The 72,089-nt window shown below is 39.0% G+C and overlaps 1 protein-coding gene, 1 long non-coding RNA gene and 1 pseudogene across 2 annotated transcripts; 1 reads left to right on the forward strand and 2 right to left on the reverse strand.

The window, feature by feature from the left end:
- Positions 1-25,151: 25,151 nt before the first annotated feature.
- On the forward strand, positions 25,152-26,294 carry LOC148210839 (uncharacterized). Its single transcript, XR_015791803.1, has 2 exons — positions 25,152-25,326; positions 25,968-26,294. It is a non-coding gene; the product is annotated as an uncharacterized LOC148210839 (long non-coding RNA).
- A 13,118-nt stretch (positions 26,295-39,412) lies between these two features.
- On the reverse strand, positions 39,413-40,042 carry LOC148210840 (uncharacterized). Its single transcript, XM_088125215.1, has one exon. It carries the CDS (start codon positions 40,040-40,042, stop codon positions 39,413-39,415), a length of 630 nt encoding a protein of 209 aa, XP_087981341.1.
- A 15,721-nt stretch (positions 40,043-55,763) lies between these two features.
- LOC148210841 (uncharacterized) lies at positions 55,764-57,581 on the reverse strand (annotated as a pseudogene).
- Between the last annotated feature and the right edge of the window lie 14,508 nt (positions 57,582-72,089).

Genomic DNA, 72,089 nt, shown 5'->3' on the forward strand with positions numbered 1-72,089 from the left:
GAGTAAGTGCAAAAACACGAGCTCTTTGGTTACTCTTTGCATTGAAACTGCTGAAGGGCCTCTTTGACCTAGCCTCTGCGTGTTTGAGCCCGTCATAGGACATTCCCTTGCAAAGTGCCCTTCTTTCCCGCAGCTGTAACAGACCTTTGTTCCAGTCCAACAAGGCCCGACATGTCTTCTCCTGCAAGAGGAGCACACTGGTAGCATGCTCTGCTGATGAGTCTTCCGTTGGGGTACTCTCGACGGCGGGCCAGTAAAATAAAGAGGGGCCTTTCTTTTCACGCCCGAAGAGGAGCCGACCTCCTATGAAAGTTGGGCCTTAGTAAAGACATCCTTATCCATAATCAAGGCGCCCCTAACTGCCTTCACGTACGTGGCTGGACGCTGAAGGTCAACTGGTCCTCTGATTCCCTTGCACAACCCCTTAACAAACCTTTTGATTTTCAAGGCTTCGGTGTGAATTATGTCCGGTGCAAAATGAGAGAGTTCCTTGAACTTCTTTTCATATTCTGCTACCGTCATAGAGCCTTAGGTGAGAAGGGGGAACTCCGCCTCCTTTACGTCCTTCATGGTCTCCGGAAAGTAGTAATCATACAACAAGTCCTTGAACTTCGCCCAAGTAACCGGCACATTAGCATGGTCTTCTGCTGCTGCTACTGAAACCCACCAATTCAGGGCCCCACCTCTCAAGATAAAAATCGCACCCTTGACCTTGAACTGGTCATTGCAACCTAGGTACGCATATAGGGCCTCTAGCTCCCTAACTCACTATTCTACTGTTGTAGCTTCTCGCTCCTTCCGTCAATAGGGGGCCCATAACGCTTGAAATCCTTGATGAATTGGGCCTCACTTTGAGGAGCCTGAAGATGTCGGGGTGGTTGAGGTGGTGCACCACCGAACCCAGTTGTGTTATTGATCAATTCTTGTAACGCCTCAGCGAGCAGGGCCACCTGGGGGACTACCGGAGGGTCGGGGGTACCACTCTCCCTGGGGACACTATTGGGGGAAATGGTGGAACTACTCCGGCCTAAGCACCTAATTACTAGGTCAGTCTACAGGAACGCTTTGACCAGATACCAATTGTAATGCCCCCGAATTTCAACGACACTCCCAAGGTAACCTTAACAAATTCCCAATTCAAACCCCCCCTCCCGTAGAAGGAATGCATAAGCTAAAAAAAATAGAATATAAACCACAGGGAAGACCCGTGTTTCAATTCAACCTTATACGAAAAAAAAATTTGCCATCCGTGGGCTAATCCACAAAAGAAACACAAGTAAATTCTATTCGACCAACAAATCTAGGATAAATGGGAAATCCAAACAATTGACAACATAGGTTCAACGGAAAGGAACAAAATTCTTTAGCGCGTCAGAAACAATAATAACTAATCCACTACTAACAATAAATCCCAACACCACGACATTCAATCTACAATTCAATGAGCCTAGGTAAGGTTATCCTTCCTGGATCAAACCTCCTTCTCGTCACCACCGCGGCCAATGACTCGGTCTACACCTGAAAACCATAATTGTAGAGGCGGGGTGAGTATGTAAAATACTTCATAAGTAGCCCTCACTAACAAAAAAAAAAACACAACATGCTCGACATTGCAATAACGGCACAGAAATACAAACCATAATAAGCTTTCATAGGAACAGAAACGGAAAATCAATATGCAACACTAGTTCCCAACTTCGAAGTCTCACTGTGACTGTATATCAGCCACAAAGCCCCTTGAACCCACTTAACCAACTCACTCTTGCTCATCATGTTATGTTAGTCCTCCAAGTATTACTCTTCGATTCGTATCGGTCCTTGACCATTTCTACCCAAGGCCCCGACACTCCACTACAGAAGCTTGGCGTTCTACTTTGACCCTTACTCTCAAGGCCTCGAACTGTGCATTGACCCTTGACCTTTTGTACCCAAGGCCTCGATGACTACCCAGCGTATTGGTCCTTGACCGCTACCACGTCAAGACCCAATACTCATCAGTAAAAGATTCATCATGCCGACCCCCGACCTTTTGTACCAAGAGCCACGACACTCACCTCTATGAAGACTGGCATATCGACCCTAGACCTTTTGTACCCGGAGGATGAACGGGCTTTCCTTTTGAGGCTTTCCTTTTGAGTGACCCTTCTTCGATAGGTGCTCAAGAGGAGGAGCGGGTCGCCTCTCGTGATTTCTGGGATTGTGCTGTGATGGAGGAGTCGTTGCGTTAGAAGTCTCGGGTCCGATGGCTTTCTTTGGGAGACCAGAACTTTCCTTTTTTCCACCGTAGTGTTCGAGGCCGGATTGTTCGTAATGATCTTGCCTCCTTGACGGATGATGCAGGTCGGGTTGTTACTGATCGTGCTGAGATTGCTCGATTGACGGTTAGTTTTTATCGTCGGTTGTTGGGCTCGGTGTGTGTAGGTTATCGTGATCTTACTGCTCGTCTAGCTGCTATTGTGGATTTTGTGTGGCCTCCTGAGTGTGGGGTGGAGTTGTGTCGTCCTGTTACTTCTCTGGAGGTGCGGGAGGTGTTGTTTTCGATGTCTAGTGGCAAGGCTCCTGGTCCGGATGGGTTCTCCGTGGGCTTCTTTAAGGCGGCTTGGAGTGTTGTGGGCGATGACTTTTGTAAGGCGGTGTTGCATTTCTTTGATACTTCCTATTTGCCTTCTGGGGTGAATGCTACGTCGCTTACTTTGATCCCTAAGATCTCCAATCCTTCGGGGTTAGGGTATTTCCGCCCTATCTCATGCTGTAATGTGTTGTATAAGTGCATTACGAAGCTTTTAGCTAACCGGTTGAAAGTCTGGCTTCCCAGGTTTATTAGTCAGAATCAGTCTGCTTTTGTGCCCAGACGTCGTATTGTCGACAATATTTTGCTTTGTCAGGAGCTTGTTGGGGGGTATCATCTTAATAAGGGTTCGTGTGCTTAAGATGGATCTTCAGAAGGCGTATGACTCAGTGCATTGGGATTTCCTGTTTGGTCTGTTACTAGCCATTGGGACCCCGGTTCGCTTTGTTAGTTGGATCCGGGCTTGTGTTACATCTCCTATGTTTTCCATTTCTCTGAATGGTTCGCTTGAGGGATATTTTCCTGGTCGTTGTGGGCTCCGTCAGGGGGATCCTCTTTCCCCTTATCTTTTTGTTATGGCCATGGAAGTGCTGTCGCGTATGCTTAATCGACCTCCGGCGGGGTTTCGATATCATCCGAGGTGTGATCGGATTGGTTTGACTCACCTGTGTTTTGCTGATGACTTAATGATTTTTTCGCATGGGGATGTTGGTTCTCTTTCCTTTATCCGGGATTCTTTGGTGGAGTTTGAGGCGTTGTCGGGTCTTGTTGCTAATACTCGTAAGAGCTCTTTTTTTTGGGCTGGTCTTCCTCTTGAGGAGGTGCGGGGGTTGGCTTCTTTCTTGGGGTTTTCGGTGGCAACTCTCTCGGTGCGGTATCTTGGCGTTCCGCTTCTTTCTCGTCGGTTGTCTTTTCGCGATTGTAAGTCTTTGTTGGAGAAGATTAGTGCTCGTATTCGGAGTTGGTCGGCTCGTGTGCACTCTTTTGCTGGTCGTTTGCAGCTCGTTCACTCGGTGCTTCAGAGTTTCCAGGTTTACTGGGCCAGTGTTTTTGTTCTTCCGGCCCGGGTGGTGCATGAGGTGGAGCGTATTCTTCGCTCGTTTCTGTGGAAGGGTTGTGAGGGTGGGTCCTCTGGGGCGAAGGTGGCTTGGTCTGAGGTTTGTCTTCCTCTTAGGGAGGGGGGGCTGGGTGTTCGCCACTTGGCCTCGTGGAATTGTGCTGCTATTATGAAGCTGCTCTGGCTTCTTCTCACGCGTGCTGGGTCGTTGTGGGTCGCTTGGGTGGAGGCTTATGCTTTACGGGGTTCTTGTATTTGGATTGTCCGGCCTTCGCCTCGATTTTCCTGGTGTTGGCGGGATATTCTGGGTGTCCGGGATTCACTCCGTCCTCTGGTGTGTACTGTTCTTGGGGATGGTCGACTTTGTTTTGTGTGGCACGATCCCTGGTTGCCGAGGGGTCCGATTCACCCGAGGTGTGGGGATAGGGTCATCTATGATGCTGCTAGCTCTTCTCTGGCTAAGGTTGCTAACTTTTTGCTTCCTGATGGTTCCTGGCGGTGGCCTCGTGTTTCGATGGATCTTATTGAGCTTCTCCCGGAGGTGATGTCGGTGCGAGCTGTGGTTGGTCAGGAGGATCGCCTTGTCTGGACTCCTGTGGTGTCTGGCCCGTCCCCTAGTTCCTTATTTTTCCTTGTTATGGTTTGGTGGGAATATCCCTAAACATTCGTTTATTTCTTGGTTGGCAATTCGTGATCGCCTTTCTATGCGTGATCGTCTTCGCTAGTGGAATGCGTTGGTGCCTGCTACTTGTGTTTTTTGTGCTGGTTTGGAGTCTCGGGATCATCTGTTTTTTGCTTGCCCTTATAGTAGAGCGGTTTGGGCTGGTATGATTTCGTGGGCAGGTTCGTCTCATCGGGTTTCCTATTAGTCTACAGAGCTTACTTGGATTTGTCATGTTAGTGCTGGGTCGTCTGTTCGGCGGCATTTGTGGCGGTTAGCTTGGACTTCGACTGTCTCTCTCCTTTGGAGGGAGCGGAACCGTCGTATTCATGGTGGTCAGGGTCGCTCGTCGTCTGTGCTCCTTAGGGTCATTAAGGCTGAGGTGTATTTTCGTTGCACTACTTGGCCAGGGAGTTGTTGTAGGAGCTCTGAGCCCATGCTTGTCTCTGCTTGGGACTTATTTTCGTGATTACTATTGTTCTCTTTCCCTTTTTGTTTTGTTGCCTTGATCTCGGGCTGTGAGATCTTCCTTATGCTTTTCTTGTTTTAATATATTTTATTTACCTTTGCAAAAAAAAAATATATTATTAATTAATAATAATTAATATATAAATTTAATTAATTAATATTAATTAATTATTAATGTAATTAATAATTAATTAAAATTATATATTAACTAAATAAATAATTAACACTCAATTATTTATTATCAAAATAAAATCATATTCTAAAGCATTTATCTCCTATAACCTATAGTTGTAATGTACATCTTATGCACAATATTTTTAACATATAGTTTTAATATGAATCATATTCATATTAATTTTATTTGAATCTAATTCAAATAATTTCTCTCATAATATATAATTTCAATTAGAATTAACTATATATTATAATGTATTAATATACATATAATCCCTTGAGTAATTTGAACATTTCAAATTTTTCCAAAAACTTGATCCTCGTTTTACCCGTTATGAGCTAGCGAGGGGACCTAATGGACCTACAGATCAGAAAATCCAACGATACGAGATTAATTGGTCAAACTCATTGACCGAGTTAATCAACATTCGTTAACTACGGGTCACTCCACTAAAAACCCGCAGCTACACTCTTCTCATTGCAGAATATTTTTTGTGTCCACGAATATACGACCATTAATGACAAGTCAATCTTCACGAGTGCTGGTAACTTAAGATGAGTCAAATTACCGTTTTACCCCTGAGTTACATCTTACTCCTTAAATACCACTATTCCTCCAATGAACAACCTGATTATGGTCCAACTAGTAACCAGAAGTCCCTCTTGGGAAAGTGAGAGGGTGGGGCCCCTTGTTCAAGTCCCAAAGTGAGCATTTAAGAGAACACTCATCTACTGCCTAAAGTCGAGATGAGTGAATTCCATCTTGTAAAGTTATGTTCCCAGCTCCCCACTCGGTCTCGTCCCCAAAATGGTAAGAATATTGAGTCGACGACTTGGGCTACTCTCCCCCATATAGATCAAAGGACGAGGCCTAACGATCAGAAGTCCATAACTTACTCAAGATTGAGAATGAGTTACCTGGTCATCCTAAGAAATAGCAATCTGTTAGTTAACGGTTTTACATCTAAAGATTGGCTATTTCGCGGTCCGGTGTTATACTATCTTATTGTATATGATACCCCCACTCGCATGTCTCAACACGAACGACCTGGATCGAGTTGTCTGTAACATTTATAGAGTGGGCCATATCCATAATGTTGCTAGAATAAGGTACCCAGCCTTATCCATATACTATAGACCCTTTAGGTTATTCATGGAACATTATCCACTTATATATCAGGGGTATGTTAAATATATACCTAGTATATCAGGGGTATATCAAATATATACCCAATAGATATACTGTCCCGGTTACATGACAATAACCTTGGATGTTTAGTTTATTGGATTTTGGACAATGCAATGGTATGAATTCAACAACAAACTGATTGAATAAAACTTTATTGAACATACATTTGTTTTTACATAAATACAAACTACGAGTTTAGGTCAAGACACCCAACATAAAGATCCGCAGCTGCACTCTTCTCACTGCTGAAAATATTGTGTCCTTGGAAATTGACCATGATGGCAAGTCAATCCTTCACAAGTATTCGTAACTATAGCTGGGTCAAATTACCGTTTTACCCCTTAGTTACATCTTACACCTTAAATACCACTGCTTCTCTAATGAACAACCTATTTATGGTTCGAACCTTAAACAGAAATCCCTCTCGGGCTAGCGAGAGGGTGGGGCCTTTTGTTTAAGTCTTAGAGTCAGCATTTAATGGATCACTCATCTACTTACCCTAAGGATATTAATCTCCAACATATTCAAATCAAATACAAGTCAACTCAAGCTTCATTCAAGACAAAAGCATCAATTATGGATTTCAAGTTCATGCTACATTAAATGAAGCTTCATTTAATCCTTTTGGGTTACAAAACTCTTGGTTTGCTGATTTAATATTTCTTTTTCGGATTTATGGTGTATTTTTAAGTATTTTAAGTTTTAAGACTTTTCATTTACTTTTTAGGTTACATTTAGTTAATGGTTGTTTATGGCATTGACGGAGTTAAGTGTTCCAACCTTTCACATGCCCATATTGATACGAATCCATTTGTGACCAATTACATATATCAAAGGAGCAATTATTACAAGAAAGGCAAGGAAGATTTAAGAGGCTTTCACACTGCACCTTCAAAAGCTTGTTAATGCACAAGAACCAATAAAGAGTTTTGAGCCCGAATTTATTCATAATGTTACTTCAATGAGTCAAGAAGAGAATGGAGCAAAGATGGCACGGGAAAAGTTGTCTATTTTGAGAGATGGCACGGAGGACAAAAAAAGTGTGCAGATTCGTGAACAGGTGCCTTTGCAGATTGCACCTCTTTGGAGTTTGTGAAGTCAAAAGTTGTCAAACCATATCCAAATGTGAAGCGCCTCCTACAGCATATAGATAAGACCATTTGAAGCATGACTACGTTTTCTGATCCGCATTTAAGTGTCTAGAATGATGTGCAATCAAGTTTTAATTTGCATGTCTTATTTTCTACAATTTGCATTAAGTAGTATTTTGAAAAACTTTTGGTGTTCTTATGTTGAACGACCATTTGGCCTATTTAAAGGCTTGTAATGCTCTTGTTATGGAGAACTGAAGATTAAAACATATTGAAATTCAAGAACTTTTGTTCCTTAACACTTTTGGTGTTGCTTCTTTCAAATCTTGCTTTAGGTTTGATGTTAAACCGATTCATTGGATTAGTCTCGATCAAGCTAATTCTGGAGTGAGTCGTCTTAGGATCTAGGAGTGACCATCGTAGATTCTAAGTCCGATCTAAGAGTGATTCATCTTCTAACCTTACTCTTTGTTGGAATCATTCGGTAAGTTAGTCGTTTTTGTGAATGTTTGCAAGGATCCTAGAAAGACCTCTAGCTTTGTAAACACGAGCAACCTTGGCGCTTATCACATATGTTACTTTTGAGGACTATTTTGAAGGCTATATATAGCCATGTATGTCAGCTTTGAGAGGATAGAATATAGATTGAGATGTAATGAAATGAAATGAGCCTTTGAGCCATTCTTTTAGCCTAGAGCTAATGTATTTTGCAATCTAGTGATAGCTTGCATGTTTAGGATCATTCAAGTGAGACTTGATCTATCTTGCTTGTGGAGTGATTTGGATCTCAAACAAGGAGCGAGTTTTCTTGCCTTGAGATATTTGATCATCAAGGTAATCCGGTTTTTACTTTCCTTGAGTTGATTCCTTAATCGGTTTCGGGGTTTTTGGGATTGTGTTCTATGGGTCTTGTTCGTTAACAAGGTTCTTAGATCCAACTCTCAAGGGTTTCTTATCATTTTGGTATTAGAGCTTTAGGCTCAGGATCGGATATATGTTTCCATTGTGTTTCTGTTCAATCTATCTTTGAATTTTTTTTTCTCAATTTCGTCAACTTTTCGTATTCTGTCAAAAAGCATAAAAAAGTCATATTTTCGTTCGTCTTTGCATTTCTTTGCCTTCTACGTTTTTATAGATCTCTTTCTGTTCTAAAACTTTGTATTCTTGGACTCTTACCAATTCAGATTTCTTCATGGTGAAAAACGTTCATTTTCATAATCTGTCATAAAAATCCATGAGCATGTTCTTCATGTGTTCATCTTCTATTCTTATTTTTTTCCCCATGTTAGATGTTATTTCAGCAAATTAATCTCATTTTGTCGTCTTGTTTGATTTCTTAATTTCTTTCCATAAGTCAAGTTAGCTTGTTTATGTTCTAAGTGTGCTACTATCCATTGGATTGCAAACTATTTTGGCTTATCCATTTCAAATTTTGAGAGCAATTTATCACCAAAGACAACATCTATACAAATCAATTTCTCATCGTGGACAACGACGTCGTGAGAACCACTATAGTGAAGATCCATATAGGAATGAATTGGCCGAGATTCGCAAATGGATAAATTCCCTCAATGAATTGTGCCAAGAGTATAAAGTGATATATGAAGACATGAAGAGGGATGAAGACATGAAGAGGCATGTCACACAATCCGTTCAAACAGAAGAAGAATGTACTATGCCTCAAGAGGATGACCAACCAAGTCAACATGAGGAAGATCATCCTACGCTCCACATTGAAGTTTCCAATTGTGAGGTCAGTAGACATGTCATGGAAACCAGCAAAGAAAGTTTGGAAATCTCTATTGATCCATGTCAATTAGAGACCGAAAGTGACAAAAGTGAGAAGTATGAGACAAACATAATGGAGGAACAAATGGAGATTTATATTGAAAATAGTTCGGTTACTAGAATTAGTGAGGATCGAATCGTTGTGTTTTCAAAACAACACATACAAGAACTTGTAAACGAAAGGACTTGCTTTCTAATGGGTGCACTTAAGCCAATTGTGCCATGTTTTTCTTTTGAGTTTTTGCAGGATGTTAAGATGCTTATTGAAAAGCTAGATCCAAGGGTTGCTTCTCAAATGAGAAAATACCATTCACATGTGAAGTACGAGACAAGGGGGGCTATATAAGAAGCATCATTTCACCTTCACTTCCAAATACATCCATGACCAAAACTCCAAAGTAAAGGGGGATCCAAAAAGAGTAAGACCATGGGATGCACATGACTTCAAATTTGCCTTACAAGGACATCCTTTAGATTCGAGGACGAATCCTTTCCAAGAGGGGGAGAATGATATGAATCTCCAACATATTCAAATCAAATACAAGTCAACTCAAGCTTCATTCAAGACAAAAGCATCAATTATGGATTTCAAGTTCATGCTACATTAAATGAGCCTTCATTTAATCCTTTTGGATTACAAAACTCTTGGTTTGCTGATTTAATATTTATTTTTCGGATTTATGGTGTATTTTTAAGTATTTTAAGTTTTAAAACTTTTCATTTACTTTTTAGGTTACATTTAGTTAATGGTTGTTTATGGAATTGATGGAGTTGAGTGTTCCAACCTTTCACATGCCCATATGTTACTTTTGAGGACTATTTTGAAGGCTATATATAGCCATGTATGTCAGCTTTGAGAGGATAGAATATAGAATGAGATGTAATGAAATGAAATGAGCCTTTGAGCCATTCTTTTAGCCTAGAGCTAATGTATTTTGCAATCTAGTGATAGCTTGCATGTTTAGGATCATTCAAGTGAGACTTGATCTATCTTGCTCGAGGAGTGATTCGGATCTCAAACAAGGAGCGAGTTTTCTTGCCTTGAGATATTTGATCATCAAGGTAATCCGGTTTTTACATTCCTTGAGTTGATTCCTTAATCGGTGCCATGAGATTCTCCATGTCCTCTTCAAGATCCAGCCGATTCATCAACGTATCCATCTCCTTGTAATAGTCCTCCACAGACTTACTACCTTGTCTCAACACTTGGAGCTTTTGCGCTGTGTCCCTGTGGAAATGTCTAGGAACAAATTGCCTCCTCAATAACTCCTTGAACTCATACCATGAATCGATTGGCGCCTCAAGGTTTCGTCTCCTAATTGACATTAATTTGTCCCACCATGTTACTGCATAATCTTTGAATTGAGCAAGACATAGTCGTACCTTCTTTTCTTCACTGAAATTATGGCAATCAAACACGAACTCCACTTCTTTCTCCCATTGAATGTACGCTTCCGGATCAGTCTTACCATAGAACTTCGGAAGTTTTAATTTGATGTTTCCCAAGTTTCGATCAACTTGAGCATTCGCTCGTGGGGCTCTTTGGAAATTATGATAGCCTCTTCCCCGGCCTCTCCCTCGATCTAAGCCACGACCAACGTGTCTATCACCTCCTCTTGGAGCCGCTAAAACTGTAGCTTGATCGTCCTCCCAATGATCGGATCCATCACCTTCATACTCATCCTCATCCATAACACGTGGTGGTGGAGGTGGTGGAACTCTCTCCTGAGCTTGGTTTTGAGTCTCCAACCTTCCTATCCGTTCTATCAATGCCTCCATGCTACGAATCATTCGTTCAACAGTTCCTTCTAGCGCCTCTCTCCTCCGGGCATCAGAAATATTGCCTTCATCTCCAAGATTAGCCATGCTGTAAAAAACAAAATAAAGAAAGAAAGAAGAAAAAGAAGACCCCATTTGTCATTACTTCTTTGTGTAGCCTTGCATTGAAATCTCATGCTACTTCCTTGTTGCTTAATTTCCAACCATCTTTATCTTTAACTCTACTTTCGTTTCTTTCTAGCTTCTATTATAATTCTGTCCATTTTTTTTTTCTTAACTTGTTTCTTTGTTGTTTGTTATTCGGGTTACTCCCAAAATCACACTCTTGTTTTTTTTCTTCTTTCTTTCTTTTTTTTTTTCAGTTATGGATCAGCAAAAGCACAATAATGCTAACAATAAATGCTTTCATGTTCAGTTTTTTTTTTCTTATAAATCAATCAGCAAAGTGCACGAATTTCACCACTAAGAAAGTCGAATCAGAAGACTTCAAAGAAGACAGATTTGTAGATAAGATCCAGATCTATAATAATGCAGCAGACGAAAATTGTAAAAGATGAATGGAATTGATACTTTTTTTTTTGTAATTTTTTGACAGAATGCATATGCTTAGATATAATAAAACATAAGCAAGGAACACAGAATTCAAAGAGATAAATGCAAGGAAACATATATCCGATCAAAGAGCCTAATGATCTGATACCAAAATGTTAAGAAACCCTTGAGAGTTGGATCTAAGAACCTTGCTAACGAACAAGACCCATAGAACTCAATCCCAAAAACCCCGAAAACAAGTATGGAATCAACCCAAGGAAAAGTTTTAGAACGGATTACCTTGATGATCAATATCAAGAGTAGAGAAAACTTGTTTCTAAACTCGTGATTCGAATCACTCCACAAGAGGTATAATCAACACCGCTTGAATGATCCTAACATGCAAATTCTAAAGACAAAAGAAATTGCACAAGAAATGGGAGATAAATCTCTCAACCAAGCTAATGAGAAAACTCACTTTTCATTCAACTTCAAATTTTTGTTTACAACAAGACATCTCAAGGTTATATATAGCCATCCTAGCAAGCCATATGAAAAGTCTTAAGCAAATGAAAAGACTTGTAACTTACAAGAAATGAAAAGACTTGTAAATGAAAAGACATAACTTACAAGAAATCAAAAGACAAGCAAATGAAAGGTTAAGAACATGGAAAGTCAACCAAAATAAGTACAATCTCGTCCATAATGAGGGATGTGAGTGTTTGACTTGGTTTTTGAATTGAATGAGTTGACTTTGACTTGTCTTGATGGAGTTGACTTTGACCTTGACCAAGTAGACTTTGACTTGCCTTAAAAACACTTAAAAATGCATAACTTGCACCAAATTGAAGTGCATAGTTCCAACTTCTTGTACATCTCCCTTTATTTCTCTTGTCGAGTTCAAGAACGCTTGGACATGAAGTAGCAAAGCTTGTTGAAGTTTCCTAGCTCTCGATCTTGTAATCGGTCCATGAGGCATAACAACGGTAGCTCCTTGGTTCATATCACTAGCAATCTTCGTGACAATCACATCTTCTCATTACACAATCTCCATTATCAAGTGATACTTCCTCTCTATGTTCTTGCCTCTCTTGTGGCTTCAAGGTTCCTTCGAATTCACCAATGCACTATTATTATCACAATTTAGTGTATTTGGCAGGGACATATTTTGAACGACTTCCAAGTCCATTAGGAACTGTCTAAGCCATACAACTTCTTTAGCAGCTTCACAAGCTGCTACGTACTCAGCCTCCATTGTGGAGTCTGGAATGCACCCTTGCTTAATGCTCCGCCAAACTACATCCCCTCCATTGAAAGTGAACACTGATCCTAATGTGGGTTTCTTTGAATCCTTGTCAGTCTGAAAATCATAGTTAGTGTATCATGTAAGGATCAAATCATTAGCACCATACACAAGCATGTAATCCCTCATTCTTTGAAGATAATTGATGATTGTTTTGACTGTAGCCAGTGGCCAAGTCCTGGATTGAACTGATATCGGCTGACAATCACAACTGCATAACATATGTTAGGCCTATTACACAGTATGACATACATAAGGCTGCGCACAGCTTACGCAAGTAATACGTTTCATGTCCTCAACTTTTTGAGGTGTCTTGAGACATTAATCCTTAGACAAAGCAACTCCATGCCTGAAAGATAAAAGCCCTTTCTTGGAGTCTTGCATCGAATATCTGACCAGTATTTTGTAAATATACGATGCTTAAGACAAGGCTAGAGTTTTGTTCTTGCGATTCTTGAAAATTTGAATCCCAAGAACAAACTGAGCTTCTCCCAAATCTTTCACTTGGAATTGAGTTGCTAGCCATTTTTTAACATTAGTCAGAAAGCCATCATCATTCGCAATGAGTAGGATATCATCATATAATATTAGGAATGTTACAGTACTGTTGATGACCTTTTTATAGACACAAGGTTCATCAACATTTTAGTCAAAACCATAAGATTTAACCACAGTGTAAGATCTTATGTTCCAAGCTTATTCAACCCACAAACGGATCTTTTAGACTTGCAAACTTTTTGGTATTGACCTTGTTTTATGAATCATTCTAGTTGAGTCATATAGATGATCTCAGCAAGATAGCCATTCCGAGAAGCAGTCTTGACGTTTATTTGTCTTATTTCATAGTCCTAAAATGTGGCAATGGACCAGAGAATACGAATAGACTTCAGCATGGCAACAGGAGAGAAATTCTCTTCATAATCAACTCCCTCCTACTAGGTATAACCCTTTGGCACTACTCTTGAAGGTTTGTACTTTCCCATTGGCATCTCTCTATCGCTTGTATATCCATTTACAATTTTACAAGTGTTACCCCATCAGGTTGATCCACCAACTCCCAAACGGAATTAGAGTACATAAATTCCATTTCCCGATCCATAGCTTTGACCCATTCATTTTTGTCAACATCATTTATTGCCTTTTTATAAGACAATGGATCCTCAATATCATCATCGGGTATGACGACTTAGGATTCTATAATCCTACGTAACGGTCAAGTTGGCTCACAACCCTCCCACTACATCAAGACCCTCACTGATCTTAAAAAGAATTATGTTGACCCGATCTACTAGCTCCGTCAACAATCCTTGCTGCTGGACCAATAGTGTCAGCAACTCTTGCTGTCGTACTAATAGCTTCATTTAATACCATTTCACTTCATGGTTTATGATCCCTTATATGGTCTTCTTCTAAGAAAGTTACATTTGTTGATACAAATACCTTATTATCTTTGGGGTTGAAGAAATAACCACCTCTCGTTTCTTTGGGATAACCTACAAATAGGTATATCCTTCAATGCAGTTCCAATTTCTTTGGGTTTTTCACAAGCACATGTGCTGGACATCCCTAAACTCTAAAGTGTGTTAAACTAGGTTTGCAACCTATCCAAAGTTCAAAAGGTGTTATAGAAACACTTTTTTTATGGCACATTGTTTAAGATATAAACTGCAGTCTCTACTGCATAACCCCAAAATGGGACAGGTAACTGAGCATAGCTCATCATGGACTGAACCATGTCAAATATGGTTCTATTTCTCCTATCCGATACACCATTTTGTTGAGGCGTATAAGGTGCTGTGAGTTGGAAAGTGATTTCATGTTCTATCATATGACTATAATCTCAAATTCATGTACTCTCCACCACGATACGATCGAAGTGTTTTAATTCTTTTCATAATAAATTTTCAACTTCAATCTTATACTCTTTGAACTTTTCAAGAGCTTCAGACTTATGTTGCATCAGGTAAAGATACCCAAATCTTGAATAACCATTGATGAACGAGATGAAATATTCATACTCTCCTCTAGCTTGAACATTCATCGGACCACAAAGGTCTGAATGCATAAGTTCTAAGGGTTCTTTGGCTCTAAGACTCTATTTCGTAAAAGTTCTTTTAGTCATTTTTCCCTCTAGGCAAGACTGATGTACTAATAAGGAATTGTCTTCTAACTCGCTTAGCAGACCACTCTTACCCAATTTCCCAATCCTATCTGTTAGCTTTACGAGCTTCAATCACACCAAATGTTTTGATGATAACCAACGTTATTTACTGATGATTTTAATGTTTCAAAGTGTAAATAGTACAGAGCTTGGAAAGACAAATTCAACGCATTTTGAATCAATCAAATTAGAGTTTGAACGAGTAAATTATAGCCAAAACAAGTTGGGGAAGAAAAAGTACATGTGGCAAGTGACATGACATCTAATAGTCAAATTATGCCACTGTGGCAATGATGAGGCAGTAACGTGGCATCAATAAATTTGGTGATGTGGTGGATGATGTGAACAGATCATGTGACGACACGCGCTTTCAATTTCAACAAATCAAATTCCAACAACTCTCTCAATTCCACAATCTTCTCCCAATTCCACATAATTTCTCAATCTTCACCGATTTCTCCAAATATCCATAATTCTCAGAGCGGGTGACTCAGATTTGTTTTTCATTCCTAAAAATTCCATCTTTTTAAAAACTATTTTCCATTTTTGAAATCTGGATTTTTTTTTTAAAATAAAGTGTTGGAAAATTGAGTTTTTGCATTGGTTCACTAGAAAATAATTTTCTGGAAGTTGCCTTTTCAAAACTACTTTTTCTTCACTTTTTTAATTTTGAAATTCTTTATTTTTTAAGAAAAAGTTTGTAAATTTGTTTACTTGGAAAAATATATATTCTTTAAAAGCAAAATTAGCTTGTCATTAAAATTCAAGTTTTGAAAAATTGTTTGTTTTGAATAAAATTTTAAAAATTTATTTTCCTTGAATCTTGGCTTCTCTGAAAATTGTTTTCCTTTAATTTCTCAATTTCGAAAAATTACCTTTATTAAAAACTTAATTGTTTGAGCTTATGACAAACAATAGAGTTAATGATTATATTGAATACCCTTCTTGTACTTCTAATTATTTTCTTGATGTTTGAGGAAATTTCTAAAACTAGAAATCAAGAAAGTTCATGTAGATTGATGAAAGAAAATATTTTTGAAACTCATTGGTCTTTGATGCCTCATACTGATGAGGAAAGTGACGACGAAGAGGTAACTAACGAAAATCTCTCTTATGATGAACTTATGGATGCCTATAATGATATTAAAGATGAATTTTAAAAATTAGGTTGTAAATACATGCCTCTTAAAAAGAAAAATACTTGGCTAGCTTACGAGAGCAATAACCTATTAAATGAGCTAGAAAGTATGAAAGAAGAAAATGAGAAAATTAACTCATCATCCTTAAAATTGAAAAATGACTTTTTTTTTTTGCAAAGGTAAATAAGATATATAAAAACAAGAAAAGCAAAAGGAGGATCTCACAGCCCGAGATCAAGGCAACAAAACAAAACGGTAAAGAGAACAATAGAAATCACGAAAATAAGTCTCAAGCAGAGACAAGCATGGGCTCAGAGCTCCTACAACAACTCCCTGGCCAAGTAGTGCAACAAAAATACACCTCTGCTTTAATAACCCTAAGGAGCACAGACGACGAGCGACCCTGACTACCATGAATACGAAGGTTCCGCTCCCGCCAAAGGAGAGAAACAGTCAAAGTCCAAGCTAACCGCCACACATGCCGCCGAGTAGACGACCCAGCACTAACATGACAAATCCAAGTAAGCTCAGTAGACCAATATGAAACCTGATGAGACGAATCGGCCCACGAAATCATACCAGCCCAAACCTAATTGAAAAATGACTTGAACGCTTTAATTGGTGAAAATAAATCCTTAGTTGAGGAAAATGCATGCTTGAAAGTAATATCAATAATATGGTGAAACACAATGTTATTGAAAATTCATGTGATGAAGAAAAGTGTGCTTTGTTAGATAAGATTAAATTTCTTGAACATGATGACTTTGAGTTAAATGCCTGGCATTGATCCGAAGATCATGGTTCATCACCTCAACATCGACCCGTCATTCCGACCTATTAAGCAAAAAAGAAGACCTGTAAATAGGGAAAGCAGTGATGTAATTGTTGAGGAAGTAAACAAACTTTTAAAAGCTGAATATATAAAAGTTTTCCTGGTTAAAAAATCCAACGGAAAGTGGAGAATGTGTGTACATTTCACCAGTCTTAACAAAGCTTGTCCAAAAGATTGCTTTCCACTGCCAAGGATCGACCAGCTCGTAGATGCCACTGCCGGGCACGAGATGCTCACCTTTATGGATGCCTACTCCGAATACAACCAGATAAAAATGTATGAGTCAGATTAGGTCCATACCTCTTTCATAACCGATCAGGGCCTATATTGTTACAAGGTCATGCCCTTTGGTCTAAAGAATGGAGGGGCAACCTATCAAATGATGGTGAATAAAATGTTTGCCAACCAAATCGGGCGTAATATGGAAGTCTACGTGGATGACATGCTTGTCAAAAGCAAGTTGTCCAGGTCGCATTTTGTTAAGAAACCCTTGAGAGTTGGATCTAAGAACCTTGCTAACGAACAAGACCCATAGAACTCAATCCCAAAAACCCCGAAAACAAGTATGGAATCAACCCAAGGAAAAGTTTTAGAACGGATTACCTTGATGATCAATATCAAGAGTAGAGAAAACTTGTTTCTAAACTCGTGATTCGAATCACTCCACAAGAGGTATGATCAACACCGCTTGAATGATCCTAAGATGCAAATTCTAAAGACACAAGAAATTGCACAAGAAATGGGAGATAAATCTCTCAACCAAGCTAATGAGAAAACTCACTTTTCATTCAACTTCAAATTGTGTTACAACAAGACATCTCAAGGCTATATATAGCCATCCTAACAAGTCATATGAAAAGTCTTAAGCAAATGAAAAGACTTGTAACTTACAAGAAATGAAAAGACTTGTAAATGAAAAGACATAACTTACGAGAAATGAAAAGACAAGCAAATGAAAAGGTTAAGAACATGGAAAGCCAACCAAAATAATTGCAATCCCGTCCATAATGAGGGATGTGAGTGTTTGACTTGGTTTTTGAATTGAATGAGTTGACTTTGACTTGTCTTGATGGAGTTGACTTTGACCTTGACCAAGTGGACTTTAACTTGCCATAAAAACACTTAAAAATGCATAACTTGCACCAAATTGAAGTGCATAGTTCTAACTTCTTGCACATCTTCCTTTATTTCTCTTGTCGAGTTCAAGAACGCTTGGACACGAAGTAGCAAAGCTTGTTGAAGTTTCCTAGCTCTCGATCTTGTAATCGGTCCATGAGGCATAACAACGGTAGCTCCTTGGTTCATATCACATTTGGCCGACCTTACTGAGACCTTTGAAGTACTCTGAAAGTACCGAATGAAATTAAACCCTGCCAAGTGTGCCATTGGGGTCTCGTTTGGCAAATTCCTACGGTTCATGGTCAATAATCGCGGCATCGAAGCCAACCCAAAGAAGATTAAGGTCGTTCTCAAGATGCGAGCACCGAGGACCCTTAAGCAGCTACAATGCCTTAATGGAAGGATCGCTACTCTTAACCGGTTCGTCTCTAGGTCTACCGACAAGTGCATTCCATTCTTCAAAGTGTTAAGAACGAAGGGGCCATTCGAGTGGACATTTGAGTGTGAGGCAGCTTTTGAAGAACTCAAAGGCTACCTCTCCTCGGCACCGCTGCTCATGAAGCCCATGCCAGGAGACAAACTACATTTATATTTGGCCGTATCTGATAACTCAGTTAGCTCGGCCCTAGTCAAGCAGGACATAGTACGACAAAATTCTGTCTACTACACAAGTAAAGCCATGATCGAGGCCGAGACCAGATATCCTCAAATGGAGAAACTGGCCCTCACTTTAGTTACTGCAGCACGGAGACTGAGGCCGTACTTCCAAGCCCATACCGTGATCATGCTCAACAACTTACCTTTGAAGCAGGTTTTTCATAAACTACAGACGTTCGGACGTTTGATGAAATGGACTGTAGAGTTGAGTGAGTATGACATCCAGTTTGAGCCCCGAACAGCTATAAAAGGGCAAGCCGTCGCAGACTTTTTGGCCAAGCTCACTCCTCCACCCGTTCACACCTCCGAGTCCGAACAGCCGTAGACGGTGTATGTGGACGGCTCCTCAAGTGAAAAAGGGTGTGGCGCAGCGTGCTCCTCCTCGCCCCGGATGGCATACTTTTCGAGTACGCCCTGCGCTTCAACTTTCGTACATCAAACAATGAGGTCGAGTACGAAGCCTTGTTGGCCGGGTTGCGTGATAGCACATTTTGTGAGCTACATTTCATGAGATTTATATTGAAATTATTTGTTAGTTTTCGTTTCTTCATGACAAATTTAAGCACATAAGATATATTTTGCAGGAATAAAGCATCGGGAGGAAACGAGACATATTTGGATCAAAATGAGAGAAAAATCGGAATCAAAGTGACCAAGATGGAATAACAACAAGATTTGGAGCTAAAAACCCGAGGAGATAGCCCCATGGCGCTCGGCTAGCGCTCCGAAGTTTAAATTTCGCGTTTGTGAATAGTGTAGCGCCATGACCCTATATATAGTGCCACGACGCTGCCGCGACAACTTTTTATAAAAATAGGGTTGCGCAGTCGCTAAAAGGGGGGAGTTTTGAAGAGGTTTTTTGGCAATTGGCCAAATTGGAGGGCAAGGAGACCATTGGAGAGCTTAGAAAGTGATTTTCAAGGCTCGGGATCATGGAGGTCGCTTCGGGGACGAACGATTGACACGCCAAACATAGTTTCTTCTCCTTTCTCTTGATTTTTCTAGTTTTGTTATGGACTTCTCATTGTGATTTTATTGTTTTCCATTGAATATGAGAAGCTAAACATCTCATCTTGGGGATTGATGTAGCCATTGAACTTTATGCATTGATTGTTTTGTTTTCTTGGTTGAATGTTTATGAATGTTGTATTTATGCTTCTCTATGCTTAAAGTCTTGAATCTACTGGTCATAGATTGATTGATTTTAGACTTGAAATCTTACGCTTGGGAGAGGTGGTTTAGAGTTAAAACTAGGATGCATAACTAAAGGGGTTTTAAGATCAGGAGATTTAGAAGTCCTTTAGAGGTCGTTAAAAGACTTGTTCAATAAAGTCTTTACTTATTATAGAAACTAGATAGGTATATTGGTTTCTTAATTCGTAAGGAGAATTAGCTTGCGTTTGGGAGAGGCAGTTGAGATTTGAGAGTTCTTGGCCTATATAATTAATAATTCGTCCAATCTTGAGTAATTAAGTAGTTGATTCATAGATTCAATAGGTTAAATCAATTCCCTATGACCTTTCCCCCATTGGTTTTATGTTTATTATTGCATGTTTATTTTCTTTGATTATATTCTCCAATTTGATTTTGATTCTCTTAATAAAGTTGAGCAATTATATCTGTGGTACTTGAGTGATCTAGAAACCCAATCCAGAGGACGATATTGGTATTGACTTACCACTTTATGAAAGCTTGACCCGTACACTTGTGGTAAGCAATTTCTGCTATAAGTTTTTGGCGTCGTTGCCGGGGATTGGCAATTATTTAGTTTCACTTGATATCATGGAGAACTTGCTTGGTCTTAATTTAGAGTTTTTTTTCTTATATTTTGTATATATTTTTTGTATTTTGATTTTTTTTCACATTATCTTGAATTTTTATTTTTTTTTATTTTTGTGTATTGTTTTTCTGGTTGATTGGTTGAGTGGTGTATGCCTTTATGTGAATCATGTCTTTTTATAATTACGAGTGGCCTTATGAGGAGTCTTCTGAAGGGATGAGAATCCTGGAGCGGAAGCGAACCGTTGTTCGTGATATTTGGGAAACAAAATCAATTTCCAAAGAAGGAAAACACAGGGGAAAAATTACCTTTGAAAAACGTTTCTTCAATGATTTCCCAACGAACACCACCACCGTGTCTTCCTCGCTATCCTCTTGGATCTCGAGACCGTGCTTTTGGGAGCACCTCGTTTTGAATGACAAGGAGTATTGAGAGAGCTTGAGAGAGATGGGAGATCCTCACTTTTTCTCTGTTCTGTGAAAATATGCAGAACCATTCTGCAACACCCTTGACAAAGAAAAAGAAGAATGACGTGGGGAACTCCCCACGTCATACCAACTTCCCACTCCCCTGCAAAATTGCAGGGGAGTTTAATATTAACATAAATATTAATATTAATAATATATATATAATTAATGAATTAATCATATTAATTAATAAATATTAATTAATTATTAATCTATAATTAATTAACATATATATATATATATATATATCAAATAATTAACACTTAATTATTTATCACATAATAGAATCATATTCTATAGCATTTCTATCGTATAACCTACAGTTTTAATGTACATCTTATGTGCATTAATTTTTAACCTATAGTTTTAATATGAATCACATTCATATTAATTTTATTTGAATCTCATTTAAATAATTTCTCTCATAATATTAGTTTTAATTTATAATTAACTATATATTATAATGTATCAACATACATATAATCCCTTAAGTAATTTGAACAATTCAAATTCTTCCAAAACTTGATCCTCGTTTTACCCGTTATGAGCTAGCAAGGGGACCTAATGGACCTACAGATCAGAAGCTCCAACGATACGAGATTAATCGGTCAAACTCATTTATCGAGTTAATCAACATTCGTTAACTACGGGTCATTCCACTAAAGACCCGCAGTTGCACTCTTCTCACTGCAGAATGTTTTCGTGTCCACGGATATACGACCATTAATGACAAGTCAATCCTTCACGAGTGCTTGTAACTCAAGTTGGGTCAAATTAGCGTTTTACCCCTGAGTTACATCTTACTCCTTAAATATCACTGCTCCTCTAGTGAACAACCCGGTTATGGTCCGACCAATAACCGGAAGTCCCTCTCGGACCAATGAGAGGGTGGGGCCCCTTGTTCAAGTCTCAGAGTCAGCATTTAAGAGAACACTCATCTACTCCCCTAAAGTCTGGGAGGAGTGAATTCCTGATACGAATCCATTTGTGACCAATTACATATATCAAAGGAGCAATTATTACAAGAAAGGCAAGGAAGATTCAAGAGGTTTTCACACTGCACCTTCAAAAGCTTGCTAATGCACAAGAACCAACAAAGAGTTTTGAGCCCGAATTTATTCATAATGTTACTTCAATGAGTCAAGAAGAGAATGGAGCAAATATGGCACGGGAAAAGTTGTCTATTTTGAGAGATGGCACGGAGGACAAAAAAAGTGTGCAGATTCGTGAACAGGTGCCTTTGCAGATTGCACCTCTTTGGAGTTTGTGAAGTCAAAAGTTGTCAAACCATATCCAAATGTGAAGCGCCTCCTACAGCACATAGATAAGACCATTTGAAGCATGACTACGTTTTCTGATCCGCATTTAAGTGTCTAGAATGATGTGCAATCAAGTTTTATTTTGCATGTCTTATTTTCTACAATTTGCATTAAGTAGTATTTTGAAAAACTTTTGGTGTTCTTATGTTGAACGACCATTTGGCCTATTTAAAGGCTTGTAATGCTCTTGTTATGGATAACTTAAGATTAAAACATATTGAAATTCAAGAACTTTTGTTCCTTAACACTTTTGGTGTTGCTTCTTTCAAATCTTGCTTTAGGTTTGATGTTAAACCGATTCATTGGATTAGTCTCGATCAAGCTAATTCTGGAGTGAGTCGTCTTAGAATCTAGGAGTGACCATCGTAGATTCTAAGTCCGATCTAAGAGTGATTCATCTTCTAACCTTACTCTTGGTTGGAATCATTCGGTAAGTTAGTCGTTTTTGTGAATGTTTGCAAGGATCCTAGAAGGACCTCTAGCTTTGTAAACACGAGCAACCTTGGCGCTTATCAATTCCATCGTGTGAAGTTATGTTCCCAACTCCCCACTTGGTCTCGTCCCCAAAATGGTAGGAATATTGAGTCGGCAACTCGAGCCACTCTCACCCATACAGATCAAAGGACGAGCCCTCACGGACAGGAGTCCATAACTCACTCAGGATTGAGAATGAGTTGTCTGGTCATCATAAGAAACAGCAATCTATTAGTTAACGCTGTTACATCTAAAGATTGGCTATTTCGTGGTCCGGTCTTATACAAACTCATAGTATAGGATACCCCCACTCGCATGTTTCCACAAGAACGACTTGGATCGAGTCGTCTGTAACCTTTACAGAGCATAGTGTTGTCAGGATAAGGTACCCAGCCTTATCCATATACTATAAACCCTTTAGGTTATTCACGGGACATTATCCACTTGTATATTAGGGTATATCAAATATATACTTCGTATATCAGGGGTATATCAAATATCTACCCAGTATATCAAATATATACCCAGTATATCAAATATATACCCAGCACATATACTGTCCTAGTTACACTAAAATAACCTCGGATGTTTAGTTTATTGGATTTTGGACAATGCAATGCTATGAATTCAACAACAAATTTATTGAATAAAACTTTATTGAATATACAATTGTTTTACACAAAATACAAACTACGAGTTTAGAGCAACATACCCAACATCTTTGACCACCCAAAGGCCACCATCATCATTTAATTCTTATTCTTCAATTTACCCCTCTTACGACTATGAGAATTCTTATGTTAATTATGAGTGTTTTCAGGATAGTCAAGGGCCTAATTATTATCATTCTGATTATATGAGATATGGAAATTCTTTTTGTGGTGACAATGAAGGTACTTGGAGCCAAAATTATCTCCCAACCAGAGTGAGGAAATTTCGTCCCTTGAAGATTTATTGCGAGAATATACTTTGGAATGTAGAATTAAAAATCTTTGTGCAGAAGAATCAGAAAGGTGTTGGGTTTTATGTCCTAAAACTCATAGTTTGAAAATGACAGATATACTTTTATCATTCAATAAAGTTGTTATTGAAGGTTTTAATCAATAAGTAGTTATTGATCCAATAAAATGTTCTTACTATATCTAAATCCAATAAAATAAAGGATCCTAGACTGTTACCTGAGACTCAAACTCTATGTAAGAGACATAAATATGGATCAAGTTTGAGTTAACAGTCTAAATGGTCTATAGTATAGGAATAAGGTTGGACGCCTTATTCTGGGGACACTATGGATGCGGCCCACTTTGTAGCTAGTACAAACGATGTGATCCTAATTCGTTCATGTGAAGACGTGTGAGTGGGGGTGTCCCGTGCAAAGAGTTTGCATAAGACCAGACCATGAGATAGTCACTTTTAGTTTATAACACCGTTTACTGTTTGAAACTGACTATCTCAACTTTGATGGCCTAGGTAACTCGATCTTAATCCTGAGCTAACTATGAACTTCTGTTTACTCGGGATTATCCTTAGATCTGCATGGGTGAGAGCAGCTCAACAGCGCTGGCTCAATAAGCCTCCCATTTCAGGGGTAAGACCCGGTAGATAGCTAGGGACATAGGGTGCAAGAAGGAATTCACTTCTACCCAATTTTGGGATAGTAGAGAGGTTGTTCTCTTAAGGGCTGAATCCAGGTCTTGAACAATTGGCGCCACCCTCATCAAAAGGTTTGAGAGGATTTTTTGATTTGATAGTTGGACTACAAATCATTGTTCATCAGAGGATTAGTGGGACTTAAGAAACAAGAGGTAATTACAGGGGTAAAGCGGTATTTTGACCCAGCTGTAATTACGAACAACCTGTGAAGGGTCGACTTACCGATCATGGTTATATCAAATGGACATAATATATCTACAGTGAGGAGAGTGCAGCTACGGGCTTTAGTGGAGTGACCGTGTAGTTAATGATTGTTGGTTAACTAGGTTAAAGAGTTTAACCGGTTAATCTCGGATCGTTGGAGTTCATGATATGTAGGTCCATAAGGTCCCCTGGCTAGCTCATATAGGAATAAACTTGGAATAATTCAAATCGTACGAATTAGGTTAATCATATGAGATATGATTAAGTAATTGATATATGATATCAATTTGAGAAATTTGGACAAAATATTTAAATAGGATTTAAATATTAAAATTATGAATGCGGATTCATAATCGGAGGCATGGATTTCATCAAACATCGGATTTTGGAAAAAGTCAAATAGTTGACTTTGACCAGAGAAAGTCAAAGGTTGACTAAAGTAGATTAAAATAATGTTTTTAACCAAGTTGGTGGAAAATTCCACTAACTTGTTGAGTGGAACATTTAAATAATCTCAAAAATCCACTTTTTGACACTTAGCCATGTCATGCATGAGTGGAATGTGTGTTGTAAGCTTTTGGTGAACTTAGACATGCATTTTGACACTTAGTCATGCCATGCATGAGTGGAATATGTGTTGTAAGCTTTTGGTGAACTTTGACATGCAAGAGTTGTATGTAATTTGCCTATTTAAAAAGGCTTTTGTTCAAACATCAAGATCTCTTGGAACCTTTGGCCATTTGATGTGTTTTCAAAAAGCTTACATAACTCCTTTTAGCTCCACTTTTCTCTAATTTTTTCCTTCTTTAAAAAGAGTCCCACCACTCTATTCCAAGCCTTGAGAATAGCTAGGAAGATCTCTTGGTGGTCCTTCATTGGAGCTATTTGAAGATTTTTGAAAAGCTACAAAGGTTTGTATTTTTCTCTACTTATCTCTAAGCATCATAATATATGATCATGCATGTTTAATCCTAGGTTGTATTATGCATCTAGATTGTTATTTCGATTCTTGCTCACTTCCGCTGCGCATGTATGTATTTTCTCCATCAAAAGGATGAATAGGATAGAGGCCAAAGTGGATAGGATGGAGGCCACAATTGAAGAAAACTGAGCTACTATAGAGCGTTTGGAAATACAACTTAGCTAGATAGTTGATTCAATTAAAGCCCTTCATGAGCAAAATTTTTTCCATATCACTGAGACATAAACTTGTAAAGTTGTATGCGTTGATAGTGGGGATGAGTTGGAGAACTTTGAGCAAGCAGAAACCCGTGAAGCTATTTGCATTGACAGTGAGCTTGAGTTGGAAAAATTTGAGCAACATCAGGGAGTACAGTTTTGTGAGATTAAAAAAGAACATGAATCCTAATTTGGAAGAGGAATTTCAACTGATAAAGGAAGAAGCTGAAAAGCATACTCCTATTTTATCCCTTGAAAATTTTCTTAATTCTCATCTTTTCTTTCTTTATCCTGAAGAGTTTTGAAAATATGCTTTTGATTTTTTTTTTTTCTTTAGCCTTCCTAATTTATATTATAAAATTTTCTCTTTCAGGTGCCCATGAAAAGAAAATGAGCCTACTAAAGCTAGTAGGATACATCGATTCAAGGAAGAAGGGATCAAAGAAAATTGAGGAGTTTTATACATCTTAAGAAAAATAAAATAAAAGAGAGTCACGTCTAGCTACAGACGTTAAATAAAGCGCTTTTAGGGAGGCAACCCAAAGATTTTTTTAGTTTGTTTTTGTTTATGTTATCTTAGTTTCTTTAAATTTATTTTTTTCTCATTACTTTTTGTGTTTCATACAGGTTTAATGTAGATTTTGTCGGTGTGTCTAGAGGTCTTGGAGCTATGCAATATTGATATTAAAGCTTTATTAAATTTAAGCTTGACCACTATATTAAAGCTTGACCCGTACACTTGCGGTAAGCAATTTCTGCTACATTGCGCATAACAAAATGTCTGGGGGCCACCCACCTTCAGATTTTTAGCGACTCACAACTCGTAGTGAGTCAGATTAAAGAAGACTATCAAACAAAAGATTCTCGGATAGAGAAATATTTGGCAAAGGTCAAATCGAACCTTTCTTGCTTCCAGGCCTATGAGATCAAACAAATCCTGAGGTAGCAGAATTCTAACGCTGATGCCTTAGCCAAGTTGGTGTCTGCTTACGAGACCGAGCTGGCGAGGTCGGTCCCTGTGGAAATATTGGACAATCCTTCATTTTGGAGCCGGACATGATGGAGGTCGACTCTCACCTCCCGTCATGGATGGATCCGATAAAGAGCTTCCTGGAGGGAGAGATCTCGACAGACCCAAGGGAAACTAAGAAATTGGCAAGGAAAGCAGCTCAGTACTTGCTCCGAGATAGGACATTGTACAGGCGCGACTTTTCCTTACCTCTCCTTAAGTGTATTTCCAAGGAGGACGGAGAATACGTTCTTAGGGAGGTCAATGAAGGTTCTGCGGTAACCATTCAGGGGCCAGGTCTTTATCAGCAAAGGTCATTCGTCAAGGTTACTACTGGCCCACGATGGACTGAGATGCAAAAGAGTTTGTGAAAACATGCGACAACTGTCAACGTTTGCCAACCTCGCCCACCAGCCTGCCGAGCTGCTGACTCCCATCTCTGCGCCATGGCCCTTTGCGCAATGGGGTATTGACCTTATCAGACCTGTCTTGTTGGGCAAGGGGCAGACCAAGCACGCAGTCGTTGCAGTAGATTACTTCACCAAATGGGCCGAGGCCGAAGCACTCTCGACTATCCCAAAGTTACAACACGCTAAACTCAAGTAGACTCTAGCCCAAGATGAAGGGCTTCGCTCCATAATACATTTTTCCAAACGTTATCAAAGATGTATTTCAAAATGGTGATCAAGCATGTTGAAAATAGAGTGATAAAGCAACTTCATCTTAAAGCAAACTTTCATTAAAGCAAACAGCAAGGTTACAGCCCAGAAAATAAGTCGAGAACATGTCCCCCTTACACAAGTTGGTTAGCTATGCAAAGCCATAAGGAGAGTCAAACAAAATGTAGGAATGAAAACAATACAAAGATGAGAAAATGAAGAGAATGAGCTGAAGATCAACTCCCAAATGCCACTGAAGAGTCTTCTTCTTCTCTTGACTTTCTCTAACGGTTTTTTGAGAGGGTTTCTTGGAGTGAGGGTGGATTCCTTCCAGAATGAACAAGGGGAATGTTTCTTAATGTGTGTGTCCTTGGAGGCTTCTCATCTTATTTGCATTTATAACCCTTTAGATATTAGAGCAACAATATGAGCCTTGAGGACCCAGCTCTCACTTTTGGGTAAAACCTCCAATTACTGTGGTAAATTTCGCTGAGAAGCCCGTTCACTGTCAGTTTGTCGTTTTCTGCTGCTTTCTGAATCTCAATATGACGTTGTAGCATCGTCAAAGCTGTATCAAAATGCACCAAAATTAGCTCAATTGCAATTGACAATACTAAAATGTAGAAAGCTAGAATTTATGATCTTTTTAGCACAAACTCAGTGAATAATGGTGCAAGGGATGCTATATTTAGCTAATTTATACCAACATTATACCCAAATAACACTCTAATTAGAGAAACCCACTAGCTGACAAACGACCTGGCCTTGAAAGGGGCTGACTATTGGGGGTAAAAGATCGGAGCAAGACGCAGGTTCGCCTTGGAAGCGTGGGACCACATTATCGTCAAGTAGGACACATGTCCGCTCATGAGGGAATGATGGACCATGAACAATTAGACGCCAGATATAACTGTAGCAGGAGGCGCACGTTACCGGTACGGCGGGCACGCCCCACATATGCAGAAGACAAGCTCCTAATTTCTAAAATTGTTTCAAAACAATTCTTGTGTCATCTGTGGGAAGGAGTTTGTAAGAATAGAAATACATATCGGCATAAATGACGTATTAATTTATATGCCCTTGAACTTTTGAGTAGATAAGCATGAATTTTGCTTCTTTCATTTTTAACCCGTAATTTTTAAAATGGTGTTTTAAAACATTAATTTCAATAGCTTTCTTGTTAAAATGAAAATGAAAATGGTTGGTGGTTTGCCTCCCTCCTTCAAATTTTTGTTTCCCCCACAGATATTTTGATTGTACGAGGAAAAAACTAATATTTTACCTTACTTTCAAAAATTCCCCCATCCCCAACTGATATGAACCAAAATATCTTAGTGCTCAAGGATTTAAAGGAAGATGTTGGAGAATCCTATGTCCAAGTTGACAACAAATCGGAGTTGCATTAAATGCACTCTAGTTTCATTTATGGCCAACTCAAGTTGCATTCATGGAAGTCAAAGTTGAACTCAAGATGCATTCATGGAAGTCAAAGTGAACTAAAGATGCATTCATGGAAATCAAAGTTGAACTCAAGTTGCATTCAATGAACTTAAGTACATCTCAAGCTTCATTTATTGCAAGTCATATATCAATTAATGGAACTACACTTAAAACTACTTCAAGTGAAGCTTCATTTACAATTGGGAGGTTACAAAGACTTTGAAGGGTGACCAAGACTTCAATTCTCGGATTTAAACCTATTTTTATCATATTTTCAGTTTTAAACATTTCATTTATGTGTTTTAAGTTACATTTTAGCTAGTGGATGTTATGGCCATCATGTAATTGGGAGTTACAACCTTTCAAATGCCTTTAGGTTACTTTTAGGGTTGTTTTGGAGGCTATAAATAGCCTAGTTTGTTTCCTTTGAAATACAGATTTTGATGATTGAATGAAAGTTGTTATTTTGCTTCAAAAGCCTAGAGCTTGTTTTTCTTTGCAATTCTTGGGTGTTAGATTTGCATGCTAGAATCATTCAAGCAGCCTTGATCAAGCTATCTTGTGGAGTGGTTCGAATCTTGAGTTTAGAAACAAGTTTTCTCTACTTTTGATATTGATCATCAAGGTAAATCCGTTCTAACTTCTTCCTTGGGTTGACATTATCTTGATTTGGGGGTTTTAGCATTTGTGATCTAGGGGTTTGCATAACCATAAGGGTTCTTAGATCCAATTGGCTATTGTTTTCTTATCATTTGGTATCAGAGCCCTAGGCCCTAGATCGGATGTATGTTTTTGTTTTCGTATTGCTCTTCTTGTTCTTTGTTTTGAAATTTTTGTTCTTCTTGTTCATCTCGTTACATTCTGTCCACGTATCTAAAATACAAAAAAAAGTGTCATTTTCATTTCGTCTTGTTGTCTTCTATGAGTTTGTAGATCTCTGTCTTATCTACAACTTTGTCTTCTTTTATATCTTCTGATTCAATTTGCTTCTGGGTGAAAAGTTCGAAAATTGACATTCTATTCTGGAAAACTACTATACCCGAGAGCATGTGTTCTTCTTTGTTCTTTACATTTTTACTTCCAAATCATGCTAGATCTGAGTTGTGCTGTTGAAATTGCCTATTTTTGTTAATCTAGCTGTTGGTAATAAAGCATATCAATTATGTTTTGATTTATTTCCACAACTAATCGTTACTCATTAAATTTTTGACGGTTACAATTGTCTCAATTAATTTCCAGCAATTTGTTTTTCGATGGTCATGATGGTTTTCTTGTGTAACTCATATCTGTTACAAAAGGCAGAATTAAACTCCATAAAATCTCAAAGTATCCTTAATTGTTCAAGAGTTACATATTTTCTGGTCTTTTAAATTTCTTCTTGTTCCATCTTAATTATCATGTTCCAATTTTGTCACTTTCTTCTTTAGCTTGTTTTTTATTTGAGTTTTGAATTTACTCCTATATCAAGTTATTTGAGTGTTTTCTTTGTGTGTTATATCTAACCACTTGAGTTGCAAACTTTGCTCATTAGCTTATGTGAGTGAGATTGTGAGTTTCTTGAGAGTGTTGTTGCTTTGAGTGTAAACACGAGTGACTATACCTTTACGAGTGTAAACACGTGAGGGAGTGCTTGTGAGGTCTGTTTTTCTTTGTTACTTTGTTTTCTTTTGCAGCCCTGTCTCAACAAGAGAATTTTACAAAGTTTTTCCACAACATGGAGCATTTGACAAAGACGCTCCAAAGGTTGGATTCGAGACTCAAATCTATTGAAAGACAACCAACACATCTGAAGCAAAAGAGGAGTAATAATTCACTACACCACAAGGAGTATTAGGAGTCCGAAGGAAGGGAATATGGTGGATGTTTCGATGTTGTCCAAAGGAGAAATCTAAGAGGAGTTCATAATGTTGATCATACCTTGGGAAGCATCAAGCCTAAACTTCCTATGTTCTATGCTAGGACAAACCCGGAGGAATACATTCAATGGGAAAGGCAAGTTGAACGTGTCTTTGATTAGTATCCTTTAAGTGATGAAAGAAAGGTAAAACTCATTGTTGCTCAACTTCGAGATTATGCAATTACTTGGTGGGATAAATTAATTTTGAGTAGGCGGAGGCACCTTGAGCGTCCAATAGACTCATGGTATGTTCTTAAGCATTTAATGAGAGAGCGTTCTGTTCCTAATCGTTTCCATAAGTTGAAATCTTTGAGACAAGGGAACCAAAGTGTGGAAGCTTACTATATGGAGATGCAAATGTTGCTTGAAGAGTTTGATATTTATGAGGCTGAGGAGGCTACGATGGCTCGTTTCTTAAGAGGAGTTAAGAAGGAGATTGCCGAACGACTGGATCTTCAATTTTATGAGGATTTAGAAGGGATGGTGCACATAGCCATACAGATTGAGAAACATCACCAAAGGAAGTCTACAAGGTATACTAAATCTAAACCAATTTCAAAGATTCAATTATCTTTAGAGAAGGTTAGTTTACCTACTGAATCTAAGCCTATTGTTGAGGTAGAATGTGATAAAATTAAAAAAGACATAGTTTGTGACCTAGTGCCAATGCATGTTGATAGTGTTTTATTTAGTAGGCAACTAGATTGCAAAGAATTGTTTGATTGTAATACTTCTGCTATTGTAACACCTACTTCTAAGGAAGCATATGATGTTGTGTGTGAGTTAGGGAAAAAGGCGCATGAGGTCAAGACAATAGCATGTGAATTGTTTGAAAAAGAATCTTGTGTGAGAGAAAAGCATGAGATTAGTCTATGGCCTAAAGAGAAAAATGAGAGAAAAGCCAAGAATGAAAGCTTGTTTGAAAAAGTTTGTGATGTCAACTATGTTTTATTTTCAAAACAAAACATTCTTGATCTTTTGTACAAAGGCACTTGTTATCTAACGAGAGAGCTTAAACCATGTTGGTCTAGTGTTTCCCTTGAGTTTTTACAGGAGACTAGAACACTCATTGAGAAGATTGAACCAAAGATTGCTTCCAAAGTACACCATGGCAGTCAACATGTGTTTTACAAGGCTGAAGCATCTCGTGAGAAGCAAAAGTCTAAATTTGTTCCTAAATTCATTCATGGCAAGAAGCATACAATGTTCAAACCGGCTGATTGGGTTTGGAGATCTTATTGGAAGGATAGATTTTCTGATAGAAAGAAGTGGAAGAGGAATCCATGTAGAGATATACATTTGACTTTTGATGATTTTAAGAGTGCTCTCTACACGGTGAGTTTGATGTAGGAAATCCTTTTGATTCGAGGACGAATCCTTTTGAAGAAGGGTAAGATGATATAAACCAAAGTATCTTAGTACTCAAGGATTTAAAGAAAGATGTTGGAGAATCCTATGTCCAAGTTGACAACAAATCGGAGTTGCATTAAATGCACTCTAGTTTCATTTATGGCCAACTCAACTTGCATTCATGGAAGTCAAAGTTGAACTCAAGATGCATTCAAGGAAGTCAAAGTGAACTCAAGATGCATTCATGGAAGTCAAAGTGAACTCAAGATGCATTCATGGAAGTCAAAGTTGAACTCAAGTTGCATTCAATGAACTTAAGTACATCTCAAGCTTCATTTATTGCAAGTCATATATCAATTAATGGAACTACACTTAAAACTACTTCAAGTGAAGCTTCATTTACAATTGGGAGGTTACAAAGACTTTGAAGGGTGACCAAGACTTCAATTCTCGGATTTAAACCTATTTTTATCATATTTTCAGTTTTAAACATTTCATTTATGTGTTTTAAGTTACATTTTAGCTAGTGGATGTTATGGCCATCATGTAATTGGGAGTTACAACCTTTCAAATGCCTTTAGGTTACTTTTAGGGTTGTTTTGGAGGCTATAAATAGCCTAGTTTGTTTCCTTTGAAATACAGATTTTGATGATTGAATGAAAGTTGTTATTTTGCTTCAAAAGCCTAGAGCTTGTTTTTCTTTGCAATTCTTGGGTGTTAGATTTGCATGCTAGAATCATTCAAGTAGCCTTGATCAAGCTATCTTGTGGAGTGGTTCGAATCTTGAGTTTAGAAACAAGTTTTCTCTACTCTTGATATTGATCATCAAGGTAAATCCGTTCTAATTTCTTCCTTGGGTTGACATCATCTTGATTTGGGGGTTTTAGCATTTGTGATCTAGGGGTTTGCATAACCATAAGGGTTCTTAGATCCAATTGGCTATTGTTTTCTTATCACCAACTATGTTACTTTTTAATATGACTACTAATGTTTGCCTTTTTTTTCTTTTTTTTTCTTTTTTTTTTATTGTTCACATCACGCGACATTTCCATATTGATTTTAAAGGAAAAACTAATTAAATGGTTGACTTATGACAGTGAAGGGCCCGTTTGATAACCATTTTAGTTTTTGGTTTTTTGTTTTTAGTTTTTGGTTTTTGGTTTCATGTTTTGGAAAACAAAAACCATATATGTTTAATAACCATTTTTTAAAAACAAAAAACCAAAACATATTTGGTAACAATTTTTAGTTTTTAGTTTTTAAAAAGTTAGAAAATTGAAAATACATATTAGAGAGAGAAAATTTTACGTAGAGTAGAGATGACAATGGTGTAGGTGCGAGTGAGGATTCTCTCCCCCATTCTCGTGCTCGTGAAAATTTTTAGTCTCTATCTCCACCTCGTTCTTGGGTCCGAGAGATGTTCTCGATAAAAATTATCGGTTTTATAATTGCTTTTAATTATTTTTATAATTTAAGTATAAAAAATGTGTAATAAATATATTTTAATTATTTAAAAAATGGAATCGGGGACGGGATCGGGACATGTATTTCCTATTTTTGGGACTCGACTCTACAGAAATTTTTTTGTAGAGACATGAAAATACAATTTTAGAGAGACGTAAATAAACTTTTAGAAGTTAAATTTTAGAGAGATAAATAAAAAATATTTTAAAAAAATAGTGAAAGAAAAGTTAAAGACAAAAACATAAAATTTTTAGAGAAAAAAAATACGTCGAGAGGAAAAGATATGTTAAAGAAAAAAAAAGAATTTATAAAGAAAGAGAAAAATTAGACTGAAAATAAATTTAGAGATAAAAACAAGATTCGAAATATAAATTCTAGAAAAATAAATAAATACAAAGACAAATGTCCAGAGTTAAAACAATCATTTTGAATTGACACAGTCACAAATGAAAGCGACCCTAAAATCCACTAAAGTACATTGTATCTAATTAAATTTAACAATTGCTCTCGTTGGTGGTCAAAATCAGAATCGGCACGTGTAAGCATCAACTCAATTCGGAGCAACCATATCGTAGAAATGGACTACTGGGAACCGTCAAGTTGATCCATACCAAGCTGAGGCGAAAGAAAAGACGATCACCGACCATAGTCGCCCGACCTCACATTCGACCACCGACTTGGGGGGCCCGACAATTGTAACTGCATGTTGTAACCAACTAACGATTTTATCTCTCCCCACCTGCCTATAAAAGGGACACTCCGTCCACCTAATAGATACGCTATTTCCTCTGGGAACGACTTAAACAGCTCGAACTCGCAAGTACCTTGGGCATCGGAGTGTTTGTTCTCTATGTGGATCCACTTGTGAGCACCTCGATAGCTCGTCCTCGTTAACACGTGACCAACCTGTGAGCTTAACAGAAAACAACATCAACAACTCTTATAAAAAGTTAAATTCTATACTTTTATAAATTTATCAAACTTTAAGTCAGTTCATTTTTCTATTTACATTTAGAATATAAATACTACAGAATATAACTTATCGACATATCTATTTTTTTTTAATACATCAAGTGGAGTGAAGAAATCCAAACTCATTGCCTCTTTGTCTAAGAGAGATACTAATTAATTTATGGTAGCAACTCATCAATATTTAATCTATATTATATATGATATTAAATTTTAATTGGACTATAGTCGAGGATCTAGTCGTTTTCTTTATTTTCTCATCTCCCAAACCTCTGTGCTAGTATTGAGTTCAAATCTGGTGTTGCGGAGCATTATTGGAGTTATGGCGATGCCGGCCGTACGATCCAACGTTTCTGACGTCATCACACAACACGTGTACTCACTGTCTGCCAAGGAAGTCAACCTATTAAGAATCTCGGTTTTTTAAAATAAAATAAGTCAAAGAGAGAGACCATCATCATTTGATGAGTTTCACTAATGACGATTAAATGAATCACAGTCGTTTGATCAGAGTGGGCCCCACAGGTGCACGTGTGCAAACTACTATTGTGTGGACTATCTATTCTAATATTATTATATTATTTTATGACAGAAGCTGGGGATGGCAGGTGGCAGAATCAGAGGGTGCAGGCCCATCACATGTGATGTAGACGTGCTGCAGCGAATCAGAACCATGACCCAGCTGAAACAGAATCTCTGCCACTATTATTATCTTTGGTGTTTTATTTTATTTATTTGTTTTCTTTTCTTTTTGTTGGGATGGAAAAAGATAAAAATAACTTTTTTTATTTTCTGTAATTTTGTTGTATTTAGGGAGAGCCATTGATTTTTCCAATTACGGAGAACTGGGGAGAACTTGTGGTGGGATCCAGTTTTTGGTGAATTATTGTCCGATCAGTGTGCGCTTGTCTCCGTCTTGTCATTCGTGTGCATTAGCGAACAGAGATTGAAAATACAATAATAAATAGTAATAATCATCATAAATTGGAAACTTTTTATTATTATTTTATTATTTTTAAGTTTTCGTTGCGTTGGCTTGGCAGCATTATAAATAATCTTTCCAGTATATTATATATTATAGATTTAGTCGGATAATTTTGATGATGGAATTTTTTTAGTTCATGAATAAGTTTCAACCATTAACACTCCATTTTGATTATTGCATTAGTATGGTTATTTTAACATTTACGTGATACATTAATTTGAGTAATGTTATGATTTGTTATCACGCAGGAATAGGTAGTACCACATATTAGATCACCTAGATAAAGAAAAAATAATTATAATAGAAATATGTTGTTTGAAATGTGTACTCTATCAGTCAACCTAAGTTTATATTAATTGGTTAAGACATAATAGCCTCCCAAACGTTGTAGATCCGAATGTTGACGGCGAATTCTGGTCGAAGGCCACGTGTCCCTCAGATAGACAGATCGATCAGAGAACAAAGGAACCTAAAACCAAAGAACTCGTGTCGGTGCAGTGTCCTGCCTAAAACACTTCGATGATCAAGTTAGTAATCATAATAAGAAATAGAAAAAAGATACCTTAAGTATGATTGACAGTATTTTCACTTACTTAGTAAGGATGAGGGTCCTTTTTATAGCCTTAGACAGCCGACCAAAAAGGATGACAGTTAGAAGTGGCAGGGACACGACGTGCTGTACGGAAAGCACCATGGAGCATGCTTCCGACAGTCGTAGGGTGGCACCATGTAACACCCCAGAACTTCCCACACACTTCTAGGTCACGTTAACTACCCACTTGTCTAAACTTAACACCAAACACGAGATGACAACTCCCTGTGAAATAATTATATAAAATAAAGCTTCAACTCTCATCAATTTACTAATGAATCAACTCTATAGAATATAAATCAAACATCATCCGTGGACAACCTCATGAGGCAACTTTATTATTCCAACTAGGCAAACTCAATGAATGGAAGAAAACTAAAATAAACACCTATTCCGAAATAAAGTAGACAACGAGTGGGAACCTCCCAATTATTCAAATAAGAACAAATAGTTTATTGACCAAAACATAAGGTCTTAACCATCTAAACCTAAGCTAAGCAAAAGTAACTACGCAGCTTATGGTCCTTGCTCGTCATGTCTCCTCCGTCTCATCACCATGGTCGCCAACGAATCCTTCACCTGAAACAATAATTGTAGAGGGGGGGGGGGGTGAGTATATAAAATATACTTCGTAAGTAGCCCTCACCAACAACACACAAACATCATGCTCACACAAAATCATGAAACATTCGTAGTCATGCTCTTCATCACATTATACAATCAAACATAGACACACTCTATCTGATTCGGCGATAACCACAACCATGAACAAATTAGTTACCAACCTCGAGTCTCCCTAACATCTCAAGCACCTCTACGCTTATCACAACTATCTTAGCCTTCCACAGCTAACTCCTTCGAGTAGAGTCGGCCCCTGACCATTTTTACCCAGAGCCCCGACACTACTGCATCGGCCCTCGACCATTTTTACCCAAGGCCCCGATGACTTCACCATCTATCGGCCCTTGACCATTTTTACCCAAGGCCCCAATAGTTTTCCTTCCAAAAAGACTCCTCGCATCGACCCTCGACCATTTCTACTCGAGGCCTCGATACTCAATTAGTGACGTATCAGCCCCCGACCATTTATACCCGAGGCCCTGACACTCACCCATTCACTTTCCCCAAGAATCCAACGTTCCTTATCATAACCAACTCCACATCAACCCCTAGCCATCGAACAGGGTCCGAAAATATACTTCTATTACACCCACATCTCATAAGAAAATAATATGACTCAGACCAGCACGCTCGCAACATAAAGAAACGTTTATATATGCTCAACCAGCACGCTCACATCATAAATGAACATTTATATAAACTATACAAGCACGCCCACATCATAAGAAAGCATGATATGAACCAAGAAGCTACCTTTGTTATGCCTCATGGACCGATTACAAGATCGAGAGCTAGGAAACTTCAACAAGCTTTGCTACTTCGTGTCCAAGCGTTCTTGAACTCGACAAGAGAAAAAAAGGAAGATGTGCAAGAAGTTGGAACTATGCACTTAAATTTGGTGCAAGTTATGCATTTTTAAGTGTTTTTAAGGCAAGTCAAAGTCCACTTGGTCAAGGTCAAAGTCAACTCCATCAAGACAAGTCAAAGTCAACTCATTCAATTCAAAAACCAAGTCAAACACTCACATCCATCATTATGGACGAGATTGCACTTATTTTGGTTGGCTTTCCATATTCTTGACCTTTTCATTTCTTGTAAGTTATGTCTTTTCATTTACAAGTATTTTCATTTCTTGTAAGTTACAAGTCTTTTCATTTGCTTAAGACTTTTCATATGGCTTGCTAGGATGGCTATATATAGCCTTGAGATGTCTTGTTGTAAACACAATTTGAAGTTGAATGAAAAGTGAGTTTTCTCATTAGCTTGGTTGAGAGATTTATCTCCCATTTCTTGTGCAATTTCTTGTGTCTTTAGAATTTGCATCTTAGGATCATTCAAGCGGTGTTGATCATACCTCTTGTGGAGTGATTCGAATCACGAGTTTAGAAACAAGTTTTCTCTACTCTTGATATTGATCATCAAGGTAATCCGTTCTAAAACTTTTCCTTGGGTTGATTCCATACTTGTTTTCGGGGTTTTTGGGATTGAGTTCTATGGGTCTTGTTCGTTAGCAAGGTTCTTAGATCCAACTCTCAAGGGTTTCTTAACAAAGCATAATCACAATAATTCTATTTTAACGTGCATCCTTTGTAAACATACATCATCCCACAACAATTTTCAGCAGTTTAGCAAGGCAAAATTCCACCATTATCACCGACGAATATTTAACACTACACCAAGTATACAGATTAACACAAACGAGAGTTACCTAGCACAATAGCGTATAAAAATGAATATTAAACATCACGAAACAGCACATTAGAGACCAACTAGCACACATTAACGCACGCACACGCCCCTTGTCTACTTACTCACAACCGCGCCCTAAGTTTTGCGTCGATCTCACACCTAGGCACTAAAACAGAAAAAAACAGCAAGTTACATATACTATTCAGCCTTCGAAATCAATTCTAAGAGGGTTCAAATGATTAATTACCACAAAATCGACTTCGTATAGGTGTGGGTAACCTAGATCTAGCTCGCCAAGGTGTGGGTTTCCTAAATCGGGCTTCGAACGGATGTGGGTCAACACCGAAAGTCACCGGGAGGAAGAAAACGCCGCAAATCTGGGCCAAACACGAGCTGGTCGCTTCTGTCCGAGTCGGGGAAAGGTGCTGCAGGTACAAGGCGCCGAAGAACGCAATGCCGAGGGGAAAGCCGTCGTCGAGACAGCCGGATCTGGCGAGAACCAATGTTGTTCGGAGCAGTCACGCGTCGCCGCTAGTATTTCGCCGGACTTGCTCGTGGTCTGCTCGAAGGTGTTGGATCTGGGCAACAATGGAGTCGTCGGGCTCTGGGTTCGTGGAAGAGCCTCGGATCTGGTCGGTAGGAGGTAGGCAGCCGTCGGATCGTGATGGAACTACCGGAGTTGTCGCGGAAGAACACTAAAATGGCCACCGCGGGTCTTGTTGCAGAGCCACTGGAGGGGGATGCGTGTGGGTCACCGGCCGTTGGGTTCGAAGAATCACCGCCACTTCTCCGCTGCGTGCAGAGTTGTTGGCCGCCGTTCGTGGTCACTGCTTGCCGGAGAAGAAGGTTGAGCGGGGGGTGGGCGGCTAGGGCAAGGGGAGGAAGAAGGAGATGAAACCCTAGGTTTGTTTTCTTTTCTTTTTATTAATTTTCTTTTCCTTTGTTTTAAAACCAAACTAAGCCAAAAAGCCCAACATAACCAAGCCCAAGAGAAAAGAAACGCATCCCAACTTAAGATAAAACCAACCACACGGAGCTCGATATATATAAATTTAATTAAAGTTTAATTTAAAATTAAATGAAAATCTCCTGATTCGAGACTAACTAACCTGAGGGATTCGGGGCGTTACAGACTTCCCTCCTTCAAAAACATTCGTCCCCGAAAGTTGACTGTTCCAACAGTTCAGGGTATCTCGCCTTGATATCGTCCTCCAGTTCCCAAGTAGCTTCTTCCACTTGGTGGTTTCTCCACAAAACCTTAACCAAGCGAATCGTCCGGTTCCTTAACAACTTGGTTTCTTTCGCCAAAATTTTGACAGGTACCTCTTCGTAGCACAAGGACTCATCTAGTTGTAATGGTTGTGGATCCAAAACGTGCGAAGGGTCATGAATGTACCTCCTCAGCATGGACACGTGAAACACATTGTAAACCGCAGCCAACCTATACGCGACTGGGCCGATACGCTCCAAAATCTCAAAAGGCCCAATGAACCTTGCACTGAGCTTCCCCTTCTTCCCAAAACGTAAAATTCCCTTCACGGGTGCCACACGAAGAAACACCCGCTCACCTACTACGAACTCGAGTTCCTTACGCCTGATGTCTGCATAACTCTTCTGACGGCTCTGAGCAATTTGCATCCTTCCCCTGATCTTTTGAATGGCACTGTTAGTCGCCTGCACCGAATCCGGTCCCAAGAGGACTCTTTCTCCGACTTCGTCCCAATTAACCGGAGACCGACACTTCTTCCCATAAAGTGCCTCGTATGGAGCCATCCCAATCGTGGCCTGAAAACTGTTATTATAAGCGAACTCTATTTAGGTAGAGATACTTGTCCCAACTACCACCAAAGTCTAACATGCAAGCTCTGAGCATGTCCTCTAAAACCTGGTTCACACGCTCCGTCTGACCATCGGTTTGGGGATGAAACGCTGTGCTAAAGTCCAACTTAGTGCCAAGGGACTTGTGTAAACTCCGCCAAAAAGTCGAGGTGAAACACGGGTCGCGATCGGACACAATGGATAGTGTATACCATGGAGCCTGACAATTTCCTATAAATACAGTTCCGCCCATTTTTCTACTGTGTACGTGGCCTTGCCGGGATTAAAGTGAGCAGACTTGGTCAAACGATCTACAACTACCCAAATCACAGTAAATCCCTTAACCGTCCTTGGTAGTCCTGTAACGAAGTCCATCGCCACATCGTCCCACTTCCAAACTGGTATGCTCAAAGGTTGCAGCAATCCAGCATGTCTCTGTCTTGAAGCCTTTACCTACTGGCATGTCAAACAGTTGCTAACAAACTGAGCTATTTCCCTCTTCATGTTATGCCACCAATAATGTTTCTTCAGGTCTTGATACATTTTGGTGCTTCCTGGATGAACCGAGAATGGAGCATTGTGTGCCTCTCCCAGTAAGTCCTTCCTCAAAGAATAGTCTTTAGGCACACACAATCTTCCACGAAAAAGCAAGGCTGTCTCACCCGAAAGAGTGAAATCTCTATGGCCCACCATACTAAAGCCTTTGGCCAAGCTAGGATCTTCCTTTTGGGCAACAATGATCCTCTGTCTCAGGCTAGGTTCCACTGAGAGTCGAGCCAACAACGCTGAGACATCATCCACTGTCAGCTCCACCTCCAAGCGTTCCAACTCGCTGTGCATGGGACTGCAGGCCACTACTAAAGATGCCACACTTGCCGCCTTTCTACTAAGAGCATCGGCCACAACGTTCGCTTTACTCGGATGGTAACTAATCTCACAATCATAGTCCTTCACCAACTCTAGCCACCGTCTCTGTCTTAAGTTAAGCTCCTTCTGAGTGAAAAGGTACTTCAAACTCTGATGATCAGTGAAGACCTGAATTCTCTCTCCGTAAAGGTAGTGCCTCCATAACTTTAAGGCGAAAACCACTGCTGCTAGCTCTAAGTCATGAGTGGGGTAGTTAAGCTCATGCACCTTCAGCTGTCGAGAAGCATAAGCTATAACCTTCCCATGTTGCATCAGAACACATCCCAACCCCTTTTGCGAGGCATCACTGTAAACCACCAAACCTCCCGTCCCATCGGGGACAATTAACACCGGTGCAGACACCAAACGCTTTTTTTAGTTCTTGAAAAGTCTCCTCACACTCGCTGCTCCAAGTGAAGGTAGCATTCTTACGAGTCAACTGCGTCAACGGTGCCGCTAAACGAGAGAAATTCTGGATGAACTTCCTGTAGTAACCAGCCAACCCGAGGAAACTACGAATCTCTGTAACTGAACTAGGTCTTGGCCAATTGCTAACAGCCTCTACCTTGGCGGGGTCAACTACAATACCATCCCTGGTGACTATGTGACCTATGAAAGCCACTTTGTCCAGCCAGAACTCACACTTTGAAAACTTTGCATACAACTTCTTTTCTCGTAGTGTAGTCAAAACCTGCCTGAGATGCTCCTCGTGACACTCCTCAGTCTTGGAGTAAATCAGGATGTCATCGATGAACACAATAACAAATGCATCTAAAAAAATCCCTAAAAAACCGATTCATTAGATCCATAAAGGCTGTCGGAGCATTTGTGAGTCCAAAAGACATCACGATAAACTCGTAGTGCCCATACCTCGTTCTGAACGCTGTCTTTGGAATGTCGGCCTCCTTTAACCTTAACTGGTGGTACCCCGAACGCAAGTCTATCTTCGAGAACACTTTCGCTCCCTGAAGCTGATCAAAAAGGTCATCAATGCGTGGTAGGGGATACTTATTCTTAACCGTCACTTTATTTAGTTCCCTGTAGTCTATACAAAGTCGCATAGATCCGTCTTTCTTCTTAACAAAGAGCACGGGCGCACCCCAAGGGGACACGCTTGGGCGGATGAAACCCTTATCGAGTAATTCTTCTAACTGTAACTTCAGCTCTTTCAACTCTGCCGGAGCCATTCGATATGGTGCTTTTGAGATGGGGGCCGTCCCTGACAGCAACTCTATACAGAAGTCCACTTCGCGAAACGGAGGCAAGCCGGGGAGGTCCTCAGGGAACACGTCAGTGAACTCATTAACCACATGAACCGCCTCAATGCTTGGCACAACCTTCCTTGCATCCACAACGCTAGCCAAATAGGCCCAAGCACCACGCTGGAGAAGATATGATATGAACCAAAGTATCTTAGTGCTCAAGGATTTAAAGGAAGATGTTGGAAAATCCTATGTCCAAGTTGACAACAAATCGGAGTTGCATTAAATGCACTCTAGTTTCATTTATGGCTAACTCAAGTTGCATTCATGGAAGTCAAAGTTGAACTCAAGATGCATTCATGGAAGTCAAAGTGAACTCAAGATGCATTCATGGAAGTCAAAGTTGAACTCAAGTTGCATTCAATGAACTTAAGTACATCTCAAGCTTCATTTATTGCAAGTCATATATCAATTAATGGAACTACACTTCAAACTACTTCAAGTGAAGCTTCACTTACAATTGGGAGGTTACAAAGACTTTGAAGGGTGACCAAGACTTCAATTCTCAGATTTAAACCTATTTTTATTATATTTTCAGTTTTAAACATTTCATTTATGTGTTTTAAGTTACATTTTAGCTAGTGGATGTTATGGCCATCATGTAATTGGGAGTTACAACCTTTCAAATGCCTTTAGGTTACTTTTAGGGTTGTTTTGGAGGCTATAAATAGCCTAGTTTGTTTCCTTTGAAATAGAGATTTTGATGATTGAATGAAGTTGCTATTTTGCTTCAAAAAGCCTAGAGCTTGTTTTTCTTTGCAATTCTTGAGTGTTAGATTTGCATGCTAGAATCATTCAAGTAGTCTTGATCAAGCTATTTGTAGAGTGGTTCGAATCTTGAGTTTAGAAACAAGTTTTCTCTACTCTTGATATTGATCATCAAGGTAAATCCGTTCTAACTTCTTCCTTGGGTTGACATCATCTTGATTTGGGGGTTTTAGCATTTGTGATCTAGGGGTTTGCACAACCATAAGGGTTCTTGGATCCAATTGGCTATTGTTTTCTTATCAAGATAGCTGGCCTTCAATGCCGACACCACCCTTGGGACCCCGACTTTAACTTCTTTAAAGGTAAAGTTTTGTCCGGAGGGCAAGCGAAAACTAACTTCCTTCTTTGAGCAATTAATATTAGCCCGGTTAGCAGCTAACCAATCCATGCTTAGTATCACATCGAAATCCTGCATATCCAGTTGAATTAACTTTACCTCCAAGGTCTGACCATCGAACGAGAGCTGGCCTCCTTTCACCACTTGACTAATGACCAACACAGATCTTGACAGTGTTGATACAGACAACAAGAAGCCTAACGATTCTAGCTCTAGGTCTGCATGTCGAACAAAGGTAGAAGCAATGAAAGAATGACTAGATCCAGAGTCAAATAATGCGTAAGCAGGCATACTAAGCACTAAAATAGTCCCTGCAAGTAACACGCATGCAATAAAGCACAAGCATATACACACAACTCAAGACTCACAAAGAAAAGGTACCTGTGACCACCGCCTCGGCATGCTCAACATCCCCTCGGTGAGAGCGAAGACGCGCGCCCTTTGGGTTCCACCTTGAGCTGCAGCTGCCGCAGGGGTCTTCTGGCCTAACGCTTGGGTATTCGAGCCGGTCATCGAACACTCCCTTGCGAAATGTCCTTCCTTCTGGCACCTGAAACATATTCTTTTTCCCAACCAACATGGCCCAGCATGGTTCTTCTTACAAGAGGGGCACACCGGAGGAGCAGTCTGTCTTTGCACATGGTGCTGGTGTCCTCTTGAGGATTGACTGGAGGAGAACGATGCAAATTTCCTCTTGACCCCCGAGCTGGAGCCTATTACCCGCTGAAACTGAGGCTCCTCAAGACATGTCCATAACCAACGCACACCTGACTGCCGCTGCGTATGTAGTTGGTTCCTTGAGAACAAGTAGCCCCTTGATCTCCCTACGCAAACCGTCAATGAACTTGTCAATCATTAATTGCTCAGTAGGAATATATTGCATTCCAAAACGGGACAGCTCAGTGAACTTCCTTTCGTATTGGGCCACGGTTAGGCTCCCTTGAGTGAGACGGGGAAACTCTGCCTGTTTTTCATTCCTGACAGTCACGGGGAAATAGTACTGATAAAGTAGGTCCTTAAATCTTGCCCACGTGACGGGTACGTTGGCGTGATCCTCCGCTGCTGCCACCGACTCCCACCAATTTACTGCTTCCCCCCGAAGCATAAAAACTGCTCCCCGAACCTTGAAATCGTCGAAGCATCCAAAATACACATAAAGGGCTTCCAGCTCCCTGACCCATTCCGCGGTAGCAGTAGGCCTCTCACTCACCCCGTTGAAAACGGGTGGCCCAAAGCGTTTGAAATCCCTGATAAACTGGACCTCATCTTCGGAATTTGTGCCCGGCGAGGCTGCTGCACTTGAGCTCCACCGGCTCCATTCGCATTATCTAGTAGTACTTGCAATGCCTCAGCTAGCAACGCCACCTGGGGATTCACCTGGGGAACTCCCTGAGGAGCTGCCTGAGGGACCGGGGGTGCTACCCCTCTAGGAACTACCGGGGGAACATTTGGATCCGCTGCTCCCTCACCCCTAGGATTCGGATCCTCATAGTTGTGAGCTCTCGTGTTCCGCCGGAAAGCCATTGTCTAAAAGAATAGAGCACCCAGGTCATTATCGCACTAACAAGGGCACAACACAAGTGCAAAGTTCAAGCGAGTTTATATAATGAACCAAGGAAACATGCTAACTTATCTAATATCAGACAACAATGATATCTCAACCATAAGCAATGTAAAGCATTCATGATCGAACAAACTGAACTAGAAAACGTACCTGGTGATGACGAGGAGACTGACAAGGACCATACACTATCGACCTAGATTCTAGGACAGTCTGCAGGAACAACTCCGCTCTGATACCAATTGTAACACCCCAGAACTTCCCACACACTTCTAGGTCACGTTAACTACCCACCTGTCTAAACTTAACACCAAACACGAGATGACAACTCCCTGTGAAATAATTATATAAAATAAAGCTTCAACTCTTATCAATTTACTAATGAATCAAATCTATAGAATATAAATCAAACATCATCCGTGGACAACCTCATGAGGCAACTTTATTATTCCAACTAGGCAAACTAAATGAATGGAAGAAGACTAAAATAAACACCTATTCCGAAATAAAGTAGACAACGAGTGGGAACCTCCCAATTATTCAAATAAGAACAAATAGTTTATTGACCAAAACATAAGGTCTTAACCATCTAAACCTAAGCTAAGCAAAAGTAACTACGCAGCCTATGGTCCTTGCTCGTCATGTCTCCTCCGTCTCATCACCATGATCGCCAACGAATCCTTCACCTGAAACAATAATTGTAGAGGGGGGGTGAGTATATAAAATATACTCCGTAAGTAGCCCTCACCAACAACACACAAACATCATGCTCACACAAAATCATGAACCATTCTTAGTCATGCTCTTCATCACATTATGCAATCAAACATAGACACACTCTATCTGATTCGGCGACAACCACAACCATGAACAAATTAGTTACCAACCTCGAGTCTCTCTAACATCTCAAGCACCTCTACGCTTATCACAGCTATCTTAGCCTTCCACAGCTAACTCCTTCGAGTAGAGTCGGCCCCTGACCATTTTTACCCAGAGCCCCGACACTACTGCATCGGCCCTCGACCATTTTTACCCAAGGCCCCGATGACTTCACCATCTATCGGCCCTTGACCATTTTTACCCAAGGCCCCAATAGTTTTCCTTCCAAAAAGACTCCTCGCATCGACCCTCGACCATTTCTACCCGAGGCCTCGATACTCAATTAGTGACGTATCAGCCCCCGACCATTTATTCCCGAGGCCCTGACATTCACCCATTCACTTTCCCCAAGAATCCAACGTTCCTTATCATAACCAACTCCACATCAACCCCTAGCCTGCGAACAGGGTCCGAAAATATACTTCTATTACACCCACATCTCATAAGAAAATAATATGACTCAGACCAGCACGCTCGCAACATAAAGAAACATTTATATATGCTCAACCAGCACGCTCACATCATAAATGAACATTTATATAAACTATACAAGCACGCCCACATCATAAGAAATGATAAGAAAACAATAGCCAATTGGATCTAAGAACCCTTATGGTTATGCAAACCCCTAGATCACAAGTGCTAAAACCCCCAAATCAAGATGATGTCAACCCAAGGAAGAAGTTAGAACGGATTTACCTTGATGATCAATATCAAGAGTAGAGAAAACTTGTTTCTAAACTCAAGATTCGAACCACTCCACAAGATAGCTTGATCAAGGCTACTTGAATGATTCTTGCATGCAATTTGATAAGCACCAAGGTTGCTCGTGTTTACAAAGCTAGAGGTCCTTCTAGGATCCTTGCAAACATTCACAAAAACGACTAACTTACCGAATGATTCCAACCAAGAGTAAGGTTAGAAGATGAATCACTCTTAGATCGGACTTAGAATCTACGATAGACACTCCTAGATCCTAAGACGACTCACTCCAGAATTAGCTTGATCGAGACTAATCCAATGAATCGGTTTAACATCAAACCTAAAGCAAGATTTGAAAGAAGCAACACCAAAAGTGTTAAGGAACAAAAGTTCTTGAATTTCAGTATGTTTTAATCTTAAGTTCTCCATAACAAGAGCATTACAAGCCTTTAAATAGGCCAAATGGTCGTTTAACATAAGAACACCAAAAATTTTTCAAAATACTACTTAATGCAAATTGTAGAAAATAAGACATGCAAATTAAAACTTGATTGCACATCATTCTAGACACTTAAATGCGGATCAGAAAACGTAGTCATGCTTCAAATGGTCTTATCTATGTGCTGTAGGAGGCGCTTCACATTTGGATATGGTTTGACAACTTTTGACTTCACAAACTCCAAAGAGGTGCAATCTGAAAAGGCACCTGTTCACGAATCTGCACACTTTTTTTGTCCTCCGTGCCATCTCTCAAAATAGACAACTTCTCCCGTGTCATCTTTGCTCCATTCTCTTCTTGACTCATTGAAGTAACATTATGAATAAATTCGGGCTCAAAACTCTTTGTTGCTTCTTGTGCATTAACAAGCTTTTGAAGGTGCAGTGTGAAAGCCTCTTGAATCTTCCTTGCCTTTCTTGTAATAATTGCTCCTTTGATATATGTAATTGGTCACAAATGGATTCGTATCAAGCTCTGAGCCCATACTTGTCTCTGCTTGGGACTTATTTTTCGTGATTTTGAATGTTCTCTTTACCTTTTGTTTTGTTGCCTTCATCTCGGGCTGTGAGATCCTCCTTATGCTTTTCTTGTTTTAATATATTTTATTTACCTTTGCAAAAAAAACACAACATAATGAAAAGAACTTTTCGTGTGCCTCAGATCTTCGAATGCTTTTTTTTTTCTACGGTTTTCTTTCTTTTTGCTACTGTTTTTCTTTCTTTTTGCTACTGTTTTTTTCTTTCTTTCTTTTGCTTATGTTTTTTTTTTCCTTTTTTTTTCTTTTGCTTCTAATTTTTTTTTCTTTGCTAATGATCCGAGAGCAAAATAGAGGAATTTCAAGACAAGTTATGTCTTGTTACACTTTGTTAGAAACTACTTTCGAAAAAGGAAAATAACAGAAAAATAAACTTACATAAAGTAAAGATATTTCACCTCTAGAGTCAGCCAAAGGATGTCGACCAATGCTCTGATACCAAATGATAAGCGCCAAGGTTGCTTGAGTTTACAAAGCTAGAGGTCCTTCTAGGATCCTTGCAAACATTCACAAAAACGACTAACTTACCAAATGATTCCAACCAAGAGTAAGGTTAGAAGATGAATCACTCTTAGATCGGACTTAGAATCTATGATGGTCACTCCTAGATCCTAAGACGACTCACTCCAGAATTAGCTTGATCGAGACTAATCCAATGAATCGGTTTAACATCAAACCTAAAGCAAGATTTGAATGAAGCAACATCAAAAGTGTTAAGGAACAAAAGTTCTTGAATTTCAATATGTTTAATCTTAAGTTATGATAAGAAAACAATAGCCAATTGGATCTAAGAACCCTTATGGTTATGCAAACCCCTAGATCACAAATGCTAAAACCCCCAAATCGAGATGATGTCAACCCAAGGAAGAAGTTAGAACGGATTTACCTTGATGATCAATATCAAGAGTAGAGAAAACTTGTTTCTAAACTCAAGATTCGAACCACTCCACAAATAGCTTGATCAAGACTACTTGAATGATTCTAGCATGCAAATCTAACACTCAAGAATTGCAAAGAAAAACAAGCTCTAGGCTTTTTGAAGCAAAATAGCAACTTCATTCAATCATCAAAATCTCAAATCTCAAATCTGTTTTTCCAAGTGAACAAGCTAGGCTATTTATAGCCTCCAAAACAACCCTTCAAGTAACCTAAAAGATTTGTAAAGGTTGTAACTCCCTACTACATCAATACCATAACCACCACTAACACAAATAAAACTTAAAACACATAAATGAAATGTTTAAAACTGAAAATACAATTAAACATGCTTTAAATCCGAGAATGAAACTCCTCCACCATAAAACCAAGAGTTTGTAACCCTTCAAGAGTGAATGAACTGGAGTTTGAACTACTTTCAAGTACTTTGAAGTCTTGTTCATTTAATGCATCTTGAGTTCAACTTAGACTTCCATTAATGCAACTTGAGTTTGTAGTAGATGAAGTTGGACTTGTTCTTGACTTCATTCAATGCCACTTGAGGTTGCCATAAATGGCACTAGAGTGCATTTCATGCAACTCCAATTTGTTGTCAACTTGGACATAGGATTCTCCAACAACTTCCTTTAACTCTTTGAAGACTAAGACACTTTGGTTCATAGAAGGAGAAACCATGAAGGACCCGTAGCTTCTTGGATTGAGTTCAAGGAACTCATGAAGAGAAGATTTGTGCCACCACACTTCCATAGAGCAAATTCAAGGAAACTTAATAAGCTCTACCAAGGCACCAAGGGACTTGAAGACTACCACAAGGAGATGGACATGTTGATAAGCTGATTGCAACTATAGGAAGATGAGGAGACCACTATGCACTACAAGAAATGGAGTTTTCAGCGACAAACTTTTAGAGACATATTAACAACAATGTTACTAAAATGTGCTTTCAGCGACATCGTCGACATATGATGTCGCTGAATCTCCTTTTCAGTGACGTGTTGAGATAGATGTCGCTGAAAGTAAGTTTCAGCGACACAGGCTGTGTCATTGATACTGTTTTCAACGACACCGTCAACCGTATGTCGCTGAAAGTCTATTTTCAGTGACACCGTTAACAAACTGTCGCTGAAAGTGCCCTAAACAGTTTTAGTGACACATAAGTTGGATTTGTGGCTGAAAATGTAATTTTATCCCAAATGAAACCCACTTCGGGATTTTACAATACATTTTCAGCGACGCCGTCAATAGAATGTCGCTAAAAGTGGATTTTCAGCGACGCTGTTAGGTAAATGTCACTGAAAAATCACTTTCAGCGACACTGTCAATTGACGGCGTCGCTGAAGAGATTTTCAGCGACACATAAGTTGTATGTGTCGCTGAAAATCTCTGATTTTTATCCCAAATCAGTTCGCGATTTCACAAACCCTCGCCGCCAACGCAATTTCTTCTCCCATCCATCGCCGCATCGCCGATTTCAGCACCTCCCCTCTTCGTTCATCTCCTCCAGTTGCCGGTCTCGAGGTGTGGTGGTTGTTGTCGCCCATAGTCGCCGGATTCAAGTGGGTAGCGTCGGATTCGAGTGGGTAGTCGCGAATTCGAGTGGGTAGTCGCCGGATTCGAGTGGGTATTGTTTAATCTCTCCCTTTAAGTTGTATTTTCACTTTTGGATGGTTTAAAATTTGATTTTGGAATGGGTTAAAATGTGGGTTGTTTAGATTTATGAATCCTATTTTAAATAGAAATTTATGTGCGTTGTTTTGATTAGGATTTGATTTTGGAATGAGTTAAAATGTGAGGTGTTAGTTGTATTTTCAGTTTTGGATGGTTTAGGATTTGATTTTGGAATGAGTTAAAATGTGGGTTGTTTAGATTTATGAATCCTATTTTAAATAGAAATTTATGTGGGTTGTTTTGATTAGGATTTGATTTTGGAATGAGTTAAAATGTGAGGTATTAGTTGTATTTTCACTTTTGGATGGTTTAGGATTTGATTTTTGAATGAATTAAAATGTGGATTGTCTAGATTTATGAATCCTATTTTAAATAGAAATTTATGTGGGGTGTTTTGATTTGGTATTTTCACTTTTGGATGGTTTAGGATTTGATTTTGGAATGAGTTAAAATTTGGGGTGTTTTAATCTCTCCCTTAAGTTGTATTTTCACTTTTGGATGGTTTAAAATTTGATTTTGGAATGAGTTAAAATGTGGGTTGATTAGATTTATGAATCCTATTTTAAATAGAAATTTATGTGGGGTGTTTTGATTTGGTATGTGCAAGTCATTGAGCTAATAGAAGTAGAGTTCTTGCTTTGCCTTTTGAAAGGCATTTCTGATTCTATAGATTGCAATGAATTGTTTGATTGTAACACTTCTACTATTGTAACACCTACACCTCAAGAAGCATATGATGTTGTGTGTGAGTTAGGGAAAAAGGCGCATGAGGTCGAGACAAAATCATGTGAATTGTTTGAAAAAGAATCTTGTGTGAGAGAAAAGCATGAGATTAGTCTATGGCCTAAAGAGAAAAATGAGAGAAAAGCCAAGAATGTAAGCTTGTTTGAAAAAGTTTGTGATGTCTATGTCTTATTTTCCAAACAAAACATTCTTGATCTTTTGTACAAAGGCGTTTGTTATCTAACGGGAGAGCTTAAACCATGTTGGGCTAGTGTTTCTCTTGAGTTTTTACAAGAGGCTAGAACACTCATTGAGAAAGATTGAACCAAAGAATGCTTCCAAAGTACACAATGGCAGCCAACATGTGGTTTACAAGGCTGAAGCATCTCGTGAGAAACAAAAGTCCAAATTTGTTTCTAAATTCATTCATGGCAAGAAGCATACAATGTTCAAACCGGCTGATTGGGTTTGGAGATCCTATTGGAATGATCGATTTTTTGATAGAAAGAAGTGGAAGAGGAATCCATGTAGAGATATATGTTCGATGAGAAATTCAACAAGAGAACACTCGAATTAATGAACTTGTATTTGTATTTATGTATGTGAGTGTTACAATCTCTGATGTATAATCCTCTGATTAATTCTCTCAAATGTAAACTTTAATTCAAGGGCTTGTGGGCTTGTTCTTGAATCAATGGTTGATGCCTTCCGCTTCTTGCTTGTCGAAGGATCTTTGAGGTCTTCGACTTTGAACTTGTTGAAGACTTTGACTTGTTGATGAAGTTATTTGACTTGTAGCTTAATGAAGACTTTGTGAAGCCTTCGGCTTTGCGTTGGTGAAGTTCTTCGGTTTGCGCTGGTGAAGTTCTTCAGCTTTGCAGCTTGTGAAGTTCTTCAACTTTGCAGCTTGTGAGGTGCTTCGGCTTTGCAGCTTGTTGAAGTTCTCCGACCAATTTGATGAAGACTTTGCAGTTTGACGGAGTCTTCAAGTATTGTTGCTTGGGAAGATAATATCCAATGTTCTTGAAGTCTCGTACTCTTCAAGTCTCCAATTCTTCAAGTCTTGTTGGCTTTGGATGCTTCGCTTGACTCCGGATGCTGAAAACTCTGAGTCTGAAATTCTTCTCAATCCTCTGAATGCCTTCGCTCTGGATCCACTTCGCCCTCTGAACGGTTGTAGATGACTCTGAATCTCCGATGCTTATGGATCCCTCCCCCCCTCAAATGAGAGGTGACCCCTCTATTTATAGAGTTTTGGTGGGTCTTATATGGGCCATGGGTTTAATGGGCCAAGGGCTTGAGCCCAATCTCTTTATGGATTTGATCCAATTAGTTGATTTCATCGGACGGCTATAAAAGAGACATTCACCAATTTTAAATTAATTTATGACACATGTATATTTGTGATTTGTCCTTAAATTGTGACGTGACATTTAGTAATTGGCCGAAATTTCTTTTTCAACAAATGCCCCCTTTTCGAGATTTATACACGTATATGAGTGTGTGAATCTCGAAAAAGTAATATGAGATATTTAACCAAAATTATAGAGCATGGTTTATAATTTTGATTCAATGTACATATCAATTTTAGCACCAAATTTTGATTTTTTTTATTCTCGACTAAATTTCTACTCGTATTCTGAATTTTGGAGTAGAATTTGATAAAGTATGACATTTAAAATTTGAAATTGGCATCCTTATTTGACTTTGACTTTGATTTTGGAGATATTTAAACTTGATTTACGGATTTAATTTGTGTACTCCATAAATAATATGTCAAACCAACATTTCCCTCGTCAAATTTGAAATAATATTTTCCAACTATAGAGACATTTAACTTTGATTCACCTTTTTATTTGGTTACCAAAATTAAAACCCATAATGTGGCCAAGACTTTGATTTGAATTTGACAAATAATATATTCAAATTTTGCTTCAGAATAAAGCTTAAAATTTAACCTAATTTTGATTTGGGGTAAGATTTAAACTCTAACATTTGAACGAAAAGCAAGAGGAATTTGGTGACATTTGCTTCCAAATTGATTTTATTTGGATTTGGACCGCTGGAGAGATTTGATTCCAAGTTTATTTACGTAAATGGCCCCTGATTCATTCGAGTTTAGAGTAAAACAGGAATTGGAGCTTTGTCTTGAAGAGATTGAATTGGGTTGCTGTCAAATAAGGCAGTACCAAAAATTTTGATTCGCAATCAAGCAAATCCTTCCCGATTCGAATTGTAGGAAAAAAAAAAAAGAAAGAATCTCATCCTCCCCAAAAAAATCATTGATTTGAAATCAATGAGATCCAATAATTATATTCTCCAAATTATATATAATGGAAGACACTGCGAACAAGTGAGTCGTCGGGGTGAAAGTAGATGGCGTGGGCGTTCGTGGTTGCAGCATCGCCGCCTGGTTCGTCAGTGTGATTTCTACCGTTTTGCGATATTGCTCAAGAAAGAGATGGCCTGGGTCAGTCTACCGGTGTGGGTTTCAACGCTCCTAAAGATGGTCGCCGGCAAAGTATTGGCAGTCACCTTTGCTATGCCACCACATATCGTGGTCTGGTGGCTCGCTGGCTCGATGATGGAGGTTTGAGGTCCTCCAGTAAAGCTGAATGTGGAAGAGAGAGAGATTTTCTCTCTCTTCTTCATATGCAGGCGGTGGCCAATACGGCTGCCTTCTTAGTGTTGCTATTTTTTTTATTTTTTTTCATCTTATTTTTCTTTTCGTTTTCTTTTCTTTTTTTTTATTTGCAATTTTTTTTAAGACTTCGCCAACAATACTTCTTTTTTTTTCATCTTTTTTTTTGTTTTTTTTTCAATGCCAGCACCTTTTTTTTTTTAAATATAACTTTGACCTCCACTTTTTTTTTTCCCTTCAAATGTACTGCTTCTAACAACATTCTTTTTCCTTGCAGCAATCGATTATCTTTGACAAACATTAAGCAGTGATCACCTACCTTGTAGTGATTTCATTGTTGAGTAGGTTAATGCCTCTTTTGTTGGAGGTGTTCCTAGGTTAGCGGTGGTCACCTTCCCTGCAGTGATTTCATCGTTGAGTAGGTTAACGCTTATTCTGCTGGTTGAAGTGTTCCTAGGTCAGCATGATCACCTTCCTTGTAGTGATTTCATTGCTGAGTAGGTTAACGCTTCTTCCGCTAGTTGAAGTGTTCCTAGGTCACGGTGGTCACCTTCCCTGAGGTGATTTCGTTGCTGAGTAGGTTAACGCTTATTCCGCTGGTTGAAGTATTCCTAGGTCAGTATGGTCACCTTCCTTGCAGTGATTTCACTACTGGGTAGGTTAACGCTTCTTCCGCTTGTTGAAGTGTTCCTAGGTCAGCAGTGGTCACCTTCCCTGCAGTGATTTCATTGCTGAGTAGGTTAACGCTTCTTCCGCTGGTTGGAGTGTTCCTAGGTCAGCAGTAGTCACCTTCCCTGTAGTGATTTTATTGCTGAGTAGGTTAACGCTTCTTCTGCTGGTTGAAGTGTTCCTAGGTCGACAGTGGTCACCTTCCCTACATGATTTCATTGCTGAGTAGGTTAACGCTTCTTCCGCTGGTTGAAGTGTTCCTAGGTCAGTAGTGGTCACCTCCTTTGCAACGATCAAGTGGGTGTAGCGTCTTCACCAAGGATCGAGCGGGTGCAACTTCTTCGCTGAGGATCGAGTGCAACTTCTTCGTCAACAATCGGGGGGTCGATCGAGGGGGTGCAACTTCTTCGCCAACGATCGAGCGGGTGCAGCTTCTTCGCCGACGATCGAGCGAGTACAAATTCTTCGCCAAGGATCGAGTGTAACTTCTTCGCCAACGATCGAGGGGGTGCAACGTCTTCACCAATGATCCAGTGGGTGTAGCGCCAATGATGAAGGGGGTGCAACGTCTTCGCCAACGATCGAGCGGGTGCAACTTCTTTAGCTACGATCAAGCGTGTGCAGCTTTTTTATCAACGATCCAGTGGGTGCAGCTTCTTCGCCAAGGATCGAGAGGGTGCAACTTCTTCGCCAAGAGTCGTGTGCAACTTCTTCGCCAATGATCGAGGGGGCGCAACGTCTTCGCCAATGATCCAGCGGGTGCAGCGCCAACGATCAAGCGGGTTCAACTTGTTTGCCAACGATCGAGGGGGTGCAACGTCTTCGCCAATGATCGAGCGGGTGCAACTTCTTTACCAACGATCGAGCGTGTGCAACTTCTTCATCGACGATCTAGTGGGTGCAGCTTCTTCACCAAGGATCGAGAGGGTGCAACTTCTTCGCCAAGGATCATGTGCAACTTCTTCGCCAACGATCGAGGGGGTGCAACGTCTTCGCCAATGATCCAGCGGATGCAGCGCCAACGATAAAGCGGGTTCAACTTGTTTGCCAACAATCGAGGGGGTGCAACTTCTTCGCCAAAGATCGAGCGGATGCAGTGTCTTCTTCAACGATCCAGCGAAAACTCTGTTTGGGGATGATGCCTATCATAAAGAGGAAAACCTACTTTGATGGTTTATGCCCCTGGTGACCATCCTTCATTGTGCTGTAGAGCTAGCCTTCAATAGGGTTGAGTATCGTATCACCACCATTGGGAAGGTTGTACATATGCATCTTGCAGCGTCATTGTGGTGTCGCCATATTTTTTTTAAAGATCTTTTTTTTTTACCTGGATTTTTTTTAACTTGATTTTTTTTTTGAACTTGGATTCTTTTTTTTTAGCTTGATTTTTTTTTCTAACTTGGATATTTTTTTTTTAACTTGGACTGAACTTAAAATTTTCTTTAAGTTGCCTACGTACCCTTTTAAAGAGAGGGATCAAGTCAGAACGTAGTTCATTTGCAAAATTTTTTTTTTACCGTTCACCTTTTAAACTCATGTGGGCTAGGAGTATCGTGCAGTTTAGACTCTTGATATAAGGAGCGTTACATTTCAAATGTCATGATTTTGACCATATCCTTCATTTGTAGGATTGGTTGAAATGACAAGACTTTGCTTCACCTTCAAGCAACTTTCCGTACTTACGACAAGAGAGAATTTTCTCTTCATACGTGAAGGAACAAGCCTGTCAATGTTTTTGCCATCAAATTTTTTCGTCTCCAAGATCTTCATCTTTCCTTTGTTTCGATCATTTGCCCCCACTTTAAGACGATCCGAAGTATATGTTGAAGCTGGATTTTTTATTGATGTGGAGACACTTAACCTTTGGAAGACTGAAGGTCGAGTCAAACATTGATTTTCTTCTTTCATCGCGGCCATACTCATTCTTTGGAAGACTGAAGCTCGAGTAGCTGAAGGCTTGACGCGATCAAAGACATAAGTCTTTTGTTTGATTTCTTTTGAATCGTCGACTTCCTCCACATTTATGTAATGTGTACTTGCAAATTCGTCCACATTTTGACCATGAAATGACTTTGAGCATATTTGATTGCGTGTGTTTGTCGCTACTCCAATATGATTTGCTTGAGCTAATTCATCAATGTCCAGCTCGATTTTTCCTTCTTGAGCTAACTTTAGAATTAGTTCCTTTAAGATGAAGCATTTCTCCACTGGATGGCCAACAACTCTATGGTATTTGCAGTAGTTGGGATCATTTACTTTTCTCATCTCTTCTGGTCGTTTGCATTCAGGGAGTTCGATCAATTGCATTTTCAGTAGTTGTTCTAACGTGTCAGAGATGTCAGAATCAGGAAAAGGATAATCTTTTTCTTGTCTATCCTTTAAAGTTAGGCGACGCCTTTCAGTCTCTTGTCGTTTTTCGACCCTCTTATCCTTTCTTTTTGAAGAAGATTTTAGAGAAGTTGTGTTCATAACTATTGATTCTTCAAGAGTCGTCTCAGGATTCTTGCTCATTCTCTTTAAGTTAGGGACTAAAAGTTCTTTATCTCCTCGATTAGCAATACTTAGCTCCATGTCGTGGGCGCGGGTTGCTAATTCTTCAAACGTGCGAGGTTTTATTCCTTGAACGATGTAGAGAAGTCCCCAATGCATACCTTGAATGCACAACTCGATAGCAGATAATTCCATTAGTCGATCTTTGCAGTCGAGACTCAAAGCTCTCCACCTATTGATGTAATCAACAACAGATTCATCTTTTTGTTGCTTAGTGTTGGTGAGTTCCATCATGCTTACGATTCGCCTTGTGCTGTAGAACCGATTTAAGAACTCTCTTTCCAATTGCTCCCAACCGTTGATGGACTCAGGCTCCAGATCTGTGTACCAGTCAAAAGCATTGCCCTTTAGTGTTCGGACGAATTGTTTGACGAGTAGATCTCTTCGAGTGCCAGCATTTTCACATGTCTCAACGAAATGAGCAATATATTGCTTAGGATTGCCTTCTCCGTCAAATTGTTGGAACTTTGGAGGCTGATATCCCATAGGCATTATCAAGTTGTCGATCCTCTTGGTGTACGGTTTGGAGTATGTGAGGGAGCTTTGAGAAGGTCTGCCGTACTGAGCTCTGATCGAATTTGTGATCATATCTTGGAGCTGCCGGACAGATAGTGAAGCAATTGAAACAGAGTGTTCCAGTTGTCCTTCTTACATGATGTTCTTTCTTTTGTCGCTGACTTTCGCAATTTGATTTTGGCTTGACTCAGCAACATTTGCAACATCTTGAATTTCGATCTGGTTCATAAGGGACGCAATCTTATAGTCCCTCTCTTCGACCATTTTTGTCAGCATGTTAAGTTTCTTCTCCATTTCTACCAACTTTTCTTCCATGGTGGATGGAGCTTCCTTGGATGCCATTACTTTGGTTTGAAAGAAAGAGATGAGAGGTAGAGAGGTCCCACTGGACGTGCCAATTTGTTCGACGAGAAATTCAACAAGAGAACACTCAATTAATGAACTTGTATTTGTATTTATGTATGTGAGTGTTACAATCTCTGATGTATAATCCTTTGATTAATTCTCTCAAATGTAAACTTTAATTCAAGGGCTTGTGAGCTTGTTCTTGAATCAATGGTTGATGCCTTCCGCTTCTTGCTTGTCGAAGGATCTTTGAGGTCTTCGGCTTTGAGCTTGTTGAAGACTTTGACTTATTGATGAAGTTATTTGACTTGTAGCTTAATGAAGACTTTGTGAAGCCTTCGGCTTTGCGCTGGTGAAGTTCTTCGGTTTGCGCTGGTGAAGTTCTTCAGCTTTGCAGCTTGTGAAGTTCTTCAACTTTGCAGCTTGTGAGGTGCTTCGGCTTTGCAGCTTGTTGAAGTTCTCCGGCCAATTTGATGAAGACTTTGTAGTTTGACGGAGTCTTCAAGTATTGTTGCTTGGGAAGATAATATCCAATGTTCTTGAAGTCTCGTACTCTTCAAGTCTCCAATTCTTCAAGTATTGTTGGCTTTGGATGCTTCGCTTGACTTCGGATGCTGAAAACTCTGAGTCTGAAATTCTTCTCAATCCTCTGAACGCCTCCGCTCTAGATCCACTTCGCCCTCTGAACGGTTGTAGATGACTCTAAATCTCCGATGCTTATGGATCTCTCCCCCCCTCAAATGAGAGGTGACCCCTCTATTTATAGAGTTTTGGTGGGTCTTATATGGGCCATGGGCTTAATGGGCCAAGGGCTTGAGCCCAATCTCTTTATGAATTTGATCCAATTAGTTGATTTCATCGGACGGCTATAAAAGAGACATTCACCAATTTTAAATTAATTTAGGACACATGTAAATTTGTGATTTGTCCTTAAATTGTGACGTGGCATTTAGTAATTGGCCGAAATTTCTGTTTCAACAATATACATTTGACTTTTGATGATTTTAAGAGTGCTCTACACTGCGAGTTTGATGAAGATTACATATTCAATGCTGCTGATTTCCGTCCATTTGATGTAGGAGATCCTTTTGATTCGAGGACGAATCCTTTTGAAGAACGGGAGGATGATATGAACCAAGTATCTTAGTGCTCAAGGATTTAAAGGAAAATGTTGGAGAATCCTATGTCCAAGTTGACAACAAATCGGAGTTGCATTAAATGCACTCTAGTTTCATTTATGGCCAACTCAAGTTGCATTCATTGAAGTCAAAGTTGAACTCAAGATGCATTCATGGAAGTCAAAGTTGAACTCAAGTTGCATTCAATGAATTTAAGTACATCTCAAGCTTCATTTATTGCAAGTCATACATCAATTAATGGAACTACACTTCAAGTGAAGCTTCATTTACAATTGGGAGGTTACAAAGACTTTGAAGGGTGACCAAGACTTCAATTCTCGGATTTAAACCTATTTTTATTATATTTTCAGTTTTAAACATTTCATTTATGTGTTTTAAGTTACATTTTAGCTAGTGGATGTTATGGCCATCATGTAATTGGGAGTTACAACCTTTCAAATGCCTTTAGGTTACTTTTAGGGTTGTTTTGGAGGCTATAAATAGCCTAGCTTGTTTCCTTTGAAATACAGATTTTGATGATTGAATGAAAGTTGCTATTTTGCTTCAAAAAGCCTAGAGCTTGTTTTTCTTTGCAATTCTTGAGTGTTAGATTTGCATGCTAGAATCATTCAAGTAGCCTTGATCAAGCTATTTTGTGAGTGATTCGAATCTTGAGTTTTGAAACAAGTTTTCTCTACTCTTGATCTTGATCATCAAGGTAAATCCATTCTAACTTCTTCCTTGGGTTGACATCATCTCGATTTGGGGGTTTTAGCATTTGTGATGTAGGGGTTTGCATAACCATAAGGATTCTTAGATCCAATTGGCTATTGTTTTCTTATCACCAGGGGACCTTATGGACCTACAGATCATGAGCTCCAACGATTCGAGATTAACCGCTTAAACTCTTTGACCTAGTTAACCAACATTCGTTAACTACCGGGTCACTCCACTAAAGCCCGTAGCTGCACTTTCCTCACTGTAGATATATTATGTCCAATTGATATAACTATGATCGGTAAGTCGACCCTTCACAGGTTGTTCGTAATTACAGCTGGGTCAAAATACCGCTTTACCCCTATAATTACCTATTGTTCCTTAAGTCCCACTGACCCTCTAATGAACAATGATTTGTAGTCCAACTATCAAATCAAAAATCCTCTCAAACCTTTTGATGATGGTGGCGCATATTGTTCAAGACAGATTCAGCCCTTAAGAGAACAACCTCTCTACTATCCCAAAATTGGGTAGAAGTGAATTCCTTCTTGCACCCTATGTCCCTAGCTATCTACCGGGTCTTACCCCTGAAATGGGAGGCTTATTGAGCCAGCGCTGTTGAGCTGCTCTCACCCATGCAGATCTAAGGATAATCCAGAGTAAACAGATGTTCATAGTTAGCTTAGGATTAAGATCGAGTTACCTAGGCCATCAAAGTCGAGATAGTCAGTTTCAAACAGTAAACAGTGTTATAAAGGAAAAGTGACTATCTCATGGTCCAGTCTTATGCAAACTCTTTGCACGGGGCGCCCCCACTCGCACTTCACATGAACGAATTAGGACACATCGTTTGCTAGCTACAAAGTGGGCTGCATCATAGTGTCCTTAGAATAAGGCCCCCAAACTTATTCCTATACTATAGACCATTTAGACTATTAACTTAAAGTTGATCCATATTTATGTCTCTACATAAAGTTTGAGTCTCAAGTAACAGTCTAGAATCCTTAGTTTATTGGATATAGATTTAGTAAGAACAGTTTATTGGATCAATAACTACTTATTGATTAAAACCTTCAATAACCACTTTATTAAATGATAAAAGTATATCAAAATATGAGTTTTAGGACATAAAACCCAACAGACTCCCACTTGGACTAAAACTCCAATGGTACATTTTATTAAGTTTAAGTGAGAAAATACAAGAAGATTGGGCATACATCACATACACGCCGAATTATTCTCCCACTTGTCCTAGTTTACAAAACTCGTAGTCCTAGACTCTCTAGGTGACCCTCAAACACTTTAGCCGAGAGGGCCTTAGTAATAAATGGATCAGCAAAATTCTCTTCCGAGGCTATCCGTTCAAAGTGAATACTGATCCCGATGTAGATTTTCTAGCATCTTTATCGGTTTGAAAATCAGAGTCGGTGTATCCAGTAAGGATCAAATCCTTAGCACCATACACGAGCATATAGTTCCTCATTCTCCTAAGATACTTGAGGATATTTTTAACGCCAGTCCAATGATCATATCCTGGGTTGGACTGATATCTGCTGACTATCCCTACTGCATAGCATATGTCAGGTTTAGTACATAACATAGCATACATTAAGCTTCCAACAGCTGAAGCGTAGGGAATATGTCTCATCCTCTCAATTTCTTGAGGTGTCTTAGGACACTGTTCTTGAGACAGGTGAATTCCATGTCTAAAAGGTAATAAACCTCTTTTGGAATTCTGCATCTTATATCTAGACAACATTTTGTCGATATAAGTTGCTTGAGACATGGCTAGTGTCTTGTTCTTTTGATTCCGAACTATTTGGATCCCTAGAACATGTTGTGCATCTCCTAAATCTTTCATTTGAAATTGCTTAGCTAGCCATTCTTTAACATCATACAGAAAACCTATATCATTCCCAATGAGTAGGATGTCGTCAATGTACAAAAGTAGAAACATTACAGTGGAATTGACGATTTTCTTGTATACACAAGGTTCATCAACATTTTGCTCAAAGGCATAAGATTTGATTGCAGTATCAAATCTTATATTCCAAGACCGTGATGCTTGCTTCAATCCATAAATGGATCTCTGAAGCTTTTATCCATTGGTCTCGGTCCACATCATTCATCGCCTGTTTATAGGTTGATGGATTTTTTATGAGATCATCCGGTATGATGACTTGAGTTTCAGTTAAACCCAAGTAATGGTCAGGCTGAAGAACTAACCCTCCCACTACGTGAGGCATTCTCAACTCTTGAGAAGGATGTGACTGACCATAAATGTTAGTTCCATCAACTACTTTAGTTGATGAACTAGCTCTTTCTTCAGTGTTTTTGGACATCTCATTCAATACTGGCCTACTGCGAGGTTGATGACTCCTAATGTGGTCTTCCTCTAAGAATGTGGCATTTGTCGACATAAATACCTTATTCTCTTGAGGATTATAAAACAAACCACGTTTTTATTCTTTCGGGTAACCTACAAATAGGCATAATTTTGAACGTCGTTCCAATTTCTTAGGGTTTTGCACCAACACGTGTGCTGGGCAGCCCCAAATCCTAAAGTGACATAAACTACCTTTACGCCCTTTCCATAGCTCATAACGTGTTTCAGAAACACTCTTAGAGGGAACATTGTTCAAAATGTAGACAGCGGTCTCTAACGCATGTCCCCAAAAGGAATCAGGTAATTGACCATAGCTCATCATAGAGCGAACCATGTCTAACAAGGTTTGGTTTCTTCTTTCAGATACACCGTTCTGTTGAGGCGTACTAGGTGCAGAGAGTTGTGATTGAATTCCACGTTCTATCAAATAGTCTTGGAATTTCAAGTCCATGTACTCTCTACCTCGATCTGATCGAAGTGTCTTTATTGATTTACCTAATTGGTTTTCAACTTCTGCCTTATATTCCTTGAACTTTTCAAGGGTTTCAGACTTGTGATGCATTAGGTAAATATGACCATACCTAGAATAATCATCAATGAAGCTGATAAAATATTCATACCCACCTCGAGCTCTTATGTTCATCGGTCCATAGAGGTCTGAGTGAACGAGCTCTAAGGGTATCGTGGCTCTAAGACCTTATTTAGAAGGACTCACATGGCGGTAAGGAGTTATCTTCTAACTTATTTAGAAGTCCACTCTTAACCAGCCTCCCAATCCTATTGAGATTTATATGTCCAAGTCTTAAGTGCCATAAAAAGGCGTTAGAAGAAACCTTTTGTCTTTTATTCTGAGTTTTGACAGTTCTAAACATCTTAGTCATAAAGATAAAATTTGCTCTGGTTGGTCTTAACTTATATAAGTTGTTTTTTAGTATAGCAGAACAAATTTGAATACCTTTTCTGAATCTATTATGACTAACTACATGTATCAAACGAGCAATTATTACAAGAAAGGCAAGGAAGATTCAAGAGGCTTTCACACTGCACCTTCAAAAGCTTGTTAATGCACAAGAACCAACAAAGATTTTTGAGCCCAAATTTGTTATAATGTTACTTCAATGAGTCAAGAAGAGAATGGAGCAAAGATGGCACGGGAAAAGTTGTCTATTTTGAGAGATGGCAGGGAGGACAAAAAATGTGTGCAGAATTGTGAACAGGTGCCTTGGCAGATTGCACCCCTTGGGAGTTTGTGATGTCAAAGCTTGTCAAATCTCATTCAAACTTGAAGCGCCTCCTACATGTGATTTCCAAGACAATTTAAATCAATTCTACATTTTTGGATTCACATTTAGTTGTCTAGTTTGATGTGCAATCTAGTTTTAATTTGCATGTCTTATTTTCTACAATTTGCATTAAATAGGATTTGAAAGACTTTTGGTGTTCCTCATGTTGAACGACCCTTTGGCCTATTAAAAGGCTTGTAATCACCTTGTTTTGGCAGATTAAACATATTGAAATTCAAGAACTTTTGTTTCTTAACACTTTTGGTGTTGCTTCTTTCAAATCTTGTTTTAGGTTTGATGTTAAACCGATTCATTGGATTAGTCTCGATCAAGCTAATTTTGGAGTGAGTCGTCTTAGCATCTAGGAGTGACCATCGTAGATTCTAAGTCCGATATAAGAGTGATTCATCTTCTAACCTTACTCTTGGTTGGAATCATTCGGTAAGTTAGTCGTTTTTGTGAATGTTTGCAAGGATCCTAGAAGGACCTCTAGCTTTGTAAACCCGAACAACCTTGGCGCTTATCAGAAAACCCTAGCCCAAGTGGGTTTTTATTTTAAAACAAAAGAAAAGGGAAGAGAAACCCTAGCCCCCCCAAACCCACCTTCTTCGTGAAACACCCCCCCTCTGTTTTCCTTCTTTCCGTTCTTCCTTCTATCGCTAACCCACTCCTTCTCGAAGTGAGCTCAACTGCCGGCGACCTCGACACAACGGCGCCCATCTCCGGTGGACGGCAGCAGGGGACGCGACTCGGGCAGTAGCAAGCACGTGGCTCCGAGCAGTAGCGGCGCATGGCATCAAACAGCGACAGACGCACCTTCGGGCAGCAGCAGGCGTGCACGCGGTGTTGGGTAGCAGCAGCAGCGCGGTGTGGGTGCGGTTTCGGGGCGTTTTCCGACGGCGCATCCCCCCTTGCGAGCGGGTTCGGTCTCCCTTGTTGGTCGGAAATTGCAGCGCGGGTGCTTACCGCACACGGGGTAGTGGGTATGAATTTGGTGAATTTTTGTTGATAAAATAGCTTGGACAGTAGCAGTTTTTGCTTTCGGCGCCTACCCATAACCATTAGAAGCTCGATTTACGCAACCCACATTTATTCGAGTTAGGCCGGAGTTACCCGCACCTAGACAAAGGCGATTTTTGCGGTAACGGACGTTGCAAGATCCCTTATATTGAATTTTGATGGCTGGAAATTTTGTGTTAATTATTTCTATTTGTCTATTGTTGATTAGATGTTGAATTGACGCAAGATCTAGGAGCATAGCAGTGTGTAAGTAACACCAGGACGCGAGTGTGTGTGTTATTGAATGTTAATGGAATGGTTTTGTGCTATTTTTTTTTGTTAAAATAGTTTATTTCGTGCATATAGAAATTGTTAGTTTTGGTTTTGTGAACGCCTAGTGATTGTGATCTATATGTCCATTAGGTCTCCTTGGTAGCTCGTAAAGAATAGTTAAGAACATTTAGTTTTGAAAAGAATTTGAATTGTTCAAATTTGTTAAAGGAAATCAAAGTTAATTGTATAAGATGCAGTAATATAATATATGTTGATGCATTATAATATAAAGTTGATTTTGAATTGGATTCAAAATAATGAGAGAGATGGATACTAGAATTTGATTATAATATAGTTGATTAATTTAAGTTTAATTTAATTAAACGTGATTTAATTAAATTAAATTAATGGGATATATTAATTTGGTTAAATTAAATTAGATTTAATGAAATTAAATTAATAATTCCTTTTGTAAGTAATTAAACTATATTTAACTAATTATTAATTTAATTAGAATTGTTTTGATTCAATTAAAATAAAAGAAGAGAAAAAAAGAAAAAGGGAGCATAAACCTCCAATTTCCCACCAGGTGGGGAGTGTTGGGTGTGTTGCCCTAAACTCGTAGTTTGTATTTATGTAAAAACAAATTTATATTCAATCAATTTGTTGTTGAATTCATAGCAATGCATTGTCTAGATCCAATAAACTAAATATCCAAGGTTATTGACATGTTACCGGGACAGTATATATATTGGGTATATATTTGATATACCCTCGATATACACGTGGACAATGTCCTAGAAATAACCTGAAGGGTCTATAGTATATGGATAAGACTGAGTATCTTATCTTGGTAACATTATGGATACGGCCCAATTTGTAAATGTTACAGACGACTCGATCCAAGTCGTTCGTGTGGAGACATGCGAGTGGAGGTATCCTATACAATGAGTTTGTATAAGATCGGACCACGAAATAATCAATCTTTAGATGTAACACCGTTGACTAACAAATTGCTATTCCATAGGATGATCAGGCAACTCATCATTAATCTTGAGTGAGTTATGGACTCCTGCCCGTGAGGGCTCGTTCTTTGATCTGTAAGGGTGAGAGTAACCCAAGTCGCCGACTCAACATTCCCATCATTTTGGAGACGAGATCGAGTGGGGAGCTGGAAACATAACTACACATGATGAAATTTACTCCTCCCTAACTTTAGGGGAGTAGATAAGTGTTCTCTGTAGTGCTGACTCTGGGACTTGAACAAGGGGCCCCACCCTCTCACTGGCCCAATAAGGACTTCTGGTTATTGATTGGACCATAATCGGGTTGTTCATTATAGGATCAGTGGTACTTAAGGTACAAGATGTAACACAGGGGTAAAACGGTAATTTGACCCAACTATGATTACGAACACTCGTGAATGATTGATTTGTCGTTAATGGTCGATACCAGTGGACACATAAATATTAAATAGTGAGAAAAGTTCAGCTGCAGGTTTTTAGTAGAGTAACCCATAGTTAACGTATGTTGATTCAGATGGTTAATGAGTTCAATAAATTAATCACGTAATGTTGGAGCTGCTGATCTACAGGTCTATTAGGTCCCCTTGCTAGATCGTTAAGGGTAATTAAGAACATTAAGTCTTGGAATGAATTTGAATTGTTCAAACTTAAGTAAAGGGAATTTGAGGTAATTATGTATGACACAATTTAATATAATGTATGATGATGAATTATAGAACTATATATTATGAGAGAATAATGTGAATAGGATTCATATTAAAAACTATAGGTTAAAATTTAATGTGAATTAGATTCGTATTAAATACTATAGCTTATGAAGGATATGTATATTTGAATATGATTCAAATATTAATTGATTTAATTAAATTATGTTAAATTAAGTAATTAATTAAGATTTAATTAATTATTAATTAAATAAAATATTTGTAATTTAATTAATAAACCCACCACTTCCCTGCAATTTGGTTGGGAAGTAGTCAGGTGGAGAGTGGGAAGTTACCTTCCCTCCTCTCTCATCCCACTTGTTAAAAAAACACAGGAGTTTTGTGTTTTGGGTTGGCTTTTTACCCCTAGAAAAATCATACCAGAAACAGCAATCCCTCTCTCATAATCTTGCACAAATTAAGAAGTTCCCTATCGTTTTCTTTCACTGAGGATCCCGCAATCTGGTTCTTGTTGCTAGAATCATAACAAGGAAGGCTCGTGGTGGTGTTCTATTGTTTGTGTGATTGTATTCGATTGTACGTATCAAACCAAAATCCAAGTTCGAGGAAGAAGAATTCTCAACGGTCTTCAAAACGTAAGTTATCTTCCTCTCGTAAGGTTTACCCCCTTTTTAATAGAAACATTATGTTTTTAAAACCGATATCGATTCGATTCTAATTCGAGTTTAATCACAAGCGATCAACCGCTTCCGCTGGGATTTCGATCGCTTCAAGGAGGTGGTGAGTGGGGAAGTCGTGAAACATGTATAGTGGAGAATGATGATTCTATCTAAATACTAAATTCAGGAGCCACTAATCATGTTTGTTCTTCTTTTCAGGAAACTAGTTCTTGGAGACAGCTTGAAGAAGATGAGGTCACTCTCTGAGTTGGATCAGGGGAGCTCATCTCAGCAAAAGCAGTGGGGGGAATTAGATTTTTTGAAATAGATATCTGTATTTGGAAAATGTTCTTTATGTACATTTATGTAAAAGGAACTTGATATCTATTTCATGTTTGCTCAATATTTGTACATCGAAAATTTCAATCTTAATGAAGCGTTCATTTTGAAAATAGGCATACAAATATGTTCTGCATACCTAGAAAACAACTTATATAAGTTAAAACCAAACAAAGTTGCAGCTGTCTATAATATTGAAATGTTTAAAACAGTTGAAACTCAAATTAAAAGGCAACGTGTTTCTCAAAGTACCTATCTTTGGCACTTAAGATTTGGACACATTAATCTAAATAGGATTGAGAGATTGATTAAGAGCGAACATCTAAGCAAGTTAGAAGATGATTCTTTGTCGACATGTGAGTCATGTCTTGAGAGAAAAATGACAAAGACATCTTTTATGGAAAAGGTCATAGAACCAAAAAACCTCTAGAACTCTTACATTCAGAGCTTTGTGGACCAATGAATATTAGAGCTCGGGGAGGATATGAATATTTCATCAGCTTTATTAATAATTATTCTAGGTACGGTTACATTAACCTGATACATCACAAGTCTGAAGCCCTTGAAAAGTTCAAGGAGTTTCAGACCGAGGTTGAGAACCAATTAGGTAAAACAATTAAGACACTTCGATTAGATCGAGGTGGGAAGTATATGGACTTAAGATTTCAAGACTATATGATAGAACATGGAATCCAGTCATAAATCTCTGCACCAGGAATGTCTCACAGAATGGTGTATCTGAATGAAGAAACAGAACATTGTTAGACATAGTTCGATCCATGATAAGTTTTGCTCAGTTGCCTAACTCGTTCTAGGGGTTTGGAGTAGAGACTGCAGCTTACATTTTGAATAACGTTCCCTCTTAAAGTGTTTCAGAAACACCTTATGAGTTATGGACTGGGCGTAAAGCTAGTTTACGTCATTTTCGAATATGGGGTTGTTCGGCACACGTGTTGGTACAAAATCCTAAGAAATTGGAACGTCGTTCAAAATATTGTCTTTTTGTGGGATACCCTAAAGGAACGAGAGGTGGTTTGTTTTATGATCCTCACGATGAAAAGGTAGTTGTATCGACAAACGCCACATTCCTAGAGGAAGACCACATACGAGATCATAAACCCCGCAGCAAACTAGTATTAGAAGAGATTTCAAAAGATGCTACAGACAAATCAACAAGAGTTGTTAATCAGGCTGGTCCATCAACAAGAGTTGATAATAAACCAAGCACATTTGGTCCGTCACATCTTTCTCAAGAGATGAGAGAGCCTCGACGTAGTGGCAGTGTTAAGAAACCCTTGAGAGTTGGATCTAAGAACTTTGCTAACGAACAAGACCCATAGAACTCAATCCCAAAAACCCCGAAAACAAGTATGGAATCAACCCAAGAAAAAGTTTTAGAACGGATTACCTTGATGATCAATATCAAGAGTATAGAAAACTTGTTTCTAAACTCGTGATTCGAATCACTCCACAAGAGGTATGATCAACACCGCTTGAATGATCCTAACATGCAAATTCTAAAGACACAAGAAATTGCACAAGAAATGGGAGATAAATCTCTCAACCAAGCTAATGAGAAAACTCACTTTTCATTCCACTTCAAATTGTGTTTACAACAAGACATCTCAAGGTTATATATAGCCATCCTAGCAAGCCATATGAAAAGTCTTAAGCAAATGAAAAGACTTGTAACTTACAAGAAATGAAAAGACTTGTAAATGAAAAGACATAACTTACAAGAAATGAAAGGTTAAGAACATGGAAAGTCAACCAAAATAAGTGCAATCTCGTCCATAATGAGGGATGTGAGTGTTTGACTTGGTTTTTGAATTGAATGAGTTGACTTTCACTTGTCTTGATGAAGTTGACTTTGACCTTGACCAAGTAGACTTTGACTTGCCTTAAAAACACTTAAAAATGCATAACTTGCACCAAATTGAAGTGCATAGTTCCAACTTCTTGCACATCTTCCTTTTAATTCTCGTGTCGAGTTCACGAACGCTTGGACACGAAGTAGTAAGGCTTGTTGAAGTTTTCGAGCTCTTGATCTTGTAATTGGTCCATGAGGCATGACAAAGAGTGCTCCTTGGTTCATACTGAGACATTTCCCATTAAAGCCGAGATTGGAAAGATTATTTCAGTCAAAACATACAGCTATAGACATGAGATGACACAAGGAGAAGTGGAAGAACATAGAAGGAGTTCTAAGACATCCAACAGATGCAGAGGCATGGAAACATTTTGATAAACAGTATGCATGGTTTGCAGAAGATCTAAGAAATGTAAGATTAGCATTGGCTACTGACGGATTCAATCCATATGGCATCATGGGTACGACTTACAGCACGTGGCCTGTAATGTTAATTTCATACAACTTGCCACCTTGGAAATGTATGAAAGAAGCATATATCTTCATGTCCTTACTCATACCAGGGCCAAAGGCTCTAGGAAAGGATATAGATATTTACTTACAACCATTGATCGATGAGTTGAAAGATTTGTGGAGTATCGGCTTTGAGACATATGATGCCTGCAGTGGTCAGAACTTTCGACTCCATGCAGCTTTGATGTGGACAATCAATCACTTCCCGGCATATGGCAATTTGTCGGGATGGAGTACGAAAGGATACAAAGCATGTCCAGTTTGTAACGAAGATATTACATCTGATCCATTGTGATAAGCACCAAGGTTGCTCGTGTTTACAAAGCTAGATGTCCTTCTAGGATCCTTGCAAACATTCACAAAAACGACTAACTTACCGAATGATTCCAACCAAGAGTAAGGTTAGAAGATGAATCACTCTTAGATCGGACTTAGAATCTACGATAGACACTCCTAGATCCTAAGACGACTCACTCCAGAATTAGCTTGATCGAGACTAATCCAATGAATCGGTTTAACATCAAACCTAAAGCAAGATTTGAAAGAAACAACACCAAAAGTGTTAAGGAACAAAAGTTCTTGAATTTCAATATGTTTTAATCTTAAGTTATCCATAACAAGAGCATTACAAGCCTTTAAATAGGCCAAATGGTCGTTCAACATAAGAACACCAAAAGTTTTTCAAAATACTACTTAATGCAAATTGTAGAAAATAAGACATGCAAAATAAAACTTGATTGCACATCATTCTAGACACTTAAATGCGGATCAGAAAACGTAGTCATGCTTCAAATGGTCTTATCTATGTGCTGTAGGAGGCGCTTCACATTTGGATATGGTTTGACAACTTTTGACTTCACAAACTCCAAAGAGGTGCAATCTGCAAAGGCACCTGTTCACGAATCTGCACACTTTTTTTGTCCTCCGTGCCATCTCTCAAAATAGACAACTTTTCCGTGCCATCTTTGCTCCATTCTCTTCTTGACTCATTGAAGTAACATTATGAATAAATTCGGGCTCAAAACTCTTTGTTGGTTCTTGTGCATTAACAAGCTTTTGAAGGTGCAGTGTGAAAGCCCCTTGAATCTTCCTTGCCTTTCTTGTAATAATTGCTCCTTTGATATATGTAATTGGTCACAAATGGATTCGTATCATCCCCCCTTTCTTTGAAAGGATTTGTCCTCAAATCAAGGTTTTCATTTCCTTCATCAAAACGAATCAAGTTAGTCCAATGATAAGCCTTAACAACTTGTTCCTTACCTTGTGAGTTGTATATTGGAGCTTGAAGATTTATGATTTTCTTCGTTGGACATGTCACTTCTTTCTTCTTGAAAATTTCTATGGCCCTTTCTTGTTTGCCTTCTTTGAGTTAACACCACTTTTTGACTTCCTTGAAGTGCAATCTTGAAGTCTTCATGTAATATCATCCTTCTTAGTCTTCTTATGTTTGGACTTGGACAAATTCTTCGTTCCTTCCAAAAGTGCTTCCAAACCCAATCACTTGGTTTGTTGAAATTGTGCTCGGATTTATTTTTCCTCCACTTGGTACTTTGCATTTGCATTCTCCAACATAACATTCTGCTTTCTCGACCATGGAATTCTTTATAAAAATTCTTGGATAAGTAGTTTTCCACAATGCCTTTCACCTTAGGTTTCTTATGTCCATGGTTACCTACACAATAAGGAAGCAGGTTAGTATCTTTAAAATCAAGATATATTTTATACTTACCTTGTAAGACAATCTCAAGATCATGAGAAGATGATAGGATAACTCTTCTTGGCTCCTTTATGATATGAACCAAGGAGCTACCGTTGTTATGCCTCATGGACCGATTACAAGATCGAGAGCTAGGAAACTTCAACAAGCTTTGCTACTTCATGTCCAAGCGTTCTTGAACTCGACAAGAGAAATAAAGGAAGATGTGCAAGAAGTTAGAACTATGCACTTCAATTTGGTGCAAGTTATGCATTTTTAAGTGTTTTTATGGCAAGTTAAAGTCCACTTGGTCAAGGTCAAAGTCAACTCCATCAAGACAAGTCAAAGTCAACTCATTCAATTCAAAAACCAAGTCAAACACTCACATCCCTCATTATGGACGGGATTGCAATTATTTTGGTTGGCTTTCCATGTTCTTAACCTTTTCATTTGCTTGTCTTTTCATTTCTCGTAAGTTATGTCTTTTCATTTACAAGTCTTTTCATTTCTTGTAAGTTACAAGTCTTTTCATTTGCTTAAGACTTTTCATATGGCTTGCTAGAATGGCTATATATAGCCTTGAGATGTCTTGTTGTAACACAATTTGAAGTTGAATGAAAAGTGAGTTTTCTCATTAGCTTGGTTGAGAGCTTTATCTCCCATTTCTTGTGCAATTTCTTTTGTCTTTAGAATTTGCATGTTAGGATCATTCAAGCGGTGTTGATCATACCTCTTGTGGAGTGATTCGAATCACGAGTTTAGAAACAAGTTTTCTCTACTCTTGATATTGATCATCAAGGTAATCCGTTCTAAAACTTTTCCTTGGGTAGATTCCATACTTGTTTTCAGGGTTTTTGGGATTGAGTTCTATGGTTCTTGTTCGTTAGCAAGGTTCTTAGATCCAACTCTCAAGGGTTTCTTAACATTTTGGTATCAGAGCCTTAGGCTCTTTGATCGGATAT

The sequence above is a fragment of the Momordica charantia genome (genome assembly GCF_013281855.1).
Source record: "Momordica charantia cultivar OHB3-1 chromosome 6 unlocalized genomic scaffold, Mcharantia_2.0 BLBB01000006.1, whole genome shotgun sequence".
In the NCBI taxonomy this organism is placed as follows: Eukaryota; Viridiplantae; Streptophyta; class Magnoliopsida; order Cucurbitales; family Cucurbitaceae; genus Momordica; species Momordica charantia.

Coding starts and splice junctions, on each gene's coding strand:
- LOC148210840 (XM_088125215.1), bottom strand. CDS start 40,042: ATGGCTCCATACGAGGCACTTTATGGGAAGAAGTGTCGGTCTCCGGTT.